General features: G+C 43.3%; 2 protein-coding genes across 6 annotated transcripts; one reads left to right on the forward strand and one right to left on the reverse strand.

Moving 5' to 3' along the window:
- Nucleotides 1-17,727: 17,727 nt before the first annotated feature.
- zgc:92594 (uncharacterized protein LOC436996 homolog) lies at nucleotides 17,728-26,119 on the reverse strand. Of its 2 annotated transcripts, none has more exons than XM_035753425.2 (9): nucleotides 25,970-26,119; nucleotides 24,354-24,634; nucleotides 24,075-24,260; nucleotides 23,574-23,792; nucleotides 22,586-22,681; nucleotides 20,790-21,023; nucleotides 20,496-20,518; nucleotides 20,164-20,309; nucleotides 17,728-19,996 (listed from the first exon to the last, which is right to left on the reverse strand). In XM_035753425.2, exons 2-9 carry the CDS (start codon nucleotides 24,609-24,611, stop codon nucleotides 19,764-19,766), a joined length of 1,395 nt encoding a protein of 464 aa, XP_035609318.1. In that variant the 5' UTR covers nucleotides 24,612-24,634; nucleotides 25,970-26,119; the 3' UTR covers nucleotides 17,728-19,763. The 2 variants fall into 2 exon arrangements, with proteins under 2 accessions (XP_035609318.1, XP_035609319.1); XM_035753426.2 differs by having other exon boundaries at nucleotides 24,354-24,662; nucleotides 25,970-26,115.
- A 101-nt stretch (nucleotides 26,120-26,220) lies between these two features.
- LOC118368926 (zinc finger and SCAN domain-containing protein 21-like) lies at nucleotides 26,221-42,543 on the forward strand. 4 transcript variants are annotated; one of them, XM_052497492.1, is made up of 6 exons: nucleotides 26,342-26,485; nucleotides 28,948-29,034; nucleotides 29,616-29,710; nucleotides 29,960-30,035; nucleotides 32,020-32,856; nucleotides 41,278-42,543. In XM_052497492.1, exons 3-6 carry the CDS (start codon nucleotides 29,660-29,662, stop codon nucleotides 41,664-41,666), a joined length of 1,353 nt encoding a protein of 450 aa, XP_052353452.1. In that variant the 5' UTR covers nucleotides 26,342-26,485; nucleotides 28,948-29,034; nucleotides 29,616-29,659; the 3' UTR covers nucleotides 41,667-42,543. The 4 variants fall into 4 exon arrangements, with proteins under 4 accessions (XP_035609309.1, XP_035609311.1, XP_035609310.1 ...); XM_035753416.2 differs by lacking the exon at nucleotides 28,948-29,034 and having other exon boundaries at nucleotides 26,221-26,485; XM_035753418.2 differs by lacking the exons at nucleotides 28,948-29,034; nucleotides 41,278-42,543 and adding an exon at nucleotides 33,092-34,350 and having other exon boundaries at nucleotides 26,221-26,485.
- Nucleotides 42,544-72,089: the final 29,546 nt, after the last annotated feature.

The raw sequence follows: 72,089 nt of genomic DNA on the forward strand, positions 1-72,089 counted from the left end.
GCTTGATGCCTTGATAAGCTCCTTTCCTGAGGACGGCTCACCTCTCACAGTTCTGGGCGACTTTAACCTCCCCACGTCTACCTTTGACTCATTCCTCTCTGCCTCCTTCTTTCCACTCCTCTCCTCTTTTGACCTCACCCTCTCACCTTCCCCCTACTCACAAGGCAGGCAATACGCTCGACCTCATCTTTAATAGATGCTGTTCTTCCACTAACCTCATTGCAACTCCCCTCCAAGTCTCCGACCACTACCTTGTATCCTTTTCCCTCTCGCTCTCATCCCACACTTCCCACACTGCCCCTACTCGGATGGTATTGCGCCGTCCCAACTTTCGCTCTCTCTCCCCCGCTACTCTCTCCTCTTCCATCCTATCATCTCTTCCCTCTGCTCAAACCTTCTCCAACCTATCTCCTGATTCTGCCTCCTCAACCCTCCTCTCCTCCCTTTCTGCATCCTTTGACTCTCTATGTCCCCTATCCTCCAGGCCGGCTCGGTCCTCCCCTCCCGCTCCGTGGCTCGACGACTCATTGCGAGCTCACAGAACAGGGCTCCGGGCAGCCGAGCGGAAATGGAGGAAAACTCGCCTCCCTGCGGACCTGGCATCCTTTCACTCCCTCCTCTCTACATTTTCCTCCTCTGTCTCTGCTGCTAAAGCCACTTTCTACCACTCTAAATTCCAAGCATCTGCCTCTAACCCTAGGAAGCTCTTTGCCACCTTCTCCTCCCTCCTGAATCCTCCTCCCCTCCCCCCACCCTCCACCCTCTCTGCAGATGACTTCATCAACCATTTTGAAAAGAAGGTCGACGACATCAGATCCTCGTTTGCTAAGTCAAACGACACCGCTGGTCTGCTCACACTGCCCTACCCTGTGCTCTGACCTCTTTCTCCCCTCTCTCTCCAGATGAAATCTCGCGTCTTGTGACGGCCGGCCGCCCAACAACCTGCCCGCTCGACCCTATCCCCTCCTCTCTTCTCCAGACCATTTCCGGAGACCTTCTCCCTTACCTCACCTCGCTCATCAACTCATCCCTGACCGCTGGCTACGTCCCTTCCGTCTTCAAGAGAGCGAGAGTTGCACCCCTTCTGAAAAAACCTACACTCGATCCCTCCGATGTCAACAACTACAGACCAGTATCCCTTCTTTCTTTTCTCTCCAAAACTCTTGAACGTGCCGTCCTTGGCCAGCTCTCCCGCTATCTCTCTCAGAATGACCTTCTTGATCCAAATCAGTCAGGTTTCAAGACTAGTCATTCAACTGAGACTGCTCTTCTCTGTATCACGGAGGCGCTCCGCACTGCTAAAGCTAACTCTCTCTCCTCTGATCTCATCCTTCTAGACCTATCGGCTGCCTTCGATACTGTGAACCATCAGATCCTCCTCTCCACCCTCTCCGAGTTGGGCATCTCCGGCGCGGCCCACGCTTGGATTGCGTCCTACCTGACAGGTCGCTCCTACCAGGTGGCGTGGCGAGAATCTGTCTCCTCACCACGCGCTCTCACCACTGGTGTCCCCCAGGGCTCTGTTCTAGGCCCTCTCCTATTCTCGCTATACACCAAGTCACTTGGCTCTGTCATAACCTCACATGGCCTCTCCTATCATTGCTATGCAGACGACACACAATTAATCTTCTCCTTTCCCCTTCTGATGACCAGGTGGCGAATCGCATCTCTGCGTGTCTGGCAGACATATCAGTGTGGATGACGGATCACCACCTCAAGCTGAACCTCGGCAAGACGGAGCTGCTCTTCCTCCCGGGGAAGGACTGCCCGTTCCATGATCTCGCCATCACGGTTGACAACTCCATTGTGTCCTCCTCCCAGAGCGCTAAGAACCTTGGCGTGATCCTGGACAACACCCTGTCGTTCTCAACTAACATCAAGGCGGTGGCCCGTTCCTGTAGGTTCATGCTCTACAACATCCGCAGAGTACGACCCTGCCTCACACAGGAAGCGGCGCAGGTCCTAATCCAGGCACTTGTCATCTCCCGTCTGGATTACTGCAACTCGCTGTTGGCTGGGCTCCCTGCCTGTGCCATTAAACCCCTACAACTCATCCAGAACGCTGCAGCCCGTCTGGTGTTCAACCTTCCCAAGTTCTCTCACGTCACCCCGCTCCTCCGCTCTCTCCACTGGCTTCCAGTTGAAGCTCGCATCCGCTACAAGACCATGGTGCTTGCCTACGGAGCTGTGAGGGGAACGGCACCTCAGTACCTCCAGGCTCTGATCAGGCCCTACACCCAAACAAGGGCACTGCGTTCATCCACCTCTGGCCTGCTCGCCTCCCTACCACTGAGGAAGTACAGTTCCCGCTCAGCCCAGTCATAACTGTTCGCTGCTCTGGCCCCCCAATGGTGGAACAAACTCCCTCACGACGCCAGGACAGCGGAGTCAATCACCACCTTCCGGAGACACCTGAAACCCCACCTCTTTAAGGAATACCTAGGATAGGATAAAGTAATCCTTCTCACCCCCCTTAAAAGATTTAGATGCACTATTGTAAAGTGGCTGTTCCACTGGATGTCATAAGGTGAATGCACCAATTTGTAAGTCGCTCCGGATAAGAGCGTCTGCTAAATGACTTAAATGTAAATGTAATGTAATGCTGCAGTTCCCATACTGGGGGTCAGGACCCCATGTGGGCTTCTGTGTCTTAGGGCTTGTGTCCCATCTACTGGTCCCTTTCTCTGAAGTGGAGACACTGTTGGAGACGCATTCAAAGTCCGACAGCGATTCAGAATTATGTGGTTGGTCTTCAAGAAGATCCACGATCTTCACGATTGGACTTAGTGCTGCAGTTCCCATACTGGGGGTCAGGACCCCATGTGGGCTTCTGTGTTTTAGGGCTTGTGTCCCATCTACTGGTCCCTTTCTCTGAAGTGGAGACACTGTTGTAGACGCATTCAACGTCCGACAGCGATTCAGAATTATGTGGTTGGTCTTCAAGAAGATCCAACCCAGTGTCCTCCTCCTCTGGAATATTGATGCAAATGTCCAGAGAGTTCCCAAACATTCCATCTTGGCGTTTTTGGTTTGTGAGGTACGCCTGCAGAAAACAATCCCATTCCGTTTCACCATCATCTGTTTTAACCTGTGACCAATTAGGTTTACTGGTTATCTGCCCAGTGTCCACCGTAGCAACAAGGGGTTCTGGTCCAGAGGCTCTGGGAGAATCCATCTCAGTGTCAGTGTGGGGTAGTTTACAGTGTAGATATTCTGCAAATACAAATGATCAACATATCAGAACAGAAACGACTGCTTATAGTAGAAAATAGACATTAATTTCTCAGGCAACAGCTCTGTTGGACATTCCTGCAGTCAACATGCCAATTGCACGCTCCCTCAAAACTTGAGACATCTGTGGCATTGTGTTGTGTGACAAAACGGAACATTTTACAGTGTCCTTTTATTCTCTCCAGCACAAGGTGCATCTGTGTAATGATCATGCTTTTTAATCAGGTTCTTGATATGCCACACCTGTCAGGTGGATGGATTATCTTGGCAAATAAGAAATAATTACTAATAGGGATGTAAACCAATTTGTGCCCCAAATTTGAGAGAGAGAAAAAAAAATTGCATATAGAACATTTCTGGGGGCTTTTATTTCTGCTCAAGAAACATGGGACCAACACTTGTTGTGTTTCTATTTTTGTTCAGTGTATTTAAGCCTAATTACCACTAAAATTAATTCCATGGAAACGATAGAATGACAAACATAATAAGTATGTAGGCTATAGCAGCCTATTTGTAGATATCCTAAATCGTGTTTCCCCCCTGTATTCTTTCTCTATCGCTGTGGCACGAATGATTTTACATAAGGCGTGTGTGCAGAGGCCGGTTCAACGAAGTGAACCTCACCGATGCACCACGTGCAAACGAGGGTTGATGAGTCTTACAGAGTTAAACGTACACAAAGCTCCTTCATTCCGGACTGAAACCACACTGCTGCTCCGAGTGCGGGAAAACCTTCACATCTGAAAGATTACCAACGGGACCACTTTGAGTGGGCCGAAAACAGTATTGCACTCGCCCTACTGTCCGAGTGGTTAGCTTACAGAAACGTACCACTTCTATTGCATATGCAGACAAACAGATCCACCGCATGAACCTTATCATCAAATACATCATCACACCAACAATATGTACTATTCAAATGTACTGCGTGTCTGTCATGATGATTAAACTCCACGGACCCCCTCCCTCAGTGGAACCCAGAAGGATACGTGACCACTGCTGACCCTTCAGCACGACGATTCGAAGGGCGCTCAAATTGGTTTAAAAAAAAGAAAGAAAGAAAGCTCATCAAGATGTTGCCTACTAGTAGTTCTACGCATGATTTATTATTACAAATAGAAGATTATCACGTCTCGCAATGGTGTTCGTTTAGTAAAGTGTGAATTAATGTCTTGCAAGATCACATAATGATTCATTAGTATTTTACATAGCAGATCAGAATGTAATAATCATACTGTAGCATAGTATGCCTATAATATGTTACACGAAAAACACCTCAGTCATTGTTTATCTGAAGCTGAATAGTCAAATATTTTCTAAACACAACCTGCGTGCGCGAACGCTATGCTTTGCTTGTAGAAAAAATATGCCTACAAGAAATGCTAATAGTTTGTTAACAGCACTTGCTTTAATTCGCCCGCAAAATAGTTTTTCAAGAGCATATTCCCATGAAACTGATTGAGATCAAATGATTGCCATTCAGACGCATTTTGGACATTTTACCGGTAAAATGTGAAGAATTATCATTAACGATTGACAGTGATAATGGCCTACCTTGAAAATGCCAGGGAAAGACGTGTTTGTAAGGACAGATTGAATATCGTTACAATATGAAATGCATCCTTCAATTGTTACAGTCTTACAAACTTTGAGAAATTATTTTAATTTAAAACTTTTTTTGCGCTCCCTCGCATAGAAATAGCTCAATAGAAGTCGTAACGCTTCATCTGAATGTCATAGGGACAAACCAAAAATATCCCAATCCCATATGCATCGGAGACACGTCTTTCACTGGCATTTTATAGCTTGTTTTTAGGATAAAGTATTGCGGGCTAAAGCGTCGTAATACATCGTTTTATATGAATCAGGTTAATTTGATTTTTAATAAAATATATTATATCAGTAGCAAGCTTTGAACCCCAGGAAGAGTAGCTGCTGACTTGGCAGCAACTACTAGGGTTCCGGAATAAATTATAAAACTCCGGTCCTAATTTTTTATTTTAATTTAAGAACAACTTATTATTTCAAATGACGGCCTACCCTGGCCAAACCCGGACGACGCTGGGCCAATTGTGCGTCGCCCTATGGGACTCCAAATCACGGCCGGTTGTGATACAGTCTGGAACCGAACTAAGGTCTGTAGTGACGCCTCTAGCACTGAGATGCAGACCGCTGCGCCACTCGGGAGCCCAAACTCATCTTCAAGCTCTCCCTCTCAAACCGAACAGGACATCAGTAGGCCTAGTTTGCGTGCACAGATATAGATTATTTGGGACAAATTGACTCGACTCCTGAAGTGCCTCTGTACACAGCACAGTCTTTGATTAGGCAGCAGAAAGGGGCTTCCATCAGCAAGAGCAGGGTAGGCCGGGGTTCAGGATAAGGAACGCCTATCAGTTGCAACATGTAATGAAGTGTGGCCTAGTTTTATATAGCCTACACCATCAGTGCGCCGCAATCACTCGGAAAGGAAGTACATTTTCTTAGAAATATAACTTTGCCATGTGTTTCTCTGAGCACGCTCCTCGCATAGCCTAGGCCGATAGCAGGGGTATTCAACTCTTACACTACGAGGTCGGGAGCTGGCTGGTTTTCTGTTGTATTTTGGTAATTAATTGCACCCACCAGGTGTCCCTGGTCTAAATCAGTCCCTGAGTAAAGGGGACAATAAAAAATGCAGCAGAACTGGCTTCGAGGTTCAGGTTTGAGGGGGCCTATAGTATAGGCTATGCATCATTTTATGGAGACCACACTAGGCGCACTTGATATTGTAATAATAATAATAATAAGCCACTCATTCTCAAATGAGAAATATGACATTTAATCGATTGCAAATTACATTACCCTCCCATTGACTCAAAAATATAATAAAAATAAGAAACCCTCCCTCTGGCTGAAAATGAAAACGCATGACCCTGCCCTATTTTAATACTGGTAACTATTGCGCACATGTCGAGCTCTCCTTTACAAAGGTGCACATGGTTCAACTACAATTTAAGGTGGTAATAGACACGTGCATCTGGCAAACTGTATCCTAGAGTAGATTCTCTCCAGCATGCCGATATATTCCAGACAACTCAACAGTTCGGAGGTTTTGATGACACAATTCAGTTGTAGGCTCCTGACTAGTTTTAGCAAATAACGCAGAAAATCTACTTCCTCTGACTTACCACCTTTCTCCATGTATCAGACCTCTATATTTCCTTCGCTTCTCACAAAAGACGTGTCTTTCTGTAAACTGAAAGAGGAAAGTCCCCTGGTTGCGCAGCCCAACCCAAAGTAGCTAAATATCCACTGCCCCACCCCACCCCCTAAGAGGTACGTTAAAGTTATATGTAATTCTATGCGCACACTCTACCAAGAAGCGTTTTTACGGACGGGTTCCTCACAGAAACGGAATTGGTGCTCGCTAGCTCTGCAAATGCAGCTATTGTGGGAAGCCAGCAAATATAAAATGACAACATAAACTATATTAAAATTACAAAATGTTGCAGCTTACGTTGTGTAAATGGTGAACTCATACATACAGCTGTCAACCCTTGTCACTGCAATCCGTTCACATTTGCTAGCTGACCAGCTCGCTTCCTTGTAGATCGAAGCCCATTATAGAATGATAGAAGCTAATAGATGATAGAAGCCCATCTCCTACTGTAAATAACCTACACACTATGTGTGTGTCCAGCCAGCCAGCCAGGTAGAAAAATTACAGTAAAAAGACGGACATCAGAGCATTTTTCAGTACACTAAAACGCAAGGTAAGAACCCTAGTAGCCTAATATCACAAAGACTAGTTGATAAAATGTTTTTTTTTTCACCTTTATTTAACCAGGTAAGCTAGTTGAGAACAAGTTCTCATTTGCAACTGCGACCTGTAAAGCGTAGCAGTTTGACACATACAACAACACAGAGTTACACATGGAATGAACAAAACATACAGTAGATAATACAGTAGAAAAAAAGTCTATATACAATGAGTGCAAATAAGGTCAAATAAGGGAGGTAAGGCAATAAATAGGCCATGGTGGCAAAGTAATTACAATATGGTAATTAAACACTGGAATGGTAGATGTGCAAAAGATGGATGTACACGTAGAGATACTGTGGTCCAAAAGGAGCAAAATAAATAAATACAGTATGGGAATGAGGTAGATAGATGGGCTGTATACAGATGGGCTATGAACAGGTGCAGTGATCTGTGAGCTGCTCTGACAGCTGGTTCTTAAAGCTAGTGAGGGAGATGGGAATCTCTAGCTTCAGTGATTTTTGCAGTTCGTTCCAGTCAGTGGTAGCAGAGAACTGGAAGGAAAGGCAACCAAAGGAGGAATTGGCTTTGGGGGTGACCAGTGAGATATACCTGCTGGAGCGTGTGCTATGAGTGGGTGCTGCTATGGTGACCAGCGAGCTGAGATAGGGCGGGGCTTTACCTAGCAGAGACTTGTAGATAACCTGTAGCCAGTGGGTTTGGCGACGAGTATTTATTTTACCTTTATTTAACTAGGCAAGTCAGTTAAGAACAAATTCTTATTTTCAATGACGGCCTAGGAACAGTGGGTGTTCAGGGGCAGAACGACAGATTTGTACCTTGTCAGCTCAGGGGTTTGAACTTGCAATCTTCCGGTTACTAGTCCAACACTAGGCTACCCTGCCGCCCCAGTATGAAGCGAGGGCCAGCCAACCAGAGCGTACAGGTCACGGTGGTGGGTAGTATATGGGGCTTTGGTGACAAAACGGATGGCACTGCGATAGACTACATCCAGTTTGCTGAGTAGAGTGTTGGAGGCTATTTTATAGATGACATCGCCAAAGTCAAGGATCGGTAGGATGGTCAGTTTTACGAGGGTATGTTTGGCAGCATGAGTGAAGGAAGCTTTGTTGCGAAATAGGAAGCCGATTCTAGATTACATTTGTGATTGGAGATGCTTAATGTGAGTCTGGAATGAGAGTTTAAAGTCTAGCCATAATAAGAAGTGAAATGCTAATGGAAATGTTTCACAATGATGTCATTAGGCAGAGCAAGCAACAGATGGCACACAGACAGCAGATCTGGGGACAGATCGGCAGGGACAGACTGGCAGACACAAGGAGTCTCAGGTAAGTTTGTTGAGTCTTTCTTTGGCAAAATAATGAAAGGTTCTCTCTTTTTTAGACCTGTAAAATAGGGACATAATTGGAAAATACCATGGATACCCCCACTCAACTTAAACTGGTGACTGAACCAAGATTTGTTTAAGGCAATGGTATTGCTATTGTGATTAATTGTGTAGTTTTGGATATCTGTTGTTAGGAGTATGGCAAACACCTCATTTATTTTCTAGGAGACAGACTGTGAGGCAATGAGGGTGGTGAAAGAGCCAGGGAGAGAGACTTCAGAGGACAGTGTCACAGCCACGGCAGGACCAGGTGTCAACCTTGTTGCCAGCAGCACCAGTATATGGAACAGTGGCACAGCATTGTCCAGTTACCTCAGTTATGGCACAAAACCATATCAATTTATAGAACCACAAACTCTTGCCAACAGAGTGTTGATGTTTCAATAGAAATGGTTTTGCGATTTCCCCTGGCTACATTATAATCCATCAATAAAATGAGTGTTGTGTTTTCACTGTAGCCAATTGTTTTCAAGCCAGCCATCTTTTGGCCAAAGAGAGGATGCTGCCTTCATTAGTGCAGGATTTAGGAACTGGAGAAAAGCCATTGTAAAATTCACAGCACATCAAAACTGCCAAACCCACCGCCACTTTGTAACTGTATCAGCACACCAGCTAAATCCAATCAGTGTCCAGTTATCCAGCGCGTGGGGTAAACAGCAGGAGGACGCAAGGCATTGCTTGATGAAAATTGTTAGTTCGGTGTGTCGTATAAATATTTGCTCAATAATATTTCTCAGATACCGGAACTTGTGAATTCAAATAGACTTTATTACAAAGTAACAAGCCGAGCTGGTCCATGGATCAACTGTCTTCCCAGCTTCGGCACACACTTTCTATACAGTTCTCATCCTTACGTCACACACATTATCTCCTCTTTATGTTAATGATTCATCATCTCTGGTACTGGCCACCATTATCTTTTTGACTTGCACTCATTTTAGCTTAGTTTCCTCATTCTTATTGGCACAGACATTAGGGCATAGATTCTATTCGTGGCGTAACCATAGCAATGACAGAAATAAACAGACATGCACACTCCTAATGCTGGTGCATGTCTAATGGTGCTTAAGCAATACAAACCCATGCTCTTCATGCACGTACATGTCTTCTGGTGCTTGTAAATGATTAACTAATGTGTATGTACAATGGCCTGCACAAGACCAGGCATGACCCAGAATCGTTAGGCCTGTGTTGATACAGCTTTGCACATTCACATGGATTCTGCTTACGCATGTCTAATGGTTAACCCTTATATTGATTCTGCGTACCAGCTTTGCACATTCACATGGATTCTGCTTACCCTAAGATGCACAACATGTACTGGAGCATCTCCAATAGGTGTGGCATGTAGTAAGACAGGGACAAGCCTTTAGATGCCACACGGATGACAGTGGGAATTTATACCAGCTTTTGAAACTTAGGGCAGAAGAGGATGATCCCATTTTACTGAAGTGGTTAACAGAGCATACCACAATGTACACAGGCCCCAAAGCATAGAATAAAGTTCTGTACATCATGGCCAATACAGTCATTCGAGGCCTTGCAGCTGAGATTAGGTATCTTCCGATTGAAGAATTTTCAGTAATTGTTGATGGTACTGAAGATGTTTCTGGTGCTGAACAGGACAGTGTCTGCCTGCATTATGTTGACTATGACCGTGTCCCTAACGAGGAGTTTATTGGGCTATACAAGGTGTCGGAGACAACAGGCGAGGGCATTGCGAAAGTGGCAAATTATGTGTTGTTGAAGCTCAATTTGCCCCTTGTCTGACTTACGTGGGCAGAGTAACGATAGTGCCTCAAACATGACAGGAACATACAGAGGTGCACAGGCAATTGTGAGGAGGCAGCAGCCATTAGCGCTCTATGTGCATTGTGGAGCACACTGTGTTAATCTGATTACACAGGCTGTCTGCTCAGCCTCCCCACTGATCCGGGATTCCCTTTCTTGGGTCCATCAGTTAGGTGTCCTCTATGGCCAGTCAGGAAAGTTTAAGAGCATGTTGGAATCAATTGCCACGTCCAAAGATACACATCTGACCACCATGAAACCCCTATGTCCAACAAGGTGGACTGTGTGGAATACTGCTATTAGAGCTGTGCTAGGGCAGTATGAACGGGTACTAAGCAGCCTAGAGGAGATGGCAAAAACTGCATCCAAGACAGCTTCAACTGCCAGTGGCTTAATCGAGCACTTCAGCAAAGGCAAGAGTATGTTGGGCGTCACACTTGCCTCTGCTGTTCTTGGAGAACTTGAATGCCTAAACATTTCACTGCAGAAAAAAACTTGGATTGTCTCTGGTGTGCAGGCTGCAGTCGAGTGTGTGCGGTCATCTCTTAGGTGCAAGAGAAATGACGAAAGCTACCTTGCACTGTATGAGAAAGCAACAACATTGATTGAATCCATTGAGACACACTCAAGATGATTTGCTGGCAAAGCGTGGATCACTATAGGGCATCATTTTTTAAAGTGTTGGATGCTATGGAGGTTCAGTGTTCGACCGTTTTGACCAGGACAGTCTAAACGTCCTGCACAAGTTGGAAAGAACGCTTCTCACGGGGGAGTTGGATGAGTCTCTAGATCAGTACCCTGAGCTGAACATAGATTCTCTTTCAGTGCAGTTGCCTCTATTTCACAACAAATACCCCTGTAGCAGCAGTGGAGAGGCAGCGGAGGTCCTCAGGAAGGTTCCAGTGGAGGTGCGGGGGTTGTTTGACCAAGTTGAGGTGCTGATCAGGATTTTGTTTGTGGTGCCAGTGTCTTCATGTGAGGCTTAGAGGAGTTTCAGTGTACTCCGTAGGTTAAAGACTTGGCTACGGGCTGGCATGGGCGAAAAGAGACGGAACAGCGTAGTTGTCTGTAATGTACATAAAGACAGACTGGAGGGAATATATCTGCCAGCAATTTGTTGGATCCATTGAAACCCACAAACATGTTTGGTTCTTATGTTCAGTACTATGTATATATAAAGTTACTGGAAACCTTGTGGTGCTGAATATGTTCTTTACACTTTTTTATTTCACGGACCCCTTGAAATTACACCAGGGATCCCTAGGGGTCCACTGACCCCTGTTTGAGAACCCCTGGTGTATAGTATGATATTTGTTATTTTGTTTAGTAGTTTTCAGTTTTTATTACATGACAGTACACTTACTAATAATAATAATAATAATAATATTATTACAGTACACTTACTAATTATTTATTTTGTTATTTTATTTAAAATGGCATACTTTGTGTGATATACTTGTCCATAGTTGTTGTTTGAAGAGTTGAGACACTGACTGAACAATAAATAAGTATTTTTGAAGGATATTTTGGTTATTCATTGAAGTAGTTCTTTCACTTTTAGAACTACTTATTTTGAGCTTTTTGTTCTTGTAAAAATATTGTAGTAGACATATTTAATGACTATATAAGACTATATAAATATCAGAAAAGGTCAAATTAAAAGGCCAACTTTGTGATGGTTCTCAATGGAGATTCTATTAGATGAGATCACAACATGTTCATTGTATTTACAAAAACTGCACCCATGCAGTGTACAGTACTATTGCCACCTACTGGCCTTTCTTCATATTGCTGGTTGTAAATACAAATACCTGCATACATGCTGGACTGATAAGGAACACTGCTATAACTATTATCCAGTAGTAGTCTTATAATAATTTAAACATTTGAACAAATTGGTACAACCCTTCAGTTAACTGCGGTACCTATCAATTATCCAGTAGTAGTAATTATGGTTCCTCAATATACATTTAACATATTACAATGTAAGCTATGTGTTACAGCACTACTTTTGGTGTGTCCCTCAGGAATTGCTCTTGAGAAAATTTCCTGTAATTGTCCCCTCCAAAGTTGATATCAGATTTTCACCCCTGATCTAAAGGCGAATCTATTATCAAATGCGGTACGGTTCTGGAAACAGAAATCACTACACTTTCACATCACATCAAAAATAATTTCACAAATGCAACAATTGCTGTAGGCTACACTGTTTTAACCGGTTTTAACAGTTGCAGCTAACAGTAAATCAAAATCAAATCAAATGTATTTATCTAGCCCTTCGTACATCAGCTAATATCTCAAAGTGCTGTACAGAAACCCAGCCTAAAACCCCAAACAGAAAGCAATGCAGGTGTAGAAGCACGGTGGCTAGGAAAAACTCCCTAGAAAGGCCAAAACTTAGGAAGAAACCTAGAGAGGAACCAGGCTATGTGGGGTGGCCAGTCCTCTTACATTTACATTTACATTTAAGTCATTTAGCAGACGCTCTTATCCAGAGCGACTTACAAATTGGTGCATTCACCTTATGACATCCAGTAGAATAGTCACTTTACAATAGTGCATCTAAATCTTAAAGGGGGGTGAGAAGGATTACTTATCCTATCCTAGGTATTCCTTAAAGAGGTGGGGTTTCAGGTGTCTCCGGAAGGTGGTGATTGACTCCGCTGTCCTGGCGTCGTGAGGGAGTTTGTTCCACCATTGGGGGCCAGAGCAGCGAACAGTTTTGACTGGGCTGAGCAGGAACTGTACTTCCTCAGTGGTAGGGAGGCGAGCAGGCCAGAGGTGGATGAACGCAGTGCCCTTGTTTGGGTGTAGGGCCTGATCAGAGCCTGGAGGTACTGAGGTGCCGTTCCCCTCACAGCTCCGTAGGCAAGCACCATGGTCTTGTAGCGGATGCGAGCTTCAACTGGAAGCCAGTGGAGAGAGCGGAGGAGCGGGGTGACGTGAGAGAACTTGGGAAGGTTGAACACCAGACGGGCTGCGGCGTTCTGGATGAGTTGTAGGGGTTTAATGGCACAGGCAGGGAGCCCAGCCAACAGCGAGTTGCAGTAGTCCAGACGGGAGATGACAAGTGCCTGGATTAGGACCTGCGCCGCTTCCTGTGTGAGGCAGGGTCGTACTCTGCGGATGTTGTAGAGCATGAACCTACAGGAACAGGCCACCGCCTTGATGTTAGTTGAGAACGACAGGGTGTTGTCCAGGATCACGCCAAGGTTCTTAGCGCTCTGGGAGGAGGACACAATGGAGTTGTCCACCGTGATGGCGAGATCATGGAACGGGCAGTCCTTCCCCGGGAGGAAGAGCAGCTCCGTCTTGCCGAGGTTCAGCTTGAGGTGGTGATCCGTCATCCACACTGATATGTCTGCCAGACATGCAGAGATGCGATTCGCCACCTGGTCATCAGAAGGGGGAAAGGAGAAGATTAATTGTGTGTCGTCTGCATAGCAATGATAGGAGAGACCATGTGAGGTTATGACAGAGCCAAGTGACTTGGTGTATAGCGAGAATAGGAGAGGGCCTAGAACAGAGCCCTGGGGGACACCAGTGGTGAGAGCGCGTGGTGAGGAGACAGATTCTCGCCACGCCACCTGGTAGGAGCGACCTGTCAGGTAGGACGCAATCCAAGCGTGGGCCGCGCCGGAGATGCCCAACTCGGAGAGGGTGGAGAGAAGGATCTGATGGTTCACAGTATCGAAGGCAGCCGATAGGTCTAGAAGGATGAGAGCAGAGGAGAGAGAGTTAGCTTTAGCGGTGCGGAGCGCCTCCGTGATACAGAGAAGAGCAGTCTCAGTTGAATGACTAGTCTTGAAACCTGACTGATTTGGATCAAGAAGGTCATTCAGAGAGAGATAGCGGGAGAGCTGGCCAAGGACGGCACGTTCAAGAGTTTTGGAGAGAAAAGAAAGAAGGGATACTGGTCTGTAGTTGTTGACATCGGAGGGATTGAGTGTAGGTTTTTTCAGAAGGGGTGCAACTCTCGCTCTCTTGAGGACGGAAGGGACGTAGCCAGCGGTCAGGGATGAGTTGATGAGCGAGGTGAGGTAAGGGAGAAGGTCTCCGGAAATGGTCTGGAGAAGAGAGGAGGGGATAGGGTCAAGCGGGCAGGTTGTTGGGCGGCCGGCCGTCACAAGACGCGAGATTTCATCTGGAGAGAGAGGGGAGAAAGAGGTCAGAGCACAGGGTAGGGCAGTGTGAGCAGAACCAGCGGTGCCGTTTGACTTAGCAAACGAGGATCGGATGTCGTCGACCTTCTTTTCAAAATGGTTGACGAAGTCATCTGCAGAGAGGGAGGAGGGGGGGGGGGGAGGGGGAGGAGGATTCAGGAGTGAGGAGAAGGTGGCAAAGAGCTTCCTAGGGTTAGAGGCTGATGCTTGGAATTTAGAGTGGTAGAAAATGGCTTTAGCAGCAGAGACAGAAGAGGAAAATGTAGAGAGGAGGGAGTGAAAGGATGCCAGGTCCGCAGGGAGGCGAGTTTTCCTCCATTTCCGCTCAGCTGCCCGGAGCCCTGTTCTGTGAGCTCGCAATGAGTCGTCGAGCCACGGGGCGGGAGGGGAGGACCGCGCCGGCCTGGAGGATAGGGGACATAGAGAGTCAAAGGATGCAGAAAGGGAGGAGAGGAGGGTTGAGGAGGCAGAATCAGGAGATAGGTTGGAGAAGGTATGAGCAGAGGGAAGAGATGATAGGATGGAAGAGGAGAGAGTAGCGGGGGAGAGAGAGCGAAGGTTGGGACGGCGCGATACCATCCGAGTAGGGGCAGTGTGGGAGGTGTTAGATGAGAGCGAGAGGGAAAAGGATACAAGGTAGTGGTCGGAGACTTGGAGGGGAGTTGCAATGAGGTTAGTGGAAGAACAGCATCTAGTAAAGATGAGGTCGAGCGTATTGCCTGCCTTGTGAGTATATATATATATATTAAAGTCGCCCAGCACTGTGAGAGGTGAGCCGTCCTCAGGAAAGGAGCTTATCAAGGTATCAAGCTCATTGATGAACTCTCCGAGGGAACCTGGAGGGCGATAAATGATAAGGATGTTAAGCTTGAAAGGGCTGGTAACTGTGACAGCATGGAATTCAAAGGAGGCGATAGACAGATGGGTGAGGGGAGAAAGAGAGAATGACCACTTGGGAGAGATGAGGATCCCGGTGCCACCACCCCGCTGACCAGAATCTCTCGGGGTGTGCGAGAACACGTGGGCGGACGAAGAGAGAGCAGTAGGAGTAGCAGTGTTGTCTGTGGTGATCCATGTTTCCGTCAGTGCCAAGAAGTCGAGGGACTGGAGGGAGGCATAGGCTGAGATGAACTCTGCCTTGTTGGCCGCAGATCGGCAGTTCCAGAGGCTACCGGAGACCTGGAACTCCACGTGGGTCGTGCGCGCTGGGACCACCAGATTAGGTGGCCGCGGCCACGCGGTGTGGAGCGTTTGTATGGTCTGTGCAGAGAGGAGAGAACAGGGATAGACAGACACATAGTTGACAGGCTACAGAAGAGGCTACGCTAATGCAAAGGAGATTGGAATGACAAGTGGACTACACGTCTCGAATGTTCAGAAAGTTAAGCTTACGTAGCAAGAATCTTATTGACTAAAATGATTAAAATGATACAGTACTGCTGAAGTAGGCTAGCTGGCAGTAGCTGCGTTGTTGACACTACACTAATCAAGTCGTTCCGTTGAGTGTAATAGTTTCTGCAGTGCTGCTATTCGGGGGCTAGCTGGCTAGCTAGCAGTGTTGTTTACGTTACGTTGCGTTAAAAGAACGGCAATAGCTGGCTAGCTAACCTAGAAAATCGCTCTAGACTACACAATTATCTTTGATACAAAGACGGCTATGTAGCTAGCTACGATCAAACAAATCAAACCGTTGTACTGTAATGAAATGAAATGAAAATGTGATACTACCTGTGAGTGCGACCGGGTTGTTGAGTTCAATTCAGTAGACGTTGGCTAGCTGTTATCTGTTGGCTAGCTAGCAGAGTCTCCTACGTTAAGGACGACAAATAGCTGGCTAGCTAACCTCGGTAAATTAAGATAATCACTCCAAGACTACACACTCTAAACTACACAATGATCTTGGATACAAAGACAGCTATGTAGCTAGCTAACACTAAACTAATCAAGTCGTTCAGTTGAGTGTAATAGTACTACTGTGCTGTGCCGGGTGGAGATTATAACAGAACATGGCCAAGATGTTCAAATGTTCATAAATGACCAGCATGGTCAAATAATAATAATCACAGGCAGAACAGTTGAAACTGGAGCAGCAGCACGGCCAGGTGGACTTGGGACAGCAAGGAGTCATCATGCCAGGTAGTCCTAAGGCATGGTCCTAGGGCTCAGGTCCTCCGGGAGAGAGAAATATAGAAAGAGAGAATTAGAGAGAGCATACTTAAATTCACACAGGACACCGGATAGGACAGGAGAAGTACTCCAGATATAACAAACTGACCCTAGCCCCCCGACACATAAACTACTGCAGCATAAATACTGGAGGCTGAGACAGGAGGGGTCAGGAGACACTGTGACCCAATCCAATGATACCCGCGGACAGGGACAAATAGGATGGATATAACCCCACCCACTTTTCCAAAGCACAGCCGCCACACCACTAGAGGGATATCTTCAACCACCAACTTACCATCCTGAGACAAGGCCGAGTATAGCCCACAAAGATCTCCGCCACGGCACAACCCAAGGGGGGGCACCAACCCAGACAGAAAGATCACATCAGTGACTCAACCCACTCAAGTGACGCACCCCTCCTAGGGATGGCACGAAAGAGCACCAGTAAGCCAGTGACTCAGCCCCTGTAATAGGGTTAGAGGCAGAGAATCCCAGTGGAAAGAGGGGTACCGGCCAGGCAGAGACAGCAAGGGCGGTTCGTTGCTCCAGAGCCTTTCCGTTCACCTTCACACTCCTGGGCCAGACTGCACTCAATCATATGACCCACTGAAGAGATGAGTCTTCAGTAAAGACTTAAAGGTTGAGACCGAGTTTGCATCTCTCACATGGGTAAGCAGACCATTCCATAAAAATTGAGCTCGATAGGAGAAAGCCCTGCCTCCAGCTGTTTCATTAGCTGGGTTAAGTTTAGGGTTCAATTTAGGAGTTAGGGTTAGCTAACATGCTAAGTAGTTGCAATGTTGCTAAAATTGTCTGTGATGTGATTCGAACATTCACTTTATACACCCACCCATACTCCCAGGCCAACCACCCTCCTTTTGTTTTTGGCTTAATGGTCAAATGCAGCAAATTGAGAAAAAAAGGGTCAGAACCTTAAGATGTTTTAAGTAACCTTCTGTCTTATGTAACCATACCAAACATATCATACAAATAGACTACCACAGCATGAGTACCCAGCGATCAAACAGGGAGATTGTTCCAATCGTATTTCCACCATTCATTTTAGAAACACTTAAACAAGGGCTGTGTTTCATGTAGGCTTAGCCTGGTGTTATGTTTTGATAGCCATGTAAATCTCTCTAGGACAAGGTGATGTTTATTTTCTGTATTCACCCCCAAAAAAAAAAAAAAAAAAACGCTAATTAGCTGATGATGTGGCTATCATAAAGAACTACAAATGCCATGATGATCTGTAAGAGCCTATTTGAGGCAAAAGTAAGAATCTCTGGATTAACTATCTAATGTTAGTTAAATGTTGTAATGGATCATTTGGCTACATTTCTTTAATGGACAATTCTGTGAACTGTCTTGTGCAAGTTTTAAATTGACACAATACCTGTTAGCAAAGATGTCAGCTAGAGATGACGTGCAGGAGCTTGCAGGGATTTGTTGTTTTACATGAAGTCTACTCCAGTGTGAATTATCATTTTTGAATCAGAGTAAATAGAGCCAAATATATTGATAAAAATGAATCTGGTCCTCAAAAGATTTACATTGTTATCAAAACGTTACACCAAGGTAAGCCTACATGAAATACAGCCCTTATTGTGTTTCTAAAATCCCTTATGGGAAAAAAGGACAGTGGAAAAACTGTTTCCCTGTTTAACCGCTAGGTTTAATGGGTATTATTTTTTTATTTAACCTTTGTGTCACAGATTTGCAGTTACTATGTTACATCTTTGAGGTCAGGCTGACATATTATACATTTCTTGGAATTACAGTTTCAAGAATTCATAAAAGTGAAAGGAAGAAAATAATTAACAATCCAAATGCAATTTGACAGTAATGTAAAAGAATAGGGGGTCTGAAAGAAGCCAATGAAATATTATAAATATCAATGCAATGTGCTATTATAATAACATTCATGCTGAGTTCATTGGCTGGATAGAATTACAATTTTACCACATTCAAAATCACCAGTATGAAAATCCCCCCAAAATATTATCGATTTTTCAGATCACATTTTTTTTTTCAATCCCTTGCAGGACAAAAAAGCAGTTTTTTCCACTATGTTCTTTGCAGAACTGTGCAAATTGATAATGATACAAAACATGTCTAAACTAACAAGTTATCTATTGCTACAACCACTAGAAGTAGGCCTTCAAATATTTCTCAGAACTACAAGTCATGAGACATGGGTTGTGTTCATTAGTGCACACCTTTTCCAAATGACAACAAGGACAACAAGGGCTACTTATTGGACCAGTGCTGGTAGAGCTCTCTCTGTTTCAGTCTGTTATATATTTGGTGCCTAATGAATACAACCCAGGCATGCAACTGATGAAACATAATACCATAAAACAATTAATTATTAAAATGATAGACTGATAAACATATAGCTCACCAACTTTTACATAACTTTCAAACAGCTTTTGAAAAACACACCCACGCTTCACACACTCATCCACAAGTCTATCATCTAACTTTCATTGGTATAAAATTCACATCAATCAGAATTCACATTTGTCTGGTCACACATGAACACCTAAATGCTAGCCTGGTCCCAGATCTATTTCTGCTGTCTTGCCAACTCTGATGGTCATTCATATTGGTGCTGGCAAGACAGCACAAACAGATCTGGGACCATGCTAACTAAATGCAATAATAGTGTATAATTAGTCAGGTAGCCCATTGTAGTTTATGAAGACATACATTTCTGCAAGTGGTCAGAGCAATACCTTTCAATTATTTATATTATGTATAATTATTTATCAAAGTGCCATCAAATAATAAACACATTGTAATACATCTTCCTGAGAATCAAAAAAATACTTTAAAAAAATATATATAGCAAATACTATTTGAACCCAGGTCTACAAAATAGAGGTTGGGCACATAAAGTGCTCTAGTCAAAAAAAAGAACGTATGAGGTTAGAATGAGAAGCCCAGTTTCAAGTGTATAGTTATTACAGTATAATCTTGAGCAAAAAAAAAAATAGTCTCTGTTCCAAATGACACCCTATTGCCTATATAGGGCCCTGGTCAAAAGTAGTGCCCTATATAAGAAATAGGGTGCCATTTGGGATGCACTCAAACAGCTCATCTTCTAAAGATTGATGTATAATATTTAAAAGGTTTCCCAAAATGGTTATTTTGGTAATTTATGGAAAAATCCAAAGTAGCCTTTTCACACATTCTCCCACTGACATCAATGCATGACTTTTTGACTGAAAATCAGACTTAAATGGAAGTCATTTCATCAGTCTGAATGAATCTCCTCTTCTTCCTCCTCCTCTTCTTCTTCCTCCTCGTCTTCCTGCCCTTCGGGACTGTAAAGTTCGTCTGATGACTCACTCTGGTCGTGTACAGCCTCCTCTTCCTCACTCCTCATCTCCTCCTCAGCTTCTTCTTGCTCATCGCCATCACTGCTGTCGTCATCATCTTCATCCTCCTCCTCTCCTCCGCTGTCCTCCTCTTCCCGGACTACGGGACCTGGTAGAAGACAAAACTGTTAAAGGTAGAATCCACATTTGGTGAAAATGTGCCACTGTTCGCCTCAGAGCCTTTTGTTATTGGTTTTGTTGATGAAACAGAGAAGAGGAGCGTGCGACAGCGTTGTTCCCTCTACCCTTTCACACACACACCAGTCTGTTACTTACAGAGCTCATTGATGAGGTGAGAGATGTGAGAGTGTACTTCAGTGAGGAAGTCTTCCTGTTTAGCCTCCATGGACTCGGCCAGACCGTCTGAGTCCACACAAGCGCATTCTGGGTGGAACAGAGGCTTCTTCAACTGCCTGCAGAAACTGGGACAAACACACACAAACACACTCGCATTAGCAATGGCACATCACCCATAGACAGATGGAGAGAGAAAGACACGCATTACAAATGAAATGTCACCCATAGACATAGCTCACACACACGTACAAACACACTGCAAATGGCACAACACCCATAGACATTTGGAGACATACACACAACCCACTTACTTTTTGCTTGATGACTTGTATGCCTAAACAGCAAATCAGAGAAGCAAAGAATAACATCATTCATTATTTAATTTATTTTTATTTTTGGGGGGTAGATCAGCTTTACTATTGCAGGGATTGTGGCTTGCATCAATGTAATTGTCTGCATCTTTTCCAATCCCCATCAAAAAAAGTATAACATTTAGTTAATGAAAATAAAACAATAAAGCTACTTAGGAACAGCAGGACGGTTTTAAAAAGAATGTTAAAGGCACATCCATTTGTCCATGTATATCAATTCATCCGCACACTGACCTCTAGGAAGCGGAAGGGGTCGTTCTCCTGGGCAAGGGTCTGGATGCCACTGTGGACATCCTGCAGACGGGACTGGTCCTGGACCGCCTTGGCTATGTTCCGCTGGATGCTGGGGCCACACTCGACCCCGTGGGAGCAGGAACAGTCCCTGAGGGAGGTGAGGAAGCCCTCCAAGTGGACCTGTAACACCTCTCCCAAGGCTGTGACCCCCTGGTCTGAGTCCTCCAGGAACCTCTGCACAGAGAGAGGGAGAGGGTTGAGAGGTAGGTGTGTGTTTAACCAAAAACAAACTAATCAGTGATCAAAAGTTTCCTCATCTTCAGACATGAAAATAGATTAAATATATATATATATTTTTTTAATACAACAAATAAAAAAAAATATATACAGCTCTGTAAACAAGAAGGAGTGCTGATCAAGGATCAGGTGCGAACACCTGTCCATAATCTTGTTCATTACAATCTTAAATGCAAAACTGATCCTAGATAGGTCTGTTGCGGTGAGCATATTAACGCCACACGGGTGGTCACAAGTCATGATGGCAGTCACATTTCATGTGACAGTTTACTCACTGTAATTAGGCTTCTCCAAACTCTGTTGTTGCTAATGGTCATTAGTAGCCTCTACTGTCCTTCTAATCACTCTGACATCAATGCAAATGTAATCGAAAATCTAATCGAACACACTGGCTGGCATGAAAATGAACCACGTGAAAAGAGTCTTCCATTTGCTATTTAAGAGCAGAGATGACATGTATGTTTTCCCACTGCCCCTGTTTCGAGACAGGTGCATGATAATGGTCCATTCTAAATCAGAACTAATTTCACACTTATATAATTTAGTATATGTAAAGACAAGATTAAATCAAGAATAGTATGCCAAAAAGTAAATGTGGACAGTTATTCTAATGTTTTTAATATGCACCTAGCCTGTGAGAAAGACACGATCACGTGACGGGCATTGGCCAATAAGAATTGAGTAATCTGAGAGAGCCATGTGAGTGAGGTGCTTTGGAGCATGAAGCTGGGAGAAGGGAATTATAAATATTATATTCAGCACAAGGGCACAACGGCCAAAAGAATGCATGGGGGGGGCATTACATTTTTTTAGGGGGCATTACGGCCACACAAAGTAGATGCGGCCGGGAAATTCGGGGCATTATCAAGTGCTTGTTAAATTGTGAATGAGAGACTGATTAAGTGTGTACAGCCCGAGCAATAAACAAAGCAGAGCTCATGCCTTTGATGTGACTTAGAATATATTAAAAATCAAAACATATAGCCCAACGTTTGTAGAACAACTAAAGTTGCATAAATAACTCTAAATGAAGCATATAGGAGGAACAGTTTCTTTGTTAACCGCTCAACACAGAATAGGCCCATGTGCGCACTCCTATTTTATTCAGCTATGTTCAACTGTATTTTTCACACTATAAAATAATGCCACGGAATTCTAAACAAATCTCGTCTGCTAAATGAACTAGGGTAGCCCACAGCCATAGCCAGATCACGGCCTAACAAAGACAACTCAGATTATGCTCTTCTGAAATAACACTTAATTTTCTTCATATCATTTTTCTTTAGACTAAAATAAATAATGGATTTATTGTGATTGTGTAGGCTATATTAACTTTTTATGTAGATGTTCCAAAGTTCTGCATCATTGGCTTATAGGCTATGCATAGAAGCCAAGAGATGGGAAATGTGTTTATGTTAATTAACGGTCAATTACCGTGAGACCGGCAGTTATTTGCGTGACAATCACCGGCTGCCCTCATCCTAGATCAGCAATATCACCTTGTTCAGTCGTTCTTGTTCCTTTTGCTCCTGGAGATTTTTCTCTGCTTTGTTCAGCTTCCTGTCCACCTTCTGTAGCTGGTTCTCCAGAGAGCCCTGAGAACAGAGAGGGAGTTTGGGAGAGAGAGAGAGAAACAGAGGGAGAGAGTGGGTTTGAGGGAGGGGAGATAGATTACATTCACTATGACAACAAGACTATAGTGAGGGTAAATGGTGAACTCAACTGGAAATGTCTCCCTTTTTCACATTGGTTCAGACAAGTCACTTCAGGAAGCAGCTTGAACAATTCATTCAAACAGTGAGATCACATTATGTTTTGTCACAGTCCCGAATGGCACCCTATTCCCGTTATAGTGCATTGCTTTTGACCAGAGCCCTATTGGATCTCTCTCTTCCCCACTATTTAGGTTTTGGGTGACATTTGGGACTCACTCATTGTCTCTCATTCGCTAAACCATGTCAGACAACAGCAGTGACAATGACATTCACCTGTGTTCTAGACTCATCAATTGCCATTCTGTGGAGGCCTCGTCTAGAGTATAGAGGTGTGTTCTTTGTGTGTGTACCTTTTGTTTGATCGAAAGTGATAGGGAGTACATACTTATTGTGTGCGAGTGTGTTCTAAGTGACGGTCTTTCATTTTTAGAGTGCTTCATTTAGTCCTGTACATCACCCTCCTGACCAGTAGACCAACAAACAGAGACCTCTCTTAACTCTACCACTCCTCCATAATGATATGTAACCTAAACCAGGGGTGCAATTTTGGTTTTAGAAGTGGGGGTATCCAGTCAGATAAACACTCCAACACGCTCAGAGGCGTCCGCATGGTCCTAAAGCAGACATTTGCCTCGGACAAAAATGCAATTTCAGAATGTGTGGGGTGGGGGCATGTCACCCCTGTCCCCAGTGAAAGTTGTGCCCGTGACTTAAACACACAGTCATTAACCTATTCACTGTTTTAGAGGTTTTATAACTTTAGACCTGTTACCTTCAGATCCTTCATAGTGTTCTTCAGGGTCTTGATGGTGTGTCCCGCGTGGCCCCCCTCGATGGTACAGGCGTTGCAGACACACACCCGGTCGTCCATGCAGTAGTAGCGGTACATCTCATCGTGTTCAGGACACTTCCTCTTCCTCAGGTCCCCCAGGGGTTCAGTCAGGGGGTGCTCCCTAAACGCAGGCAGCTCCAGGTGGGGCTTCACGTGCTCCTGAAATGGACAAAATGAAGAAAAAGTTCATGTTTGTCTTGACTTACCTGCTGATTGAAAATGTAATGTAAAACAAAGCTTTAAAAAAAAAAAAGGTGTTATGCACATCCAACACTTGAATGTGTTGAGAATACTGGTGCTGTGCAAAAAAAAGAGTGCTTAGATAACAGAATAAGAATATTGGAATATTTCTGCTCCCCAGTGCTTTACCATGGGTGAATTTGGAATTATGGATGCTAAAATTATGGATGCTAAAATTATGGATGCCTCTCAGATCTTTACCTGACACATGGACACCTCGCATTTCAGACAAGTCTTGACCGCTACCTCTACCACCACTCCAGCCCCAGGTTCCCCTTTACCCGCCTCGCTAGTGTCCCCTGGAGAGCAGTAGTCACACGGCACGGACACGGGGGTCTTGGCTGTTGTCGGGCTGCTGTCTGGTTGTTGTTGTCTTGACGATACTGCCTGGACATCATAGAGAAAGGAAGAGGAAGAGAGGTAGCGTGTTTGTTGGGTGGGGCCTATAGGCTATGAATACAGCCCCCAGACAGCACATACCCGTCCCCTGCAGCGGAAGTCGTCTGCGATGTTGGCGAGCTTAAAGTTCTTCTGGAAGGTCGTGGAGCAGCGGTGGCTCTCTCTGCACTCGGGGCAACGGAAGCGGCCTCGCTCCGCTTGGCATTTGAGCCGGCGGACGCACAGCAGGCAGAAATTGTGGCCGCAGGGCAGCAGGTGGGGGTCCCGGAACAGGTCCAAGCACACGGGACAGGTGAGCTCGTCTTCTAGAAGAGTGGACTGGTCCATAGAGGTAGCCATGGTGGGAAGGGGGAAGGGGAGAGCTGATGATGGGAAGGGGGAAGGGGAAAGCTGATGTTGGGGTGGGGGGGGGGTATATATGCAGAGTAGTAAAACAATGACAAACCTAAAAGCCTAAATAATAAGGTAATCAACTAAGAAGTAACCAATGTGGCAGTTTAAAACAAAACTATTTTTAAACGTATCACTTCCCCTTTCCTATCAACAATGTTGATGTTGGACCAGCTCTGAACTTGCTGATGTAAACCTAAAGTTCAAAAGGTAATGTGTGGCCATAGTTGCATGACTGCTAATAGGCCAATTTAAATTTCAATAGTAGCCTCATGAATCACCAGTGGTGGAAAAAAGTACCAAATTGTCATACTTGGGTAAAAGTAAAGATACCTTATTAGAAAATGACTCAATTAAAAGTGAAAGTCACCCAGTAAAATACTACTTGAGTAAAAGTCTAAGAGTTTAAATAAGCTTAAGTATCCAAATTAAATGTAAGTGCTAAAATATACTTAAGTATCAAAGGTAAAATTATAAATAATTTCAAATTCCTTATATTAAGCAAACATTTATAGATAGCCAGGGGCACCTCCGCCACTCAGACATGATTTACTAAATGAAGCATGTGTTTAGTGAGTCCCCCAGATCAGAGACAGTAGGGATGACCAGTGATGTTCATCCCTACTGTGTGAATTAGACCATTTTCTGGTCCTGCTAAGCATTCAAATGTAACGAGTACTTTTGGATTTCAGGGGAAATGTATCGAGTATATTCTTTAGGAATGTAGTGAAGTAAAAGTAGTCCAAAATATAAATAGTAAAGTACAGATACCCCCAAAAATGCAGTATTTTTACACCACTGTAAATCACCATAATAACCAATATATATATATATCTTTCAAGACACTGCAAATATAGCCGTGGGTTTGGGGTGTGTTGTATGCAAGTGCAATGCTTCTAAATAACCGTAGTTGAATTGAAACGTATTTATATTTTAAATAGATTACGCTGACCTACATGGATAGCATGTTCCAGTTTAGAGCTGAGAATCGAATTAATTAACTAGCTGCTCTAGTTTAGAAGGTGGGATAAGGTCATGGCTAGACGGGATCCATCTTTTGTCAAATTGAATTCAAAAGTTAATTTTTTGCATTTTAGCTAACGCCAACCCTTTTCCTAACCTTAACATAATTATACTAACCTGCTGCGTAAATTATTCTAACCTACTATTAAATGTAAAGTCTGACGTTAACTTGACAAAAGCTGGATCCCTTCTAGCCAAGTCTGTGGCATAATAGCAGCCCGAGCGCACCTTGTGGAGCTAACTAGCTACAGTTGACAACTTATTTACAAACATTGGTCGCTTACCTAGATCTCAGAAGACACCGTATTTTACAACTTCTTATTTCGTCTCTCTGGTTCTTGGTCAGCGAAATCTCAGGCGAACACGATTCAGGCACAAACAATTGTTGTTTGACCATTCCTGCCGGGGAACAGCAGGTGGGCTCAATCCGTAACCTCGTGACACCTGGGGCACGTGACACCTGGGACAAAATCAAAGAAATGCGCGCGCAGAATTTCTTCCCATTTGTAATCCGAACTCCACTAGCTGGTCAGTTATGGAGGAACGCGAAGACTTCGTGAACATTTTTAAAACACAGGTTAAAATGGTTTTGGATATTCTGTTAAATGTCGCCGTATCGGAGATAACGCATGTTTTCCAAGGCACTTCGGGTAATGCTAATATCCAGAATACAGTATTACCCGTTGCTCTTTGCGCCGGAGACCACACCATAGAGGCGGTGCAGGCATGCAGACTGAAGAATGCATTGGAGATGGCAATATGCACATACACACGGGAAACCACTGAAGTGACACCACGTGGTGAGTAACTTTAACATACGTTATTTTAAAGTAGGCCTAATGTAACATTGCCAGGAAGTCTCAGCGTTGGTTAAATTAATGGGCTGTAGAATAAGGCTGCACGTGCACACGTATTTTTGTGTGGGTTCCAAACGGTAGGCTTAACCGGTGTTGCCAATTTAGCGACTTTGTTGCTATATTTAGCGAGTATTCAGACCCCTCTAACGATTTTTTTTTTTAAAGCGACTAGCGACAAATCTAGGGATTATTTCTGGTGTTATTGGAGACTTTGAGACTCTGACGTGAAAGCACGTATCGTTCTTACTCTTCTCAACGAGCAGCTGTTGTGGGTCCCACCCCCGTCCCAAAGCACTCACAGGCGGCCCAGTCCTCGCGAAGCAGTCCCTCCCAGCTGTAGTCAGAACAGGAGATATTCACTACTCCACGTCCAGACTGCAAATGAATTGCGCATGCGGGAAGCCGCCCCTGGCTTATCCCGCCCTGGTTTAATATAATATATATATAATATAACGGAAGCGGCGTTTACATTCTCTTTTTTTACATTTAAAAAAAGAGAATGGTTTTTATCCTGAATTAGGGCCAGACAAGTTACCATAATTTTCTCACATTGCCTTCGACTTTTTTTGTATTTTCTCTTTTTAGTCCATTTAGATTGTTAATGTAGATTCTATGCAACAAAAAAAATCATGTTTTATTGTGACCTGTTGTAGGCTCCTAAGTGGACCATAAGGTTAAAATCAAATAAAATAAAAAACGAAGTAACTCTGACAGTGTCTCTTTTGGGTCATTTTTGCCGGTCCCGAGCCCAGATAACGGAGGGTTGGAATTGTTTTTTTTAAATATACCTTTATTTAACTGCACGTCAGTTAAGAACACATTCTTATTTTCAGTGACTGCCTAGGAACGGTGGGTTAACTGCCTCGTTCAGGAGCAGAAAGACAGATTTTCACCTTGTCAGCTCGGGGGACACAATCTTGCAACCTTACAGTTAACTAGTCCAAGGCAATAACGACCTGGCTCTCTCGTTGCACTCCACAGGGAGTCTGCCTGTTACGCGAATGCAGTAAGACAAGGTAGGTTGCTAGCTAGCATTAAACGTATCTTTAAAAAAACAATGAATCATAATCACTAGTTAACTTTACATGGTTGATATTACTAGATATTATCTAGCGTGTCCTGCGTTGCATAAAATATGACTAAGCATACAAGTATCTGACTGAGCGGTGGTAGATAGAAGCAGGCTCGTAAACATTCATTCAAACAGCACTCTTGTGCGTTTTGCCAGCAGCTCTTCGTTGTGCGTCAAGCATTGCGCTGTTTATGACTTCCAGCCTATCAACTCCCGAGATGAGGCAAACGTCACTCGCTCTGAGCCTTGCAGTGGTTGTTTCCCTTGCTCTGCATGGGTAACGCTGCTTCGAGACGGAAGCTATATTAAATCAATACTAAAGTGCCAGTAGTCAAAGGTTAATTAAATACAAATGGTATATGGGGAAATAGTCCTATAATAATAATCTAAAACTTCTTACCTGGGAATATTGAAGACTCATGTTAAAAGGAACCACCCGCTTTCATATGTTGAGCAAGGAACTGAAATGTTAGCTTTCTTACATAGCACATATTGCACTTTTACTTCCTTCTCCAACACTTTGTTTTTGCATTATTTAAACCAAGTTGAACATGTTTAATTATTTACTTGAGGCTACATTGATTTTATTGATAAAAATCGTCTGATTTAATCGGTATCTGCTTTTTTTGGTCCTCCAATAATCTGTATCGGCGTTGAAAAAATCATAATCGGTCGACCTCTAGTCCTTACTGGGGATTTGGCCACACTGGGCTTAACGCATAGATGGGCGTTCATAAGATGCAATTTCAAGTAACACTTTGACTGACTTTCATTAAGAACCATTAACTTCTTGCGTCGAGCCATCCCGGATCCGGTATCGTGACTACAGCCTCAAGCTCATTACCATAACGCAACGTTAACTATTAATGAAAATCGCAAATGAAATGAAATTAATCTATTTGCTCTCAAGCTTAGCCTTTTGTTAACAACACTGTCATCTCAGATTTTCAAAATATGCTTTTGAACTATAGCTAAACAAGCATTTGTGTAACAGTATTAGTATTAGCCTAGCATAGGATTATGCCTCTATTTCAGCATGCAACATTTTCCACAAAAACCAGAAAATAATTCAAATAAAATCATTTACCTTTGAAGAACTTCAGATGTTTTCAATGAGGAGACTTTGTTAGATAGCAAATGTTCCGTTTTTACAAAAAAATATTATTTGTCGACTAATCGCTCTGTTTTGTTCATCACGTTTGGGTAAGGGGGTAAAAAGTCATTAAAACGCGAACTTTTTTTCCAAGTTAACTCCATAATATCGACAAACATGGCAAACCGATGTTTAGAATCAATCCTCAAGGTGTTTTTCACATATTTCACATTGTGGCAGTTGACTTTCTCTTCTGAAGAAATGGAACGCGCGTGGACCTACAGATTACGCAATAATTTCGACACAGGACACCGGGCGTGACACCAGGTAAATGTAGTCTCTTATGGTCAATCTTCCAATGATATGCCTACAAACATGTCACAATGCTGCAGACAATGGGGGGAAACGACAAAGTGCAGGCTCATTCCTGGCGCATTCACAGCCATATAAGGAGACATTGGAACACAGTGCCTTCAGAATCTGGGGCATTTCCTGTATGAAACTTCATCTTGGTTTCGCCTGTAGCATTTGTTCTGGGGCACTCACAGATAATATCTTTGCAGTTTTGGAAACGTCAGACTTTTGTCAATTCCATGCATAGTCGAGCATCTTTTCGTGACAAAATATCTTGTTTAAAACGGGAACGTTTTTTATCCAAAAATTAAGAGCGCCCCTATCTCGAAGAGGTTAAGAACCAAAAATGAGCCTGATTGCAACATCCTGGAAAATGCCACTCTGAACCTAAATTTAACTTAACGTTAATGTCCGGGGAACATGTTTTTAAGTGTCTTTTCAATGTAATTTAGCTTACTGGACCTTTCTTTAACAGAAAAGTATGTTTATTATTGTTTTTTTTTTAAATGGTTTTCTCTCTGTGTGTGGTTCGTCTTCTGTTGTGTTGACCCTAGCAACTCGACATGATAGTGGTGAGGCCCCCAGTGGCTCTGTTGCTATGCCAAGACGTGATGATGGTGAAGACATGCACGTTAATCTTAAATATGAGGTGAGATGGTTAAAATAAAAGCTGGAATGAATGAAACGGAACAGCATCAGTGACCTGAATGGGGAATCCCGTTCTGCACATCCTAGTTCTGTGGTTAGAATGCTCTGGATTGTGTGTGAAACACAGCCTCTCTTTTAGTGGACCATTTGACTTAATGGCCCCTATAATGTTTAGTGTCAGTAGTTTCCTTCTGTAGCAGTATCTAAATGCTAATGTAAGTATACAGTATATTCATTGTTATGCCTGTAGAGATTGGACATGGACTGGGAGGTGGTGAAGGTTGGTGTCTTCGAGGAGGGTGACAGTATTGGGAAAAGCATGCAAAGTAAGTGGACCAGACAAGTGGATTGCTTGCTATTTGGGGATTTAGGCTGGGTAACCATAAAGCACTTTGTGACAACTTCTGATGTAAAAGGGCTTTATAAAATGCGTTGGATTTGAGTTATTGAAATGACAGAGTAGTGGATGGAAATAGAATTTAAGTCATGCCTTTATTGTCCCAGTAGTAGAGATGCATAAAGATGATGGCCCTCATGCACTTACCACAAATGACTCGTTTGGCTAAGTTTGCCGTAGTGTACATCACACTCCTTATAATTTATTTGTATGTTCATTAGCACCGTATACATGATCCCAATTCTAATTATATCTTGAGGTTTTTCCCAAATTGCTGCAAAAGGTAGATTATTTAGATATTTATTGAACCATGTCACGCAACGTAGTTTACCAACTCGGTGGATAGTGCTAAAACGATGACGACATATCTGAATTCTTCCATCTTTATGCATGTTTGCCATTGGGACATTCATAGTGCAGTCAGTGTGAAACAACAATCATCTACAGTGCATTCGGAAAGAATTCAGACCCCTTGACTTTCCTCACATTTTGTTATGTTACAGCCTTTTTCTAAAATGTATTAAATTAATATTTTTCCTCAATCTATTTCTCATAAATGAAAAACCTTATTTACATAAGTATCCTGATCCTTTGCTATGAGACTTGAAATTGCGCTCCAGTGCATCCTGTTTCCATTCATCATCCTCGAGCTGTTTCTACAACTCGATCGCAGTCCACCTGTGGTAAATTCAATTGACTGGACATGATTTGGAAAGGCACACCTGTCTATATAAGGTCCCACAGTTGACATTGCATGTCAGAGCAAAAACCAAGCCATGGGGACGAAGGAATCGTCTGAGACAGGATTGTGTCGAGGCACAGATCTGGGGAAGGGTGCCCAAGAACGCAGTGGCCCCCACCATTTTTAAATGGAAGAAGTTTGGAACCACCAAGACTATTCCTCGAGCTGGCCAATCGGGGGGGGAGAAGGGCCTTGGCCAGGAAGGTGACCAAGAACCTGATGGTCACTCTGACAAATCTCCAGAGTTCTGGGAGAATCTTCCAGAAGGACAACAACCTCTGCACCACTCCACCAATCAGTCCTTTATGATAGTGGCCAGACTGATCCAATTTGTAAGTCGCTCTGGATAAGAGCGTCTGCTAAATGACTTAAATGTAAATGTAAATGTAATGAAGCCACTCCTCAGTAAAATGCATATGACAGCCTGCTTGGAGTTACAGGACTGTCAGACCATGAGAAACAAGATTCTCAGGTCTGATGAAGCCAAGATTGAATTATTTTTCCTGAATGACAAGCAGTACGTCTGGAGGAACCCTCGCACCATCCCTACGGTAAAGCTTTGGTGGTGGCAGCAGCATGCCCTTTTATTTATTTTTTAAGTGACAGAGACTGGGAGACCAGCCAGGATCTAGGGAAAGATGAACGGAGCAAAGTACAGAGATCCTTGATGAATCTGCTCCAGAGCAGACTGGGGCAAAAGTTCACCTACCAACAGGACAATGACCCTAACCACACAGCCAAGACAAAGCAGGAGTGGCTTCGGGGCATGTCTCTGAATATCCTTGAGGGGCACAGCCAGAGCCCAGACTCAAACCCAATTGAACATGTACTGCAACTCACCTCGTCCAACCTGTCAGAGCTTGAGAGACCTGCAGAGAAGAATGGGAGAAACTTCCTAAATGCAGGTGTGCCAAGCTTGTAGCGTCATACTTTTGTAAATGTAATCTTTTTTAAATTTTATATATATATATATTTTAGTAAATGTAATTAATCTTGAAATAAGGCTGTAACGTAACAAAATGTGGGAAAAGTCATCTGAATACTTTCTGAATGCACTGTATAGGTTTCTGTATTAAGTGCATTTGGAGGGCAATATTTGTGCTTTGTTTCTCACTGATATGAAAAAGATGAATGTTACGAGGCCAACAGTATGTTTCTTTGTTTGTTCCAGAGAGTCAAGAATATGAATGTCTTGTCTCTGAATTGACGTTTGAACCATCGACATCCTCAGAGGTCTCGGACCCCCACTGCATACACACTGAAGACAGTGCCACCGCCACCACCACCCCGTCACTGTGTTCAAATGACACCGTGTTGTTTAACTCCCCGACAGACAGACTGACTGAACAGGAGGTGCAGGTGGGTTCTTCCCAGGCCCCACATCCAGTGCCCCTGAAATGGCTTCTATTTCCTCTTCCTATCTCGGTCAGCCCAGTAAAAAAAGGGGAATTAGAAAGTGGGAAACTGGAGCCTGTTCCCATTGCCATCAGCACGCCGGTGGATTCGGAACAACAGCCAGCCAACACCCTTAGGATTATAAATACAGAACCCATGCTTAGAACACCTGTGGGACACCTGGAAGCACTCACTGACTATGACATCAGTGGTGCTGCTCTCAAAGAAGAGCCACTAGGAAGCTTGGGACAACCGGAAGTCAAGGAGGAGATTGAGCTGGTCCGGCATACTGCACAACCAAGTACACAACGGTACAATGACATTACAGCAACAACACAACGAAGCACGCTACAAGAGCCCATTCTCACCCAAGTAAAGCCCAATGTACATGAGGCCACACAATCAAGCATTATACTAAACCCAGCAGCAAAGGAAGAGCAGCGAGACCGAGGGGGACCAGTGTTGAGCGGGACCAGAAGCAGAAAAGGCTGTGACACCACTTCCACAGCACTTCAAGCCACCTCCTCCATATCACCTCACCACTCTCCCCTCACCCCCTCCACTCCACCACCACTACCCCATGAGCTGGAGAAGCAGATGAGAACCTGTTCAGGTATTTACCCATGCTGTAACTCTCAATTCCTTGAATCGGATCTCCTCGCCTCCTCAACCTTATTGGATGAGGAAGTCCAAGCCTCCTCTGACCTTTTCAATGCGTTTTGAGAAGGCGGTGAGGATGCAAGGAATTGAGAAAGAACACTCCCTTCTCATTTGTGCAATATACACTGAGTATACCAAACGTTAGGAACACAATCCTAATATTGATTTGCACCCCCTTTTGCCCTCAGAACAGCCTCAATGTGTTGGGGCATGGACTCTACAAGGTGTCGAAAGCGTTCCACAGGGATGTTGATTCTTGTTTCCCAGTTGTCTGGATGGTGGACCATTCTTGATACACACAGGAAACTGAGCATGAACGTTACTGTGTTTGCATTTTTTGAAAAAGAAACAGAGCTGTACACTCTAGGAGCCTAGATGCAATAATGTAATAACCAACGTTTCAACAGAAGCTGTCTTCATCAGGGTATCATGCCAAACGCTGTGGGTCACTAGTTTGAAGTGTCAAAGGACACACCGAGGTTTCTGTAATCATTGCCGGGTGGACATTATTGGTTAATTCTCAGATATAAGAACATACAAAAACATGAATGCATGGCATACGATCATAGATACAATTTGGCTACATAGGCCTACAAATACTAACAATGAATAGAAAAATCACAAGAATGGCTTCAGATCGGTCTCAACGTGGACCTTGAAGGGAGCAAGCGTCTTTAAATTAAAGATCTAGGCAGCCTCTTGTTTTAACAAATTGTTGAGGTCACTCCCTCTCCTAGGGAGGTTGACTAATTCAATGCCGTTATAACGTGGTGACGAAGTCTAATGTGATTCACTTCTGAAAAGTGGGTACGTCGTGTTTTTGCAACTTATGATGCTCTGAGATTCGTACTTTGATTTTGCACTTTGTTTCCCCAACATTTTTACCACAAGGACAAGTCAAAAGATAAAATAATCCAATCAAAGTTTATTTGTCACGTGCACCGAATACAAGTCCTTACAGTGAAATGCTTACTTTCAGGCTCTAACTAATAGTGCAAAAAAGGTATTTGGTGAACAATAGGTAGTCAGGCTGAGGTAGTATGTAGATGTGGTTAAAGTGACTATGCATATATGATGAACAGAGTAGCAGTAGTGTAAAAGGGATTGGAGGTTGGCGGGACACAAGGCAGATAGCACGGTTAGCCAATGTGCGGGAGCACGGTTAGCCAATGTGCGGGAGCACGGTTAGCCAATGTGCGGGAGCACGGTTAGCCAATGTGCGGGAGCACGGTTAGCCAATGTGCGGGAGCACGGTTAGCCAATGTGCGGGAGCACGGTTAGCCAATGTGCGGGAGCACGGTTAGCCAATGTGCGGGAGCACGGTTAGCCAATGTGCGGGAGCACGGTTAGCCAATGTGCGGGAGCACTGGTTAGTCGGGCCAATTGAGGTAGTGTGTAGTTAAAGTGATTATGCATATAAGATAAACAGAGTGGCAGCAGTGTAAAATATGGGTTTGGGGGGGGTGCACACAATGCAAATAGTCCGGGTAGCCATTTGATTACCTGTTCAGGAGTCTTATTGCTTGTGGGTAAAAACTGTTGAGAATACTTTTTTTCCCTAGGCTTGGCACTCCGGTACTGCTTGCCATGCGGTAGTAGAGAGAACAGTCTATGGCTGGGGTCTTTGACAATTTTTAGGGACTTCCTCCAGGTGTAGAGGTCCTTTATGGCAGGCAGCTTAGACTGGGCCGTACGCACTACCCTCTGTAGTGCCTAGCGGTCGGAAGGCTGAGCAATTGCAGTAACGCAACCGGTCAGGTTGCTCTCGATGGTGCAGCTGTTGAACCTTTTGAGGATCTCAGGACCCATGCAAAATCTTTTTAGTTTCCTAAGGGGGAATACTCTTTGTTTTGCCCTCTTCACGACTGTCTTGTTGTGTTTGGCCCATTCTAGTTTGTTGATGTGGACACCAAGGTATTTGAAGCTCTCAACCTGCTTCACTACAGCCCTGTCGATGAGACTGGGGGTGTGCTCTGTCCTCTTCCTGTAGTCCACAATAATCTCCTTAGTCTTGGTTACATTGAGGGATAGGTTGTTATTCTGGCACCACCTGGCCAGGTCTCTGGCCTCCTTCCCTATAGGCTGTCCCTGGGGAGCTCCAGTGTTGAGGATCAGCATGGCAGATGTGTTGCTACCTACCCTCACCACCTGTGGGTGGCCCGTCAGGAACTCCAGGATCCAGTTGCAGAGGGATAAGTTTAGTCCCAGGATCCTTAGCGATGAGCTTTGAGGGTACTATGGTGTTGAACGCTGAGCTGGAGTCAATGAATAGCATTCTCTCATAAGTGTCCCTTTTGTCCAGGTGGGAAAGGGCAGTGGAGTGCAACAGATTGCATCATCTGTGGATATGTTGGGGCAGTATGCAAATTGGAGTTGGTCTAGGTTTTCTGGGATAATGGTGTTGATGTAAGCCATTACCAACCTTTCAAAGCACTTCATGGCTAAGGACGTGAGTGCTACGGGTCTGGTCATTTAGGCAGGTTGCCTTTGTTCTTGGGCACAGGGACTATGGTGGTGTGCTTGAAACATGTTGGCATTACAGACTCAATCAGGGACATGTTGAAAATGTCAGTGAAGACACCTGCAGGTTGGTCAGCACATGCCTGGAGCACACGTCCTGGTCATCCGTCTGGTCCCACAGCCTTGTGTATGTTGACCTATTTAAAGGTCTTTCACGCTCTCCGTAGCCGACGCGAGATCAGTCGTCCGTAACCGCTGATGCTCTCATGCATGCCACAGTGTTGCTTGCCTCGACGCGAACATGGAAGTGATTTAGCTAAGCATAGGAGTGATTTAGCTAGTCTGTTAGGCTTGTGTCACTGGGCAGCTCGTGGCTGTGCTTCCCTTTTTGTATTCTGTAATAGTTAGTGAGCCCTGCCACAAGACGAGTGTCGGAGCCAGTGTAGTATGATTCAATCTTAGCCCTGTATTGACGCTTTGCCTGTTTGACGGTTTGTCACAAGGCATAGCAGTATTTCTTGTAAGCTTCCGGGTTAGAGTCCAGCACCTTGAAAGCAGTGGCTCTACCCTTTTAGCTCAGTCCGAGTGTTTCCTGTAATCCATGTCTTCTGGTTGGGGTATGTACGTACAGTCACTGTGGGGACGACGTCCTCGGTGCGCTTATTGATAATGCCAGTGACTGATGTGGTGCAGCTTTCCCACTCGCCTTCTGCGGGTCCCGATGAGGCATCCGGCTCTTTGTCCTCTGTACCTGCGTCGTTTCCTCTTGCAAATAACGGGGATGTTGACCCTGCCGGGTGTTTGGAGAATGTCCTGTGTGTCTTGGTTGTTGTAGAAAAAATCTTTGTCTAATCCGAGGTGAGTGATCGCTCTCCTGATAACCAGAAGCTCTTTTCTGCCATAAGAGACGGTTGCAGAAGCATTATGTACAAAAATACTGCCTTAGTGGAGCACATAACACCTTTCATTGGGATCTATTTTCCTGTTTGGGTGTTTGCGAGATCTACATTTGCAAGTGCCATTGTATTGAGTGCAGCTATTACACGTTTAGTTTCCATCTGGTAGAGGTGCAAATACATGTTGTGACGGGATGTCCCTTTAATAGTCAAATTTGAGTTGAGCCACCCACATTCAAACCGGTTCAGGTAGATGTTTTTCCACTGTGTAGTTAGTCTCTGTGCATCAGTCTGTGCCAAGTTTCCAAGGTAAACTGGATGACCTGGACAGATTAGATGACGATGAAGTTGTCATTGTTAACTTAAGTTACATTTCACTGTAAATGAAAATAAGTTGGGGGACCTCCTGAGTGGCGCAGCGGTCTAAGGCACAGTGCAGTGCTAGAGGTGTTACTACAGCCCCGGGTTCATTCCTGGGCTGTGCCACAACCGGCTGTGGCTGGGAGTGCCATAGGACGGAGCACAACTGTTCCCCCGTCGTCCGGGTTTGGCTGGGTTGCTCATTATGCCCTAGCAACTCCTTATGAAGGGCCAGGTTCCTGACACCAGTTGCACTTCAACCCACCCCCTCCAGAACACCGCACCCCTCCACTCCACCAGCACTACCCCATGACCTGGAGAAGCAGATGAGAACCTGTTCAGGTATTTACCCATGCTCTCAATTCCTTGAATCGGATCTCCTCGCCTCCTCAACCATATTGGAGGAGGAAGTCCAAGCTTCCTCTCCTCTGACCTTCTTTTCCAATGAGTTTCGAGAAGGCGGTGAGGATGCAAGGAATTGAGAAAGAGCATTCCCTTCTCATTTGTGCAATATACACTGAGTATACCAAACATTAGGAACACAATACTAATATTGAGTTGCACCCCCTTTTGCCCTCAGAACAGCCTCAATGTGTTGCATGGACTCTGCAAGGTGTCGAAAGCGTTCCACAGTGATGCTGGCCCATTTAGACTCCAATGCTTCCCACAGTTGTCAAGTTGGATGGATGTCCTTTGGGTGGTGGCCCATTCTTGATACACACAGGAAACTGAGCGTGAAAGCTGCTGGGTTTGGGGTTTTTGAAAAAGAAAAGGAGAGCCGCACACTCTAGGAGCTCATATGCAATAATGTAATAACCTAATAACCAACTATTCAACAGACAAGCGGTCGTCATCAGGGTATCATGACAAACACTGCGGGTCACTAGTTTATAAAGTGTCAAAGGATGCACACAGGTGTCTAATCATGACCTGGTGGATTGACATCATTGGTATATTCTCAGATATAAGAACATACAAAAACATGAATGCATAGCATACGATAATAGATACAATTTGGCTACATAGGCCTACAAACATTAACAATGAATAGAAAAATCACAAGAATGACTTTGATCTGAAGCCAATGTTTAGACTGAAGGGACAAGAGTCTTTAAATTAAAGATCCAGGCAGCCTCTCGTTTTAACAATACATTGAAAAGTGGGTAAGTTGTGTTTTTGCATATAACGATGCTCGGAGATTTGTAGTTTTATTTCACACTGTGTTTAACCCAATTTGTTTACCGCAAGGACAAGTTATAAGATAAAATAACTGCCTTAGTGGAGCGCATGATAACACCTTTCTTTGGGATATTTTTTCCTGTTAGGGGGTGTTTGAAGGATCTACATTTGCAAGTGCCATTGTATTGAGTGCAGCTATTACACTTTTAGTTTCCATCCGGTAGAGGTGCAAATACATGTTGTGAAGGGATATTTTGAGGTGGTAAATCAGAGTTTACCAACTGATCTCTGAGATTTCTGCCCTGTGAGATTCCAACCAAGGGAGGGTCCAAAAACACATTACGGATACTGTCATCGGATCTTAGAATGTGCCAATGTTTGAACAATTCCCTTAATTTGTTCAGAGCACTTTGAGTAGCAGGTAGTTAGAATGCTTATTTTTGCGATACTATCCTTGAAAGATGTCTCCTTGTTTAAAATTTTCTCAATGTCCGTATTAAGCAAACGTTTTTTGTACTCTCTCTCCTTGAGTGTTCTTTGCATCTCAGCCATATTTCTGTCGCAATCTGACAGTTCTATTGCAAATTCTTTTGATTCAACAATTGGCTGTAGGTCGAACAGTTTTTCAAAGGAAGCGGGTGACAACTATCAGCCCTCAACACACTGTTATGTTCAGTAGGTTTCCTGTAAAGATCAGTGAATGGAACATTATCACACAAAATCAGCAGATCAAGGAAACTGATTTGACGTGTGTCAGATTGCATAGTAAATATCAGGTGATCAGAACAAAAGAAAATCATGGAATGCCTGGATCTGTTTTGCATCACCCCTCCATAGAACAAAAAGTGTTGTAATTTCTAACATTATTATTTGGAAACTGGTACGTTGATATTTTTGAAGGGATTGAAAATGGACTGTTTCCATGTAACCCACATACAAATTGGTGTAGTTAGGAGCCATATGGGGTCCCATAGCAGTACCCTTCGTCTGAATAAAGAAATCCTTTAGAAATGTTTGTGTACTATTTCAGCCAATGTTACAGTGCATTCACTGGAAGGTATTTCATTAGGGTCACGTTGCAGAAGAAAATGTTCCATCGCTTCAATACCGCCGAGTGTGGAATATTAGTGTATAACGACCCCACATCAAAAAGTAACTAACAAAGTGTTATCATAGAGGGGATCAAGAGATTCAATAATATAGATGATACTACTAGTGTCCTTTACAAAGGAAGGGAGCTGTTCTGCGAGTGGTCTAATAAATAAAGTCAATAAGGGAGCCGTTACTGCATCAAAGCCCGTACAATAGGGCGCCCTGGAGATTTTTGTAACATTCTTGTGTAATTTTGACAAAGTATAGAAAGTGGCAATTTTAGGGTGTTGAATGGCCAAAAGGTTGTTCTTATTTTGGTGATTTGACCAGAACTTGCCTATCTAGGACTGTGGTAGATAATGTTCTGAAATTGGGAAGTGGGTCACTTCTGCGTTTCTTGTAAAAGGTGTTGTCAAGCAGTTGTCTGACAGTAATTTACATAAGATGTCCAGTCCATGAGTACAACCGACCCACCCTTATCAGCAGGACGAATAAGGACTTGAGGTATCAGATTGTAAAGCAAAGATTGTTCATCCTTAGGTAAATTATGGAAGGACATGTTAAGGAGATTACCAACATCTGGTTATAAGAGTCTGCAATGTCTCAATAGTGCTTGTGATTGGCTTGAGGTACAAAGTAATTCTTGCTTCTAAAAGGAGTCAGAATGTACAGGTGAGCAGCTTACACATTCAGTAGAAATTAGGGGAGCTAAAGTATTCCCTTAAATACTTGACTCAAGATATTTCAGCTTGTCTTTTGGAGTTCACTTTAAAAAATAAAGTCAATCTATTTAATAGATTTCAAATTAATGCTTTAAAACAACAAAATGTGGAATAAGTCAATGGGTGTGAATACTTTTATGGCACGGAGCATACAAACCATTAAACAACTGCTCTTTCCTTGACAGACTAACCAGGGGAATACTATCATCCCTTATTGATGTCATTTGTTAAATCCACTTCAAGTCAGTGTAGATTAAGGGGAGGAGAGGTCTAGACACTTTAAAATAATGAGTTAACACGTATTGTGCATGTGTGTCGTTAAGAGGGTGAATGGGCAGGACAATGCTTCAGTGTGTTTGAACAGGGTATGGTAGTAGGTGCCAGGTGCACAGGTTTGTGTCAAGAACTGCAAACCTTAAACATGTTCTATTGGTTTAATAACATTGTTGACCAGCTGGAAAATGATTTTATTGAAATGGATAAATACAATTGAAGAGAAACTCAGAACTCTGCAAGGAGCTGTTAAAACCAAGTTTAATAGTTTGGATATGAGAACTGAGGATGGATCAACATTGTAGTTACTACACAATACTAATCTATTTGACAGAGTGAAAAGGAAGCCTGTACAGAACAAAACTATTTCAAAAGATTCATCCTGTTTGCAACAAGGCACTAAAGTAATACTTGGGTGTGCTTGTAATTTAAGTACTTGGGCTTGTTTCATGATGACTGCTTGTGTTGGGTCAATCTTTCCTCAGCGCTAGGACAAATGTAGCCTACATTTTCCCGGTTAGGATGATTGTTATGCTATATTTACTTCTGTGAATATCTGAACAATGCATCCAAAAATAAACTGCTGACATTCTGGACATAACTTTGTACGGACTGTGTTTGTGTAAATAGTTTCTGAAAAAAGTGTGGCCAGCTCAAATGCTGATTGTTGCGTCATTCGAAACTGCCGTTCTAAACGAGCATTCTAAATGAGTGTTCTAAACACACGGGTGTGATCGTACGCTTCAGGGACCACTGTAGAACGGTCACACCCGTGTGATGGTACGTGTGAAAGGGTTAAACAAATAAATGTAATAGCGCTAAGCACAGACAAAAGACTAGAGGGAAAAACTGGTTGTTGGCTTTACACCAGACAACAGGAGATGAGTTAATCTTTCAGCACGATAACCTTAAACACAAGGCCAAATCTTCACTGGAGCTGCTTACCATTAACACAGTGAATGTTCCTGAGTGACCGAGATACAGTTTTGACTTAATCTAATGAAGACTGAAACGCAACAAAATGGGATATAAATACTTTGTGAAGGACCTGTATGTGTTGTGTTCAATGTATAGTTTTTATTTTATTTAGCTAGGCAAGTCAGTTAGGAATAAATTCTTATTTACAATGACAGCTTTACCTTGTTAGCTTGGGGATTCGAATCAACAAACCTTACTGGCCCTACGCTCTAACCACAAAGCTACCTGCCGCCCCAGTTTTACCCCAGTGGATAGTTTGTCCTGTCTTATCTTATCCAGGGGCGCAAAAGTCTGGTAACTTTTCCAAATTTGCCAGGTTTCCCACTTTTCTGGGAGTTGTGGAAAATTACTAGAGTCTTGCATTCATAATCCTATTTTATCCTATTTTATCCTATTTTATCTCATTCTCCCCAGTGAAGCTTGAGGACTTGCGGCTGGTGGGACACTTTCACCGTCGCCTGCGCATCTGCTGGGACTGTGGCAAGATCTTCTACCGGAAACGGAAGCTGAGGTGGCACCGCCGTTTAATCCACACCGGAGAGAAACCGTACTGCTGCTCCCAGTGTCACCGGGCGTTCTCGCTCCGGAAGAATCTGAAGCACCACCAGAGGGCCCACACAGGGGAGAAACCGTACCACTGTAAAGACTGCGGGAAGCAGTTCCGGTGCAACGGGAAACTGACGACCCACATGAGGTTTCACACAGGGGAGAAACCCTTCGGCTGCACCCTCTGTAGGAAAAAATACAGGGTGCTAAAGAACTTAAAGACACACATGGCCACCGCACACCCACACCCTGGCTGATGTCTTAACCGTTAGAACAAGTCCAAAATGGTACCCTATTCCCTTTTGTAGTACACTACTTTTGTCTTATATTGCTCCCTCTGGGAACAAGGGGCGGAAGAACTTGACACATGACATCCAGACATAAAGACATTGAGGTGAAAGACCACCCCAATACAGTGAAAGACTGAATAGTAGAAGATTCTGGATAGAATATTTGAGTGGGATGCAGTGTTGGCGGCCTTCGTGTTATCTAGAGATCTACAACTACGGTTGAAGTCGGAATTTTACATACACCTTAATCAAATACATTTCAACTCAGTTTTTCACAATTCCTGAGATTGAATCCTAGTAAAAAAAAGTCCCTGTCTTAGGTCAGTTAGGATCACCACTTTAGTTTAAGAATGTGAAATGTCAATAATAGTAGTGTGTTATTTCAGCTGTTTATTTCATCACAATCCCAGTGGGTCAGAAGTTTAAATACACTCAATTAGTATTTGGTAGCATTGCCTTTTTAAATGGTTTAACTTGGGTCAAACGTTTCGGGTAGCCTTCCACTAGCTTCCCACAATAAGTTGGGTGGATTTTGGCCCATTCCTCTTGAAAGAGCTGGTGTAACTGAGACAGGTTTGGAGGCCTCCTTGCTCACACATGCATTTTCAGTTCTGCCCACACATTTTCTATAGGATTGAGGTCAGGGCTTTGTGATGGCCACTCTAATACCTTGACTTTATCTTAAGCCATTTTGCCTCAACTTTGGAAGTATGCTTGGTGTCACTGTCCATTTGGAAGACCCATTTACAGCCGAGCTTTAACTTCCTGACTGTCTTGCTGTTGCTTCAATATATATCCACATAATGTTCCTGCCTCATGATGCTATCTATTTTGTGAAGTGCACCAGTCCCTGCTGCTGCAAAGGGGGGTGCTTTGCAGCAGCAGGGACTGGTGCACTTCACAAAATAGATAACATCATGAGGCAGGAACATTATGTGTGTGGATATATTGAAGTAACATGATGCTGTCACCCCCTGTGCTTCACGGTTGGAATGGTGCTCTTCGGCTTGCCGGCCTCCCCTTTTCCTCCAAACATAACAATGGTCATTATGTTCAAACAGTTCTATTTTTGTTTCATCAGACCAGAGGACATTTCTCCAAAGTGTACGATCTTTGTCACCATGTGCAGTTGCAAACCGTAGTCTGGCTTTTTTACGTGGTGGTTTTGGAGCAGTGACTTTCCTTCCTGAACGGCCTTTCAGGTTATGTCAATATAGGACTCGTTTTACTGTGAATATAGATGCTTTTGCACCAGTTTCCTCCAGCATCTTCACAGGGTCCTTTGCTGTTGTTCTGGGATTGATTTGCACTTTTTTCATCAAAGCACGTTCATCTCTAGGAGACAGAAAGCATCTCCTTCCTGAGCGGTATGATGGCTGCGTGGTCCTATGGTGTTTATACTTGCATACTATTGTTTGTACAGATAAACGTGGTACCGTCAGGCGTTTGGAAATTGCTCCCAAGAATGAACCAGACTTGTGAAGATCTAAAACAAAAAAATGTCCTGAGGTCTTGGTCGATTTTTCTTTTGAATTTCCCATGATGTCAAGCAAAGAGGCCCTGAGTTGTTTGAAGGTAGGCCTTGAAATACATCCACAGGTGCACCTCCAATTGACTCAAATGGTGTCAATTAGCCTAGCAGAAGCTTCTAAAGCCATAATGTCATTTTCTTGAATTTTCCAAGCTTTTTAAAGGCAGTCAGCTTAGTGTATGTTAACTTCTGACCCACTGGAATTGTGATGCAGTGAATTATGTTTGTAAACAATTGTTGGAAAAATTACTTGCACAAAAGTAGATGTCCTAACTAGCTTGCCAAAGCTAGTTTGTTAACAAGAAATTTGTGGAGTGGTTTAAAAACAAGTTTTAATGATTCCAACCTATGTGTATGTAAACTTCCGACTTCAACTGTAAAGCTATGACCATGTGTAAAGTCCTTCAATATGTTGTAGATCCATTCTTCAAAACATGTTAGATCCATTTAGATGTTTCATATTGTATACAGGAAAACCACTTGCTGACACAGTGAATGATGAGCCAGGATGTTGAGAAAAGGTCTTTCCTGCCTGGCTGTTGCATACTCTAAGCCTTATGCCGATTGGGAGATCGGAAATGTCAGACATCAGTGCGTTCAAGACAATTGGGAAATTGTGATCAAAACAAATTTTCCATGTCAGTTTTTTTTTTACCGTATTCCAAGTCTGGAACACTGTATTCTTTCTAGAACCGACCTTTAAGATCACTGATGTCATGATTTGACCTTGTTCCCAGTTGTCTTGAACGCACCATTAGAAACTAGTGTTTTGCATGCCTCTTCCTAAGATGGCTGACCTATAACTATGAACACTGGTCCTTACAACAATGGATAACACACCTCGTTGTACTCATACACTGATAATGTTATAGAACACCATGTGAGATTCTCATTCCATTGGATGAGAAAGCCAGAGGTCCCTCCACTTTGACCTTCTCCTACAATTGGTTTTGTTACGGAGTACTCGGGGTATGACATTTACATTCCCCTAGGTACTGTGGCAGTTTCTCCTGATCAGGAAAACATTCTGGGCCCTATATGTCCAGAGGGCTATAGTACAATGCAGGCTCAAGGAGTAAACCTGCTAACTTGCCTAAATATTCTGAAATAACAAAACCAAAAATTGAAAGATGAGCATGGTCTACTTAACTCGACAACCAAAAATGCATATCTAAGTTCTTTTATGAATGATAAAATAATTATTTCTGGTTTTATCAAAGTTAGCTGGCTTTGATCCTACTTTGTATTATACTACTCTGGTCAAACCATGTTTGAAGCACTCCTGACCCTACCTAGGCAGATCATATGGTACTATACTGTAGTGTAGTTACTAGCTAGCATACTAAATGTATCTTTCAGACAAATACACTAACACCATCTGCGGATGCCAATGTTTTCTGTTGAAGTAATTGAACCCAAATACATGTTCATGTTCACTCTTTGGTGGGAGGAAGTTCTTGGAGTAATATTGAATTGTTCTGTCAGGAGGATGTTTGGACACTGACTGTCTTTACTTTCATTTGATCATAATTATTCAGTTATCATTTGCTATATTTTTGTTTCTCCCACAGATTCATGCATTGATGCAGTGCCTTGCAAAAGTATTCAGACCCCTTTGATTTCATCACATTGTGTTACAAAGTGGACTTAAAATAGATTTTTTTTTTTTTTTGGTCAACAATCTGTCAAAATACATTGATAAAATATTAAGATGTGTCAATCCAAGTGGTCTGAATACTTTGCATTGCACTGTATATGGACTTGTAATTGTGTTGTTTTGTTGCACCATTGACATCAGATATAGGAGTAAAGTATGCAAAATAACCGGTTTATTTAATTGAAGTACTTTACTTTTATTGGTAATATGAGTGTCACGTCAGCTTTTCATATCAAACCGTACATTGTTCTTTTACACATTAAATTAAATGGTGGGTCTATGCTGTGATTGATTACACATACAATGCAACGTTATTGTTCGTGTTACAGTGAACATTTGTCCTCTGATTGCTCAACTCCCTCAGATAGGACACATCTCATACACACAGTTGCAGTGCAGTGTTTCTACATAGAAAGCAAGTAGTGGGGTTAGTGCCTTGCTCAAGGGCCCAACAGTAGGGAATTGTTGTCAGGATCTGAACACCCTTCAGATAGCTGGGCTACCTTCTGGCCATTTTCTTTTTTACAATGCAGTGCTTTAATGTGCTGTAATTATCACATTTCAAGATCACATAATACAGTATAAACACATTCATGTCAACATTTCAAAGATATTACAATAACATGTTCACAACTTCCCCTTACATGTCACTTTATTTATTTTGTCTTTGGTCTCACAATACAAGCATGCTACCACATGCTTGTTAAAGGTATAATAAGTAAACTAGGTATAATAAGGAAAGATCCCTACACCATTTTGTTGATGCTGAAATATACAGTGGGTTAGACTCTACTGTTTGGATGTCTAACATGGAAGACTGACTTTGAGATTTTCTCAGATGTTATTGTTTCACTTGGCCTCATACTTGATGTTGAAGGCCACGGGTCCTCCGATGTTGAAGCCAAGGTAGAACGAAACTGGTCCAGGATTCCGAATGCTGGCCAATTGATCCGGGAAAATCTTGATTCTGTTGTCTGCAATGTTCAGGAATATTTCATACTGTTCGACCACGCCACTGATCCTAAGTAGACTATCCTTGATTGCTTCAATTTCCCATATCTTTCCACTGCTCCACAGTTTACCCAGTTTTCTGTTCTTCTGCTTTGGGGAAAGGTTATTCATGATCATAATGTCCACTCTTGATTTGTGGACCAGTCTGCTTAAACCCTGACCCTTTCCGAGTAGGAACAATGGAACAAGGTACCTGGAGCGGAAGTACATACTGAGGTGCCTCTTAAAGGACCCTCTCAGGAGATCAATGGTTTGTTCATAGGGAAAGTTGTGGGTGGCCCCACCCTCAGGCCAAAACAACATCAAAGCCAAGAGATGAAATTCAGTGGGTTGGTCAATCTGTTTAATGACATATTTCTTTAGAATGTCTTGTAAGGTTTGTAGAGGCATGGTTCTCGTTTGACGTCTTACTCCCCTTTGGCTCAGAAGGATGTTGACAAGAATGTAGTTTTGAGTAGCTTGGGCATCTGACCTTTTTTCACCATTGATTGTTCTGTAGTGCTTTTCCATCCACTGCAGGTTAGGATCAATTCCCTTTTGATCAAGACATGAGAGCAGTCCAGGAAAGCTGATTGGCCACATTGCAGTGTATTTCTGGTAGCAACCGATAACATCATCATAGAAGTACCCTGGTTCCTGTTTTCCTATTTTGGGCTTTGAGTAAGTCAGGTACTTTTCAAAGAACTCATACCTTTTCTTCACTCCGTCTTTGAGTTGTGCAATGAGAGGCAAATACTCATTGAGTTTTCCTCCGGGAAAATCATCAGCTATGTAGGGAGTTTGCTTTTTCCCTGTGAGAATGTCTTTCCACCTATTATCACACGTTGTGAGTGCATCAAAAAGATAGTTAGCCACTTGTAGATAGCCAAAGCTTCCCCTGTCATTGAAACTCTTTGATTCTAGTTCCACTTCTTTTTCTGCAGCCTTCTCCTCTTCTTTGAAAGCGATTATAGCCTTTCCTGCTATTTCCAAAATCTCACATGCAGGTGGACACGGTGTGTGTCCTATTTTCTTTCTTAAATTGCCCTTGTGAACTTGCCCAAGAGTATCTGCGATGAAGGAATTGTTGGGAGCCCTCTTTTTAGCCTTTAAAGCACAATATTCAGCTTTTTCGTAGTTTTGAATTTCAATGTAGTAGAGGCGTGCTAGAGCTTGAGGGAAAAAAGGATTTGCCCCAAACTTATCCACTGCTTCTTTCAGAATGTGTTCACACATGACTAATCCTTCATCCTTCTTTATATCTTGAATCAGTTTCGAAAAGGAATCCTGTGTTTCCTCTTCTGCGTTCTGCTGTTCGTCCACTAGTGCTTTTGCTTCTGTGATTTCCCTCTTTGTTAGCATGTCTTTGATGACGGGCACTAAATGTTGTGGCACCTCTGCCTTACAAAAGTACTCCAAGAAGTTAATTGTTGTGGCACCCCTTTTCACACGGGACATAGCCAGTAACTTGACACACTGATCAGCTATCATTGGATGCTTCATCCGGACACGTTTATTGTCTTCCTCTTGTCCGGAGAAAGTGACTATGAGGTCATTGAAAGGGTGCATTCTACTTTCAAAGTCTTGAAACCTTGCATCAGGGAATTCCGCACATTCAGACTCTAGAAGATAGGATCCAGGGACGTAGAAATTTAACAATGACAAAAATGGAAGGAGCAGGTTTTGGGGCTCCAACAAATGTTTATTAACACAAGCCTTAACACTATCCTGGATGTATGTTTCACTGAAATTTCCACACATTATGTTGAAACCGTGGAACTTGGTATGCTGGTCTGCATAGCGCTTACGGATCACATCTAGCTTATTGCTGAATTTGTCTTTCTCTTCTTCAGAGAGCTGTCTTCTAAGGATCACTGAAATTCTGGTTGTTGGATCGTCATGTTCCGCGATAAAAGACTTACGCACACAGTTTAACATGATGAGTACAGGAACTTTCGACGTAATCTTTCTCTCTGCAATTTCTCTCATCAGGCAATCCGCCATGTTCTCATCCTCAAGCAAGAGGAGCACAGTGTTTTGTGATTCTCCTGCCTTGAAAAGGTTTATTACTTGGTCGGCGATAGCAGTGCTGTTTGCCCCTGTTGATTCTTTTAAGACTGCACACCTATGCTTTTTCCTCAGGTCCCAGAGCACCTGCATGGCTAGGGTGGACCCCCCACTGCTTGGCTCGTGCAAAAGCTTGAAAATGACAATGCTGCGATGACTTTTTCGCTTACTTTGAATCAGCCCTTTTAACTTACTGTATCCATCCCTCTTTATGAAGGTTGAATCCACAGCTGCTTCTCGTTCAGCCATGTAGAAGTTCAGCCATTGAGGTGGCGCTCCCTTGTAAAAGTTGACCTGTGCCATGGCTGCATCTGTTTGGTTGATTGTGTCCCACTCAAACTCATTCTCACACAAGACATCCAAAAGGGACAGGGAGTCATATTGGTATGGAATATTACCACCATAGGCATTAGGCAGGGTAGGTGTTCTATCGGTTGCCATGAGGATGTTTGTTTATCCCAGCTTGAAATGTAGATACCGGTTTTTCTTCTATGCCAGTGTTGTGTAGTTTGTAGGTTCGGGAGTTGTAATAAAAGTGAATGCGGATAGATCCTGTAGAGAAGAGAAGGATTGCATTTTTTTATTACGCTATCCAGCTATTCAAGTGCCCATTAGTAATTACTTAATACTGCATTCATCTATGCTGAAATGTCTGATTGACATCATATACATTTATAATGAAAATTAAGAGTTTGTTAGAAATGTATTTGATGTTTCATTAAAACTGTTGAGCTTTCATTCAAGATATTCAACATGGTCTTAGCTGGCTTGGCTTCAGTTTTCAATGCAAATGGTAGGAAAGAATAGGAACATTGCCCAACAGGTTAATAGTACATATCTGTAAGTACTATCTGAACTGATTTAGATACATAAACATGACCAGTATAAAGAACTACTGTTTATATTCCATTTGACCTTCATCTGCACAGTATAACTGATACAGTTGCTGACACATTGAGTACTACTACTAATTAACCCTTTACACTCAAATGAGATCAAAATGGCAGATTTGGTTACTGATAAGCACTCAATTGGAAGGCAGGGGATGAACTGTAACATAGTATACAAGTTCTGGGACTCCGCTTTACAATTATTAATGGGATATAATTGTCAGAAGTTTAATGCAGGAGCACCCCAGCAACAAGAAGATGCCCCTATTCTTCCAGCCATTTGGGTTACTTTTGCACATTTGGTGTCTGAGTGAGAGGAATTCTGTAAATCAATAGGATGCAATGTGTTCTGAAACATTCATTAAGGGAGTTTGCCATACCCCTTGTTCAAGAAAAAGGTCAAAAGTATACCGCTTGTTAGATTTTGAAATGGAAAAATCGATCCCGTTTATATAAAGCGACCTATAACGATGCATAACTCTGAAAGGTCTTTACATTTTACATTTACATGTTAGTCATTTAGCAGACGCTCTTATCCAGAGCGACTTACAGAAGTGATTGCATAAATGTTCATACTGGTCCCCCGTGGGAAACGCTTTAGCTAGAAACAAGCTGTAAATGAGAGCTGGGATTTTAACGCGTATCATTTTTACATGAAATTGATGAGGCAATCCTTCGATGCACTTACCACTCTATATTTTGGTTTTGCCTCCATGACATTCAGAAGCTGAGTTCTGACCTTAATTCAAGAATACTTCTTCTTAAAACTAAGATTGGGAAGTAATCTAATCGGTGACTCTATCAACTGAGCTAATCACTTTCTGAGAAATATGTTTAACTAAATTGATACTTGATGATACATGCAGGAACCAACCCCATGAACCCGTAAATGTAAACTGCACAAAGTCAAAAGTGTAAAGTTTGGATTCAGGTGATCTGTTGTCCTCATCTTTGTTCTGATAATTTCCCCATAATCCCAAAAGTGTTCCCTTTTCAATTGTTACCGTGGTTATGCATACAGGATGTCCTGTGGTGGACAACTTGTTAGAGCTGTTGATGAGTCATTGATGATAATCTGAACATTGTATTGCTATTACATTAAGATATAACAGGGGACATTATATCACAAAAGTGAGTACACCCTCACATTTTTGTAAATATTTGAGTATATCTTTTCATGTGACAACACTGAAGAAATTACACTTTGCTACAATGTAAAATAGTGAGTGTACAGCTTGTATAACAGTGTAAATTTGCTGTCCCCTCAAAATAACTCAACACACAGCCATTAATGTCTAAACCACTGGCAACAAAAGTGAGTACACCCCTATGTGAAAATGTCCAAATTGGGCCCAAAGTGTCAATATTTTGTGGCCACCATCATTTTCCAGCACTGCCTTAACCCTCTTGGGCATGGAGTTCACCAGAGTAATTTCTTCAGTGTTGTCACATGAAAAGATATACTCAAATATTTACAAAAATGTGAGGGTTATACATTTAATAAAATTCACAAGCTTATTTAAAACTTTAAACACTTTCTCATGATCGCTGTCTTGACGGATTTGTAAAGGATCGTGTGACACTACTTGAATTTCCTTCCAGTAATCGCTGTGTTTGTGTTACATCATATATTAAGAATTGAACAATTAAAGGGACAACCTGCAGTTTGAACAATAACAAAGCTTTCACCTTTCCGCTGTGTTGGTAAACTGCTGAGGGATGGGACTGGAGAAATGCAGCTAGACATGAGTCTACAACTGAGCACATAGATAAGCGGTCCGATAGGTTATTCTGCAAGACGCAACGCTATATTCCTTTCCATTATTCAGGATATTTACAATGACCAATGTTATTTGCAGCAGGGTTGTAGATACTTGTTAACTTTCTGGCTTGTTTGTTTTTTCTATTAGGTTTTCTTGTAATTTCTTTTTCACGTGTAATTTAACTTTTGTAATAAGGAGTTTTAATATGACTTTTGCGGAGCATGGCCGGACGAACTATGTCTTAGGGCCCAGGCAAGGAACATTTGCGTCTTACCATTGGAGAGAAAATGTTGCCGTTTTCTAGCCAATTTCCTGCCATTCTACACATCTTGTCATGGGGCAGAGCAATTTTTTTAAATATTTTATATTCTTGCTAACTGTCCACAGACCCTACTTTGAGAACCTATGGGGGGGTTGTTATGTGAAATGTTTAGGAAGCTTTTTTAAATGTTTTATATATATCTCCCCAGGGACTACAGCTGAAAACTAGCCAGCTGACAAAATCTGACACATTTACAGAAAAGTTAATTGATTTGCATTGTCCATCTCAAATAAATAAATACATTGATTCGGTTAGAAATTGTGCCCTGTCCATATAGGCCAATTCCCTTGAGTGTAAAGTTAGTCAATCGTTCATAGTCAACAACACACAGAATTGATTGACTAACTTCAATGAGTACATTTGATATTCCCTACCAAGATAAAATATTCCATGGAAAATAGACATTACTCTTACCTTTGTCTGTTTGAAGAAGGTTCTATATTTTTGTGGGAATCACGGCCGAGTCTGGAAAGAAATGCATTATATCACATTTACACTTCAGAGAATCAATTACTTTAATCTGAAATCAGGTTCATCTGAAAGTACAACCTTTGTATTGTATACATGAAATGGTTTCTAATCATAGGTTGCTAAGTTATTACCTGTCTTGGCTCTTGAAATGCAATGACTGACCCTGGATGATGTGTCCCTTTTATAGTCAAATTTGAGTTGAGCCACCCACATTCAAACCGGTTTAGGTTGATGTTTTCCCCCTGTGTAGTTAGTCTCTGTGCATCAGTCTGTGCCAAGTTTCCAAGGTAAACTGGATGACCTGGACAGATTAGATGATGATGATGAAGTTGTCATTGTTAACTTAAGTTACATTTCACTGTAAATGAAAATAAGTTGGGGGACCTCCCGAGTGGCGCAGCGGTCTAAGGCACAGTGCAGTGCTAGAGGTGTTACTACAGCCCCGGGTTCATTCCTGGGCTGTGCCACAACCGGCTGGGAGTGCCATAGGACGGAGCACAACTGTTCCCCCTTCATCCGGGTTTGGCTTGGGGGCTTTACTTTGCTCATTATGCCCAAGCAACACCTTATGAAGGGCCAGGTTCCTGACACCAGTTGCACTTCAACCCACCCCCTCTGGAACACCTCACCGCACCCCTCCACTCCACCAGCACTACCCCATGACCTGGAGAAGCAGATGAGAACCTGTTCAGGTATTTACCCATGCTCTCAATTCCTTGAATCGGATCTCCTCGCCTCCTCAACCATATTGGAGGAGGAAGTCCAAGCTTCCTCTCCTCTGACCTTCTTTTCCAATGAGTTTCGAGAAGGCGGTGAGGATGCAAGGAATTGAGAGAGCATTCCCTTCTCATTTGTGCAATATACACTGAGTATACCAAACTTTAGGAACACAATACTAATATTAAGTTGCACCCCTTTTGCCCTCAGAACAGCCTCAATGTGTTGCATGGACTCTACAAGGTGTCGAAAGCGTTCCACAGTGATGCTGGCCCATTTAGACTCCAATGCTTCCCACAGTTGTCAAGTTGGATGGATGTCCTTTGGGTGGTGGCCCATTCTTGATACACACAGGAAACTGAGCGTGAAAGCTGCTGGGTTTGGGGTTTTTGAAAAAGAAAAGGAGAGCCGCACACTCTAGGAGCTCATATGCAATAATGTAATAACCTAATAACCAACTATTCAACAGACAAGCGGTCGTCATCAGGGTATCATGACAAACAGGGCGGGTCACTAGTTTATAAAGTGTCAAAGGACGCACACAGGTGTCTAATCATGACCTGGTGGATTGACATCATTGGTATATTCTCAGATATAAGAACATACAAAAACATGAATGCATAGCATACGATAATAGATACAATTTGGCTACATAGGCCTACAAACATTAACAATGAATAGAAAAATCACAAGAATGACTTTGATCTGAAGCCAATGTTGAGACTGAAGGGACAAGAGACTTCAACTTCTGTAGCTCAGTTGGTAGAGCATGGGGGTAGTGGGTTCGATTCCCGGGACCACCCATACGTAGAATGTATGCACACATGACTGTAAGTCGCTTTGGATAAAAGCGTCTGCTAAATGGCATATATTAAATTAAAGATCCAGGCAGCCTCTCGTTTTAACAATACATTGAAAAGTGGGTAAGTTGTGTTTTTGCATATAACGATGCTCGGAGATTTGTAGTTTTATTTCACACTGTGTTTAACCCAATTTGTTTACCGCAAGGACAAGTTATAAGATAAAATAACTGCCTTAGTGGAGCGCATGATAACACCTTTCTTTGGGATATTTTTTCCTGTTAGGGGGTGTTTGAAGGATCTACATTTGCAAGTGCCATTGTATTGAGTGCAGCTATTACACTTTTAGTTTCCATCCGGTAGAGGTGCAAATACATGTTGTGAAGGGATATTTTGAGGTGGTAAATCAGAGTTTACCAACTGATCTCTGAGATTTCTGCCCTGTGAGATTCCAACCAAGGGAGGGTCCAAAAACACATTACGGATACTGTCATCGGATCTTAGAATGTGCCAATGTTTGAACAATTCCCTTAATTTGTTCAGAGCACTTTGAGTAGCAGGTAGTTAGAATGCTTATTTTTGTGAGACTGTCCATGAAAGAGATCATGTCTCTGTTTAGAATTTTCCTCCTTGAATTTTCTTTGGGTCTCAGCCATATTTCTGTCGCAATCTGACAGTTCTTTTGCAAATTCTTTTGATTCGACAATTGGCTGTAGGGCAACCTGTTTTCCAAGGGGAAGTGTGTGACAACTATCAGCCCTCAACACACTGTTATGTTCAGTAGGTTTCCTGTAAAGATAAGTGTATAGAACATTGTCCTCACTCAAAATCAGAAGATCAAGGAAACTGATTTGACGTGTGTCAGATTGCATAGTAAATATCAGGTGATCAGAAAAAAAGAAAAGCATGGAATGCCTGGATCTGTTTTGCATCACCCCTCCATAGAACAAAAAGTGTTCAATTTTTTTAAATTATTATTTGGAAACAGTACATTGACATTTTTGAAGGGATTGAAAATGGACTGTTTCTCCATGTAACCCACATACAAATTAGCATAGTTAGGAGCCATATGGGGTCCCATAGAAGTACCCTTCGTCTGAATAAAGAAATCCTTTAGAAACATGAAGTGTTTGTGTGTGTGTGAATTGTATTTCAGCCAACTATTTCAGCCAAAAGGACCTGCTTCTGGGTTGCTTGTGTGATGTCTGTGTTCCAAACAAAAATATTTAGCATTTATTTATATTCTATAAACTGTTTATACATTAACTTACATTCTTTGCCAGCTCTTTCTCAATGTTTTAACAGGTGATTCTGTCACCCATTTGAATGGTCACTGCACAATGAAATGAAAACACTTACAGCTTTTATTCTATTGGGAAAAGACCAGATTGGGTATAGTGCAAAGCAGGATCAATGAGTTAGCCACAAACTTCCCTAAATAACTTTTTATAAAAATAAAAAAAAGATACGCTTGAAATGGACATGGCCTAATTGACTCAACAACGCAAAACATATATTGATGTTTACCTTTTTTAATGTACCTGAAAATCAGTCTTTATTTTGGTTGTTTATCAAAGTTGGCTGGCTAACTCATTGGTGCTGCTTTGGTTCGTCAAAAGAATTGAGGCTTGAAGTAATATACTTGACAAAATCATGTTCATGACTTTAAATTAATAGGAAACAAACTGCATATTAACTTATACATGTTGAAAGGAATAATGTTGTTTCTACAGACATTCAAATACCGTAAAACTTCAATGAATCACCCCAATGTTTATTTGCTTAAATCACTGAACACAACAGGCACTATTTCAGCCAGGCGTCTAGACCCTTCACGCACACTGTCACGACTTCTTGATCTATTCTGCCACACGCGCGGAGCATGTGTCTCTGATGCGTAAGGTACTTGGGCGACTACTGGAGCATGACCTGTATTGCAAGGCGGAGAAATGTGAGTTTTTCAAACAGTCCGTTTCCTTCCTGGGGTATCGTATTTCCACATCCGGGGTGGTGATGGAGGATGATCGCGTTACAGCCGTGCGTAATTGGCCGACTCCGACCACGGTGAAAGAAGTGCAGCGGTTTTTAGGGTTTGCCAATTACTACCGGATAAACGGTTTTGGTCAGGTGGCTGCTCCCATCACCTCACTGCTGAAGGGAGGACCGGTGGGCTTGCGCTGGTCAGCAGAGGCGGGCAGAGCTTTCAGTTGTCTGAAGGAGCTGTTCACCAATGCGCCCATGTTGGCTCATCCGGACCCCTCTTTAGCGTTCATAGTGGAGGTGGATGCGTCCGAGGCTGGGGTTGGAGCCGTGCTGTCCCAACGCTTGGGCATGCCATCCAAACTCCGCCCATGTGCTTTCTTTTCGACTATGATGTGGGGGACCGGGAGTTGTTAGCTGTAGTCAAGGCTCTGAAGGTGTGGAGACATTGGCTTGAGGGGGCTAAATACCCTTTTCTCATCTGGACTGACCATCGTAATCTCGAGTACATCCGGGCAGCTAAGAGACTAAATCCACGTCAGGCTAGATGGGCCATGTTTTTTACTAGGTTCCAGTTTACCCTCACATATCGGCCAGGCTCCCAAAACACCAAAACTGACGCACTGTCTCGCCTCTATGATACCGAGGAACGGTCAGTAGAGCCAACTCCCATCATTCCACCGTCATGTCTCGTGGCACCGGTGGTATGGGAGGTGGATGCTGAGATAGAGAGGGCCTCACGGTCAGAGCCGGCTCCTCCTAACTGTCCAGTAGGGACCAAGTACGTGCCGAGGGTGGTCCGGGACAAGCTGATTAGGTGGGCTCATACTCTTCCCTCCTCGGGTCATCCTGGTATCAAGAGGGCAGTGCAGAGTCTGAGAGGGAGATACTGGTGGCCAACACTGGCTAAAGACGTGACATTTTATGTCTCCCCCTGCTCAGTGTGTGCTCAGAGCAAGGCTCCTCGGCACCTACCTAGAGGGAAATTACAACCCCTCCCCGTTCCACAACGGCCGTGGACACATTTATTGGTGGATTTTCTTACCGACCTTCCCCCGTCCCAGGGAAGTACTACGATCCTGGTCGTTGTGGATCGGTTTTCTAAGTCCTGTCGTCTCATTCCGTTGCCCGGTCTTCCTACGGCCCTGCAGACTGCTGAGGCTTTGTCTACCCATGTCCTCCGGCACTATGGGGTGCCTGAGGACATCGTCTCTGATCGGGGTCCCCAATTCACGTCCAGAGTGTGGAGGGCGTTTATGGAGAGACTGTGGGTCTCGGTTAGCTTAACCTCAGGTTTTCACCCCGAGAGTAATGGGCAGGTGGAGCGCGTTAACCAGGATGTGGGCAGGTTTCTGCGGTCCTATTGTCGGGACCGGCCTGGTGAGTGGGCAAGGTATGTTCCATGGGCCGAACTAGCCCAGAACTCCTTACGCCACTCATCTACTAACTTGTCTCCTTTTGAGTGTGTGTTAGGTTACCAGCCGGTCCTGGCTCCATGGCATCAGAGTCAGACCGAGGCTCCTGCGGTGGAGGAATGGGTACAGCGCTCCAAGGACACCTGGAAAGCCGTTCAGGACTCATTACGGTTAGCGGGAGAACGGCAGAAGAGGAGCGCTGACCAGCACCGCAGTGAGACCCCCGTGTTTGCACCGGGGGACAGGGTCTGGCTCTCGACCCGAAACCTGTCTCTCCGCCTGCCCTGTCGGAAGCTGGGGCCGCAGTGTGTGGGGCCGTTCAAAGTCCTGAGGAGAATAAACGAGGTGTGTTATAGGTTACAACTTCCTAGGTATTACCGTATTAACCCCTCGTTTCATGTGTCTCTCCTCAGGCCGGTGGTGGCTGGTCCCCTGCAAGAAGGTGAGGTGTCTGAGGTCCCTCCTCCCCCTCTGGACATCGATGGGCCCCCGGCGTATACAGTTCGAGGCATTCTGGATTCGAGACGCCGGGTGGGGGGCCTACAGTACCTCGTGGACTGGGAGGGGTACGGCCCGGAGGAGAGATGCTGGGTTCCGGTGAGGGACATTTTGGACCCTTCTCTCCTGGTAGAATTCCACCGCCTCCACCCGGATCGCCCAGCACCTCGTCCTCCGGGTCGGCCTCGAGGACGGTGGCGGCGCGCTGCGGAAGCCGCGCGTCAGGGGGGGTACTGGCACGACTTCCGCCGAGGTTGGCTCTCCTGCCCGTTCGGGCGGTGCTCGGCGGTCGTTGTCACCGTCCTACTAGCCACTACCGATCCCTTTTCGTGTATCTGTTGGTTTTGTCTGATTGGTTTCACCTGTGTGTTGTTTAGTTAATTAGTGTCTGTATAATATGTAGGTTGTCCCGCCCTTGTTTTGTGCGGGATTGTTTATTTTGTCATTCATTTCGTCTGTCGGTGTTATTGTGTTTCTTATTCTCCGGTTAGTCTGTTATCCTGTGTTGGATAATTTCACCCTCTGTGTATTTGGGTTGACTGTGTTTATTTTGTTCACTGGAGAATAAACTTTATATCACTATCTGCTCTCTGCGCCTGATTCCACCCACCTTGAGGGGGTGGGAGAGAGTGGTGAGACGAAAGGGAGGGAGTGGGGGAGAGAGCGAGGGACATGATTGTTTTCAATTCTAGAGACAGCAGGAGCGGTAGAGATACTCTGAATGATCGGCTATGAAAAGCCAACTGACATTTACTCCTGAGGTGCTGACCTGCCTGTTGCACCCTCGACAACCACTGTGATTATTATTATTTGACCCTGCTGGTCATCTATGAACATTTGAGCATCTTGGCCATGTTCTGTTATAATCTCCACCTGGCACAGCCAGAAGAGGACTGGCCACCCCCCATAGCCTGGTTCCTCTCTAGGTTTCTTCCTAGTTTCTGGCCTTTCTAAGGAGTTTTTCCTAGCCACCGTGCATCTACACCTGCGTTGCTTGCTGTTTGGGGTTTTAGGCTGGGTTTATGTACAGCACTTTGAGACATCAGCTGATGTAAGAAGGACTAAAAGTAGAAAAAAAAAGAGAAAATCACATTGTAGGATTTTAATGAATTTATTTGCAAATTATGGTGGAAAATAAGTATTTGGTCACCTACAAACAAGCAAGATTAAAAGACACCTGTCCACAACCTCAAACATTCACACTCCAAACTCCACTATGGCTAAGACCAAAGAGCTGTCAAAGGACACCAGAAACCAAATTGTAGACCTGCACCAGGCTGGGAAGACTGAATCTGCAATAGGTAAGCAGCTTGGTTTGAAGAAATCAACTGTGGGAGCAATTATTAGGAAATGGATGACATACAAGACCACTGATAATCTCCCTCGATCTGGGGCTCCACGCAAGATCTCACCCCGTGGGGTCAAAATGATCACAAGTGAGCAAAACGGTGAGCAAAAATCCCAGAACCACACGGGGGGACCTAGTGAATGACCTGCAGAGAGCTGGGACCAAAGTAACAAAGCCTACCATCAGTAACACACTACGCCGCCAGGGACTCAAATCCTGCAGTGCCAGACGTGTCCCCCTGCTTAAGCCAGTACATGTCCAGGCCCATCTGAAGTTTGCTACAGAGCATTTGGATGATCCAGAAGACGATTGGGAGAATGTCATATGGTCAGATGAAACCAAAATATAACTTTTTGGTAAAAACTCAACTCATCGTGTTTGGAGGACAAAGAATGCTGAGTTGCATCCAAAGAACACCATACCTACTGTGAAGCATGGGGGTGGAAACATCATGCTTTGGGGCTGTTTTTCTGCAAAGGGACCAGGACGACTGATCAGTGTAAAGGAAAGAATGAAAGGGGCCATGTATCGTGAGATTTTGAGTGAAACCCTCCTTCCATCAGCAAGGGCATTGAAGATGAAACGTGGCTGGGTCTTTCAGCATGACAATGATCCCAATCACACCGCCCGGGCAACGAAGGAGTGGCTTCTTACTTCTTACATTTCAAGGTCCTGGAGTGGCCTAGCCAGTCTCCAGATCTCAACCCCATAGAAAATCTTTGGAGGGAGTTGAAAGTCTGTGTTGCCCAGCAACAGCCCCAAAACATCACTGCTCTAGAGGAGATCTGCATGGAGGAATGGGCCAAAATACCAGCAACAGTGTGTGAAAACCTTGTGAAGACTTACAGAAAACATTTGACCTCTGTCATTGCCAACAAAGGGTATATAACAAAGTATTGAGATAAACTTTTGTTATTGACCAAGTACTTATTTTCCACCAAAATTTGCAAATAAATTCATTAAAAATCCTACAATGTGATTTTCTGGATTTTTTTTCTAATTTTGTCTGTCATAGTTGAAGTGTACCTATGATGAAAATTACAGGCCTCTCTCATATTTTAAATTGGGAGAACATGCACAATTGGTGGCTGACTAAATACTTTTTTGCCCCACAGTACATACAGGAAAACGATTCCAAATAAATTACATTGTTATGTGCTCCACCACCCATGTTATCTACATGAGAGAGAATAAAGTAGACGGCACACGTCAAACGTTTGATTTATGACCCTATGTCCGGATGACGTGTAAATGCTCATATTTGGGAATCCGGTCAGGACATCCTGGCGGGAAGTTATCACGTGGTTATGCCCATATATGGGCATCCTGTTCCTGTTCTCACACCTTAGAGTGAGTGTTAATTTATGCATATAGTGCGTCTATTTCTTTGAAGCAGTCACGCTTTAGTTGGTGTTTATTTAACATCTGTATATGTTAAAGCATGTGTAGGCATTTGATCTATCCTGGTGTGTGTGTGTCTCTGCAGGGTTGTTTGAAACAATGTTTTTTTTTAAATCTAAACAATTCAACAATAGGAGGGCATATATACATAACGATACCCAAACAACAGGTGATTTTCCTAGGTAGGAGAGCTGCTCTCCAGGGTGGGGGCTGTCACAGTCAATCATGCCAGCCTATTTTTGAAAGGTCTTTACTTATGACTTAAACAGATTCATTTTCTACCCAGCTTATTAATGAATTCTGTGTGATAAATCAGGTGTTTCTTGGTGGGCTTAAACAAATCTACTGTGAAACGAAAGTACGGTCATACGTCTTGTTGACCCCAAGATGGCCTGCCATAGTAACATCATGAGCCAACCTCAGTATCTCTTGTCGAAGTGTAACTGGAACGACAACGAGCTGTCAACTCACAGGCATTGTAGCATTTGGCTTGTCATTTTTCTTCACTGTCCAATTACATACTAAGGGGAGTGTATTTGTTTTTTTTTAAATGGGTCTTCTCTGGTCTTTGTTTTAGAGTCCTTGTGTTGTGTGTTTAACCTGTTCATGTATGGGGTATTGAATAAGGCTGTAACGTAACAAAATGTGGAAAAAGTCAAAGGGTCTGAATACTTTCCAAAAGCACTGTATGTATTAGCAGACCCTTATCCAGAGCTATTTACAGTAAGTGAGTGCATACATTTTTTGTATTTCTCCACCATGGGAATTTAACCCAAAACACAGTGCCATGCTCTACCAGCTGAGCCACAAGGGCTCAAATATATATATTCATTTTAGCACACTAACAAAATAGCATCATTTCAGTTTAGCCTCATTTAAATCAGGACAAAGCCACATCTGTACGTAGGTATTTATTTCAATACATATTCTAAAACCTGTGTTGTGAAAATGTCACAAAAATTCTCACATATCATTACTGTTTAAAAAGTTGTATTAGGCTTGTACATAAAGCTTTACAAAGTCATATCATACATGTATTTAGATCGCTGGTATTCCTTACCCTCACTGACTTGTCAATCATTTAGTAGACAAAATAATTGAATTGTTCTTTTTATCATCGATTCTTTACACAGTATACTTTTGTATTTTCATTATATATTAATAATAATAATAATATATGCCATTTAGCAGACGTTTTTATCCAAAGCGACTTACAGTCATGTGTGCATACATTCTACGTATGGGTGGTCCCGGGAATCAAACCCACTACCCTGGCGTTACAAGCGCCATGCTCTACCAACTGAGCTACAGAATATATTTTTTTTTCTTGTCTGTAAATGATCCAGAGTATCTAGGTGAGATTGTTGAGCATTTATCTTCCAACCCAACTTTTACCAGATCCCCAAGCTCGCTCAAAATGTTTTATCTTTGGCAAAGCCTCAAGGCTAAAACACTAGGTTGCTGGTTGCTGTTCTGCTGGCTACTAATATTTACATGTAGAAAAATAAGAAGGATAAAAGAATGAGGCTATACCTCTCTTAGGTTGTGTTTTATTGTAAACACAAAGTAGTAAAACAAAGTGGAACTGCCGTCATTTATGCCCTTTTCCCCTAAAACAAACTTTAAATGTCCCCACTTCACCATTCCAGCTCCTCATTCACCCTTCAGGTCTATGATTAGCAGTGGCTCCAGCTCCTTCAGGATTTCATAGAAAATACATTTTGCTCTGATGCCACTTGCCCTCAGTCCTGTGGAGAGCTCCCCCATCTGGTCCTGTGTGGTGCGTTCAGCCAGTACTGAACTTTAGCTCTTGTCAGTGATGAGTTTATCCAAGATGGGCTTCGCCTGGTTCACTCTCTAGAACAGTTCTGTCCGGTGAAGTCCTCAAAGTGCTGGCCTGAGGTCTGAGGTAAAGATTGGTCATAGAACAACTGCATTTAAACACAATGACATCCACAAATGTAATACACTAAAACAACATTAAAAACATGATAAATGGGGCTGAAGCTTGGATGCTACTGGAGATTACTAGGGTCAAGTGAAGATAAAAAAAATAACTGAACGGCAATAGGTGGTGGTACTTGGATTATTATATATTTTGTAAATGATATATGATTTTTTTTAAATCGAGAATAATCTAAATTAAATTTTGGGAATAAAGTGGCAATATTTAGACTATAAAGAGGAAATATTTCGAGAACAAAGTGTCAAAATGTAGAGAATAAAGTGGAAATATTTAGAGAATAGTCTAAATTAAATTCCATGAATAAAGTGGCAGTATTTCGAGAAAAAGGCATCAATATTTCAAGAATAAGGCGGCAGTAGTTCGAGAACAAGGTGGCAGTAGTTCGAGAACAAGGTGGCAGTAGTTCGAGAACAAGGTGGCAGTATTTCGAGAAAAAGGCATCAATATTTCAAGAATAAGGCGGCAGTAGTTCAAGAATAAGGCGGCAGTAGTTCGAGAACAAGGTGGCAGTAGTTCGAGAACAAGGCGGCAGTAGTTCAAGAATAAGGTGGCAGTAGTTCGAGAACAAGGTGGCAGTAGTTCGAGAACAAGGTGGCAGTAGTTCGAGAATAAGGTGGCAGTAGTTCAAGAATAAGGTGGCAGTAGTTCAAGAATAAGGTGGCAGTAGTTCGAGAACAAGGTGGCAGTAGTTCAAGAATAAGGTGGCAGTAGTTCGAGAACAAGGTGGCAGTAGTTCGAGAATAAGGTGGCAGTAGTTCAAGAATAAGGTGGCAGTAGTTCAAGAACAAGGTGGCAGTAGTTCAAGAATAAGGTGGCAGTAGTTCGAGAACAAGGTGGCAGTAGTTCGAGAACAAGGTGGCAGTAGTTCGAGAATAAGGTGGCAGTAGTTCGAGAATAAGGTGGCAGTAGTTCAAGAATAAGGTGGCAGTAGTTCAAGAATAAGGTGGCAGTAGTTCGAGAATAAGGTGGCAGTAGTTCAAGAATAAGGTGGCAGTAGTTCAAGAATAAGGTGGCAGTAGTTCGAGAACAAGGTGGCAGTAGTTCGAGAATAAGGTGGCAGTAGTTCGAGAATAAGGTGGCAGTAGTTCGAGAATAAGGTGGCAGTAGTTCAAGAATAAAGTGGCAATATTTCGAGAATAGACTAAATGTAATTTTGAGAATAAATTCAGTTATAATTCAAGGCTAAAGTAGGGGATTAGGTTAAGTGCATGTCTCCCTGGCTCCCTGTTGCTGTCCACGCCACCGTTGAAATGCCTGCAGTTTGATGACCTGGTGAAGCTATACTTTACAATTGACTTTAGTAACAAGGAAATCCTTTCACTTTTAGAACATACTTACCATATTATTAAAAGTCGACATTTTAGGACCTGCAAGAGGTCGTGCCATAGATTATTTTCAGAAGAAGGAGCCACACGGAATTGGATGAGGTATTTCATCCCAGTTTGTGTGTCTACATACATAGACAGTTGTGTGTGTATGCTGGTGTGTGTGTGTATGCTGGTGTGTGTGTGTTTGGTGGGGGGGTCGAATACACTCGTTCAAACAGGCTTCACAGACACACATTGTCAGCGTTGTAAGACTGCGAAGAGGCCTATAATTATCATCTTGTGAATGTAGGTCAAGGATTGCGTAGAGAACGATTGCGCATCCCTGTCGGAATCAAGGGCTGCCCCCAAAAACCAAGTGAAGGAGCTTGCATAGCCACAATACTCTACAATGTGAACAAGTGGTAGTCTAAATTAACGGTATAGCTGAGACAAATAGCCTATAATGGAGATGATGCACCTGTTTTGGGATAACCTATGCATCCTTCATTCCTCCCATCCTTGAAAGCTTCACCAAACGATGGATAGTGAAATAATAGAATGCGTGCGCTATAGGCTACAACCAAGTCATGTCAGATCAGTGATTATTTATTTTTAGCATGTCATCATTTATCTAATAGCCATATATTTAGATCAATGATTATTTCAAGAAAGGGAGAATCCAGCCTTGAATCAAACAGCGTCTCAGGTTAGCTGGTTTGCGGATGCAGTAGTGGTCCTTGAATTGTCTTTCCTGGCTGCTCCCACAGACACGTGCGTAAAACTCCTTCTTCATTGTTCATTCATCCCGCAGCTGTTGACGAGGCCTATAATTTATGGTGATTTGCCAACTTTAATTTAAGATTAGCCTACATGTTAGGCTACTTAATCGAGTGTGCCGATATAGGTTTATAATTGAATGCAACATATCGGTGTAGTAGAGAATCTGGAACTTTGCTTTTTATAATATTTTTTTTTCCTTATAGAGTCATAGCCGCGGAAGGGTGCTGGAGGTGTCGCAGCACCCCGGATAAATTGAAATACATTTGCCAAAGTTATAGAATTACTGCTGTCTGTTCAGAAATAAATGTAATAATTCAGAATACTACACCAGGAGTAGGCCTATAATTCAGCCACAGAGGAGCAATAGCTTATTTAAAATAAAGAGCCTAGCTGTGGATTGTGTGAAGCCCAATCACAAGGCCTACAGTCGGGAAGCGCAGCAAATCTGCCAGTGAACAGCATGTAGCAAAAAAAGGCCTTTCAAATATAAAAAGTTACAGGAAAGCACTGGTTGGAAAGCCAATTATTCTACTGAAAAGAGAAGACTAATTTGTCTGCAGGCTACCAAATATGTTATCAACTTCCAAGTAGGCCAATTGAGCAAACAGCTGCATTTATTGTAGCTGGGGATTTTAACAAAGCTATCTTGAGAACAAGGCTACCTAAATTCTATCAGCATATTGACTGCAGCACCCGCTCGGGCAATACACTGGTTCACTGCTACTCTAACTTCTGGGATGCATACAAGGCCCAACCCCCGCCTTCCCTTCAGCAAATTCAGCAAACCCGACCACGACTCCATCTTGCTCCTACCGTCCTATAGGCAGAAACTCAAAGAGGATATACTTGTGACTAGAATCATTCAATGCTGGTCTGACCAATCGGATTCCACGCTTCAAGATTGTATTGAGCACAGTACTGGGAAATGTTCCGGGAAGCCTCAGATAATAACGTTGATCGGTATAAGCTGCTCAGATAGCTGATGCTTAAAGTTAGTGAGGGAGATATAAGTCTCAAACTTCAGCGATTTTTGCAATTCGTTCCAGTCATTGGCAGCAGAGAACTGGAATGAAAGTTGTCTGAAGCAGGTGTTGGCTTTGGGGATGACCAGTGCGATATACAGTGGGGCAACAAAGTATTTAGTCAGCCACCAATTGTGCAAGTTCTCCCACTTAAAAAGATGAGAGAGGTCTGTAATTTTCATCATAGGTACACTTCAACTATGACAGACAAAATGAGAACCGTCCAGAGTAGTGAATGAACGATGATAATGCATGCAATGCTTGATTATAAAAGTTAAATTTTTCATGTGTTCTGGTACCAGGTACCAGGTAACACCCCTTTCGCGCTCACTTTTTGTTCCATCACCTCCCATTTTGACAAATTATGCACTCAAATTACGAATTCTAAGAATGCAGCTGCCAGCCGTGAAACTGGAGCAAAATGTAGGATTTTCCCACCATATTTGTTATTTTCATGAAAACTATTTAATATTCATGAATACAGAGCTCAGTCAACATAGGTGGTGGTAAAGTTACATTTGTCAAACACTTATCTATTACTATTGTACGCTCTATGAATACTGTAACAAACATTAACTCACCATCACATTGGCACGTTGTTCAACTTCTCACAGGCCCTGGGGACAGACACATCAATCAGAAAATCAGCCAAACCAAGCACTAACCTCAGTGATAATACAGTGGTCTTAATTTCCTGGTAGACAAAGCATTTTAAAATCAATGATATCACAAATACCAGCGTCACTCTCGCCCCTGTGTAGATTGGGAGGTTTGGACGTCCCATGTCATTATATTGTGTATTAGAACATTAAAATATCAAGAGCCTGTACATCAGTGAGAGAATATAGAGATACACATTTGAAAAATACCGGTCTTTGATCAATTCGATGTCCGGTACTTCAATACTTTAATCCTACCTGAATAGGATCAGTAGTTGATGTCGTAGGCCACAGGACCTCTAATGGTGAAGCCAAGGTAGAAGCAGACGTTTCCGGACTTCCAAACTTTGCTTTGTTGGCCGGCACAAACGTTAATCTCCTTGCCATCAACGTGCGCAAACACCCTGTGCTGTCTAACCACTCCCTTGACTGGAAGAAGAAGGTCCTGGACACTGGGTTTTCTCCACACCTCACCACTGCTCCACTTTTGAGAGATAAAGTCTGGCCTTGCCATTGGATTCTCCTCTATCAATAGGTTGTCTATTTTTGCTCTATGAACCAGTCTGCTCAAACCCTCACCCTTACCCAGGAAAATAAGGGGGAGAAGGTACCTTGAGCGAAGATGCTTTTTGTATGTGTTTTTGTAGGACTCTTGCATCTCCAGAACACATTTGTTGAGGTCAATATTGAAATCCATTTTCTTATGCTCCTCAGGCCAAAACAGCAAAAGGACTAAGAAGTAAAACTCTGGGGTTTGGTTACTGAGATTAGCCACTAGATGTCTCTCCAGAGTGCTTCTTAGGCTTGACAACAGGGTAAGCACTGGAGATGCTGCTTCCACTTTGCTTAAGATGATGTTGGCAAGGATGAAGTTTTGGGACGCTTTGTTGTCACCATCTTTCTTGTTTTTTTTATTTTTTATTTCCCCCCACAATGTTGTTATTCGGCGTAAGTTAGATTCATCATAGCCCTTATCAAGACAGCAAAGCAGTCCAGGGAAGGCAATGGCCATTTCTTCTTTGAGCTTCTGGAGGGGTACATCTATTGCAGACTCTGAGTGTATAGGTGTACATGTCCCCACGTATTTGCAGTAGCAGTTCTTGACATCAGTCTGAAAGTAATGCGGTTCATTTTCTTTAATGTTGGGCTTGGAGTAAGTCAGGTAACCATCAAAAAACTCACATTTCCTCTCCACCTCATCCCTGAGGCTGATGATGAGTGGCTTGTACTTGAAGAGCTTTTTCTGTCCGATTGATATGAAGAAAGAGTCAGCAGATATTTCCATGGTAAGGACCTTTTGCCAGTTTTTATCAAGAGAGACAAGTGAGTCAAAAACAATGTTGGCAACCTGTAGATAACCAAATAGTCCCCTGTTGTTATAGATGTGTGAGACTTTGTTAATACCATCGTATTGTATGTCTGCTCCCTGCTCATTTTCAGCAGCCCTTTCCACATCTTTGAAAGCCTCAAAGGCCATTGTTGATAGTTGCAAAATTTCTTGTGCAGAGATGGAACCCAGCTGTTTGGGAACCCTGACGGAACTCTGCTCTACTTTCATCCTGCTCATCAAATGGTTCTTGTATACTTGCCCCAGTGTGTCAGCAACAAATGAATTTTTGGGATCTCTGTCTTTTGCTATTTTTGCCCACTGCTCTGCTTTAGTATAGGCTCTCTTCTCAATGTAAAAGAAACGAGCAAGAGCTTGAGGAAATAATGGGTTTTGCTTGAATTTCTTTGAAGCTAGTTGTAAAACAGATACACACTTGCTTTTGGATTCTTGGCCTTCAGCATCTTCAATATCTTGAATCAACCTGGAAAACTTGCCTTTCCTTTCTTCTCTCATTTCCCCTTTCGTTAACATGTCTCGTTTCCATTCTGTATTCTGCTTAACATCCACAGTGATTTCCCTCTTAGTTAGCATATCTTTGATGATGGACATCAAATGTTGCTGCACCTCTTCTCCACAAAATTCTGTCAGAAAGTTCCTTGCTGTATCACTCCTGGTCACACCTGCTGTAGCCAGTAACTCAACACACTGCTGTGCAATCAGTGGGTGAGCCATGCGGACGTGTTTGTGTTGTCCCTGTTGTGAAGGGAATGTCACTATCAGATGACTGAAAGGCTCCATTCGCTGCTCAAAGGAAGGGCCTACATAAATGGGATCTTGAGTCCCCAGGAATGCCTGACATTGAGACTCCAGAAGGTGGGATCCAGGGACGTAGACATTCACCAGTGATAAGAATGCAAGAAGCTGGGATTTTTTAGGCCTTCGTTTTTTCCTGACATCTAAAAAGGCACACGTTTCTTTAACATAATCTTCACTAAAATTTTCTCGCATTATGTTAAAGCCATGAAACTGTTTGTGTTCATTGCTGTAGCTTCGACTGATCTCAATCTGTTTCTCCTCAAACTGTTGTTTCTCTGCTTCAGAAAGTTCCGCCCTGAGAATAACATGTCTTGAGTTGTTATGGTCCTCTTGTTTGATAACTGCCTTACGCACACAGTTTAAAATGATGACCACAGGCATGTGGGTTGTAATGTTTCGGTCTGTAATCTCTTTCATGATGGCATCCTGCAGATTCTTCTGAATACACACATCATTCAGCAGTAAGAGCACAGTGTTCTGGTGGCCTTGGCTGCCTGCAGTGAAAAGGTGAATCACCTGCTTGGCGATAGCGGTGAAGTCTGAGGTAGCACCTGTTAGAACAGCACATCTGAGCTTTTTACGCATATCCCAGAGCACCTGCTTGGCCAGAGTGGTTCCTCCGCTGCCTGGCTGATGCAGCAGATTCATGGTAGGTGTCAGGTCGCCCTTAAGCTGTTTCTTAATATTTTGTATCAGCTCCGTGTACCCATCTCTTTTGATAAAGGGAGTAGTTTTATTAGCTGATGTTGCCTTTTCAGCCCAGCAGAAGTTAAGCCATTGAGGTGGGGCTCCTCTGTAAAAATCTGCCTCTGCCTTTTTCGCTACTGCTGAGTCTATGTCCTCTTCTTCGAATGCATTTGAGTACAAAACATCCAGAAGTGAAATGGAATCCCTGATTTGACTTCCAACATAAATTTCAGGACCGCGGGCGTTGGACAGGGACGACCCCTTGTTGTGTGCCATCTTTGTTGTCTCCGGTCCCAAGCTGAACCAGTTTTCTGAATATTAGTTGTACTTCATGTGGTGGTATGGACTCTGAGAAAGGAGACAATAATGCTTCAGTAAAAATGTCAAACGGCATTAACAGTTATAAACAAAAGGCTGATTATAGTACATATTTGACTTTGTTGGACTTTAATTTATATATCTGATAGATTGGGCATTGGTTGGATGTATCTACAGACATTGCATCCTGCTGATAAATACAACAGCATGCCTATGTGTTTTTTGCTTCTTGGTGCTACCCTCTGATAAAAATAATTCAGTCACATTTGTGCAATTTTCACTAGTATGTGGTTTATTTTTAGCACATAAATCAATTGACTGAGTACAGTAAAGAAATGCACAAAGAAATGCACAAAGTCACTTGTTCCCTGCAACAAATCACTCAAACAAATTATAATAATATAGATATCAATATAAGTATCTGCTTTTCATAATGTTATATTCACATTTATTTTTATATGTTTTTCTTGTATTTTGTTAACAATACATTTAACTATGACTTAATTAAACTGCTAAAAAACTGCTAACTACTGATCCAAAATTGTATTGTCTAGTTTACATATATAGTTTGAGAAATGCTGAATACTGTAAACTTCTATATATTTTACATCATGAATATATCAACTGACATGAATTTACTTTGGAATGTAAAAAAACAATGGTATAGAGTCTTTATAAACTTTATAAACACTTTACTTGACACCCACCCTGTCATAACACATTATGACAGGTCATAACCATGTCATAATACTGTATGTCATAACAGCTGACATAACATGTCATACATAACCTGTGATAATGTGGTTTTAACATTTACATTACATTTACATTTAAGTCATTTAGCAGACGCTCTTATCCAGAGCGACTTACAAATTGGTGCATTCACCTTATGACATCCAGTGGAACAGCCACTTTACAATAGTGCATCTAAATCTTTTAAGGGGGGAAGGATTACTTTATCCTATCCTAGGTATTCCTTAAAGAGGTGGGGTTTCAGGTGTCTCCGGAAGGTGGTGATTGACTCCGCTGTCCTGGCGTCGTGAGGGAGTTTGTTCCACCATTGGGGGGCCAGAGCAGCGAACAGTTTTGACTGGGCTGAGCGGGAACTGTACTTCCTCAGTGGTAGGGAGGCGAGCAGGCCAGAGGTGGATGAATGCAGTGCCCTTGTTTGGGTGTAGGGCCTGATCAGAGCCTGGAGGTACTGAGGTGCCGTTCCCCTCACAGCTCCGTAGGCAAGCACCATGGTCTTGTAGCGGATGCGAGCTTCAACTGGAAGCCAGTGGAGAGAGCGGAGGAGCGGGGTGACGTGAGAGAGCTTGGGAAGACAGACAGACAGGCTGCGGCGTTCTGGATGAGTTGTAGGGGTTTAATGGCACAGGCAGGGAGCCCAGCCAACAGCGAGTTGCAGTAATCCAGACGGGAGATGACAAGTGCCTGGATTAGGACCTGCGCCGCTTCCTGTGTGAGGCAGGGTCGTACTCTGCGGATGTTGTAGAGCATGAACCTACATGAACGGGCCACCGCCTTGATGTTAGTTGAGAACGACAGGGTGTTGTCCAGGATCACGCCAAGGTTCTTAGCGCTCTGGGAGGAGGACACAATGGAGTTGTCAACCGTGATGGCGAGATCATGGAACGGGCAGTCCTTCCCCGGGAGGAAGAGCAGCTCCGTCTTGCCGAGGTTCAGCTTGAGGTGGTGATCCGTCATCCACACTGATATGTCTGCCAGACATGCAGAGATGCGATTCGCCACCTGGTCATCAGAAGGGGGAAAGGAGAAGATTAATTGTGTGTCGTCTGCATAGCAATGATAGGAGAGACCATGTGAGGTTATGACAGAGCCAAGTGACTTGGTGTATAGCGAGAATAGGAGAGGGCCTAGAACAGAGCCCTGGGGGACACCAGTGGTGAGAGCGCGTGGTGAGGAGACAGATTCTCGCCACGCCACCTGGTAGGAGCGACCTGTCAGGTAGGACGCAATCCAAGCGTGGGCCGCGCCGGAGATGCCCAACTCGGAGAGGGTGGAGAGGAGGATCTGATGGTTCACAGTATCGAAGGCAGCCGATAGGTCTAGAAGGATGAGAGCAGAGGAGAGAGAGTTAGCTTTAGCAGTGCGGAGCGCCTCCGTGATACAGAGAAGAGCAGTCTCAGTTGAATGACTAGTCTTGAAACCTGACTGATTTGGATCAAGAAGGTCATTCTGAGAGAGATAGCGGGAGAGCTGGCCAAGGACGGCACGTTCAAGAGTTTTGGAGAGAAAAGAAAGAAGGGATACTGGTCTGTAGTTGTTGACATCGGAGGGATCGAGTGTAGGTTTTTTCAGAAGGGGTGCAACTCTCGCTCTCTTGAGGACGGAAGGGACGTAGCCAGCGGTCAGGGATGAGTTGATGAGCGAGGTGAGGTAAGGGAGAAGGTCTCCGGAAATGGTCTGGAGAAGAGAGGAGGGGATAGGGTCAAGCGGGCAGGTTGTTGGGCGGCCGGCCGTCACAAGACGCGAGATTTCATCTGGAGAGAGAGGGGAGAAAGAGGTCAGAGCACAGGGTAGGGCAGTGTGAGCAGAACCAGCCAACACTGTCATGACCCATATATTTACATCTGTTTTGGTATATATTGCGTTATTTCATGGCTGATTATTTATTTTATTTTTTATTTGACCATTAGACTAGGCAAGTCAGTTAAGAACACATTCTTATTTTCATTGACGGCCTAGGAACAGTTGTTCAGGGCAGAACGACAGATTTGTACCTTGTCAGCTCGGGGATCAGCTCACCGCTCTAACCACTAGGCTACGCTGCCGCCCCACCTACATAAGAGTGTCAAAACCCACATTTATTCAAATATATTTTTCCCTTCCAAGAAGTTTCCTTTCGTTTGCAATTTTGTTGTTGTTGTAATGAATATTTTGCAGTCATTTTTTTCTTCTATAATATTTGAAATGACTTGTAGAAACTACAGTTTAACACTGTCATGAAGCATTATGACCATTCTGTATACCTTTAATTGGACTAAGAAAATGCACTTTATCGCACTGTCAAGAAGCATTATGACCAACATAATCATACAAGCCAAATAGGCCTGTCACTACATGTCCTTGTCAGTCATCAGTCAAAAAGAGGGTGTCCTTCTCCTGAAATCTGCTCCTGCATTCATCCCAGTCATCAGCACCAGAGCATTGGGGTTGGTGCATGTTTGACATCAATGTGTGCACAATTACAATGATTATTTAATACGGTAAGAACATGTTATATAACATAATCATACTATTGACAAGTATGATATGGTGTAATGGAATGTTTTGCCTTGTGTGGTGGGTTTTGTTGGTTTGAAACTTACAGTATGTAGATGTCATAACCAACCATAAAATAAAACTCTCACCTTTCCATAGATTGGTCATATTAGTGTGTAGCCCAAACTGATCATACGGTACAGACAGAATTTGCCAGATCGGCGGTACCGAATTCACACGAGTCCTGTGGCGCTTCTGTGGGTCGTAGAGCGAAGAACAACATTGTGTTCGGGAGGGCTTCATCGTTGCATATAGGGTTCATAGTAGTTTGTGGGCCAAACCGTTACAACACTAGAAACATTTCCGTGAGATGACCGATTTCCACCATGTCTGATGGTCGAAGGCTGACAGCAGTCGATGCAGTGGATTG

This window comes from Oncorhynchus keta, chromosome 35, assembly GCF_023373465.1.
Source record: "Oncorhynchus keta strain PuntledgeMale-10-30-2019 chromosome 35, Oket_V2, whole genome shotgun sequence".
NCBI lineage: Eukaryota > Metazoa > Chordata > Actinopteri > Salmoniformes > Salmonidae > Oncorhynchus > Oncorhynchus keta.

What these genes read in the sequence shown, in the direction of transcription:
- zgc:92594 (XM_035753425.2), bottom strand. Translation starts at nt 24,611, where the DNA reads ATGGCTACCTCTATGGACCAGTCCACTCTTCTAGAAGACGAGCTCACC. An exon ending in ACCCCTTCCGCTTCCTAGAG is followed by an intron (nt 20,519 to 20,789) that starts GTCAGTGTGCGG and finishes TTTGCTGTTTAG; the next exon opens with GCATACAAGTCATCAAGCAA. An exon ending in TCACCTCATCAATGAGCTCT is followed by an intron (nt 19,997 to 20,163) that starts GTAAGTAACAGA and finishes GTCTTCTACCAG; the next exon opens with GTCCCGTAGTCCGGGAAGAG.
- LOC118368926 (XM_035753416.2), top strand. Translation starts at nt 26,221, where the DNA reads ATGGAGGAACGCGAAGACTTCGTGAACATTTTTAAAACACAGGTTAAA. An exon ending in ACGTTAATCTTAAATATGAG is followed by an intron (nt 29,711 to 29,959) that starts GTGAGATGGTTA and finishes TTATGCCTGTAG; the next exon opens with AGATTGGACATGGACTGGGA. An exon ending in GCAGATGAGAACCTGTTCAG is followed by an intron (nt 32,857 to 41,277) that starts GTATTTACCCAT and finishes CATTCTCCCCAG; the next exon opens with TGAAGCTTGAGGACTTGCGG.